Below are 72,089 nucleotides of genomic sequence, written 5' to 3' on the forward strand. Positions count from 1 at the left end.
GGCATTGTAGTGGCAGAGATAAGTGGAGGCCACACTAGGCAACAGAGAGGCATTAGTGAAAGCAGAAAAGGGAAAAGCTTTGGGTGCAGATAGAAAACAGCAAATGGTTCTGTTTGAATGGAATACAGTATACAAAAGAAAGTAACAAGAAACAAATTTGGAAAGACAGAGTCTAAAATTGAAGCAGGTAGACATGACATTTTAATAGGTGAAATTCCAATTATACTTAATGAAAGAAAGAGTTGGGTCTTCTTTTTTATTTATACTTCGTGAACATATGATTCTATTGCTAGAAAAATAGGCTGCCTGCCCACTTACCAAAGGAAACTAGACATCATCCTTTATGCTGATGACAGTTTCACTTTTTATAACCTGGGAGTGGATTATTTGGCTAATTAGTAGAAATTTCATTTTTTTAAATATTACATGGAAATATAAATCATTTTACTGGCATTCATTATTTCAATTTTAAATGCAGACTTAAAGTGTTGCATTAAAGAGTTCCACTATACAGGACAGTTTTTCAGCTACCCACGGGACGCCTAAAGTCTGCTCTTGCAAAATGTTGTAGCCATCAAGATAAGGACTCAAACTCATGTTCTTCAAGAAATAAACTGAGGTGATTTTATAACTTATGCAGCTAAAAAATAATAATGGTAATAACCACTATGATTAAGAGCCTACTCTGTGGCAGATACTATATTAATGTCTTACATAATAGTTCATTTTGCAGATATTAATGGAACACCTACTATGTAGAAGATGTGGTGCTAAGCACCAGCAGTAGAGTCAGCAAAGACAAGTAAGTTTCCACAGAGTCCACTGCAGGAATTAATTAATCAAATGATCACAGTAATAATGTATACAGTAGTTCCCCTTCACCCAGTGGGGATACATTGCAAGGTCTGCAGTGGATACTTAAACCACAAATAGTTCTGGACCCTATATACACTATGACTTTTCCTATACACACATACTTATGATAAAGTTTAATTTATGTATTAGGCACAGAAAAAGATCGACACAAAGAGATTAACAAGTTGGGGACTCTGGCCACAGGGCAGCAGCTCCATCTCCACAGCTTCCCAAGGGTCAGCCCAGGTCCCAGCTCCACAAAGGATCACAACCTCTCCATGCATTGTAGCCATCACAGAAAACCTGCGGAACATCCCAACATTCTGCCTGGAGCCTAGCCAGCACAGGGCATCTGGGACTGGTCAGCCATATGTCAACCTGCCATTGGCTGATTGGAAGGTCTCCTGTTTTTATCCAGACTGTCCAGTCTGTTAAAAGTCTACCTTCTGTAAGCCCTGAGAAGTGTGAAGACACACTGGCTTCTCAGATAGATGCTAACAGAAAACTGAAGAGCACTAATTTGATGCTGATGGAAAAATTAACTTTTCTACTTCAAGAACTTCAAGAGGAGAGATATAAGCACCTATAAACAAAAGGAGGTGGTAGAGGAGATGCTAAAAATGTTGGAGTCTCCAGGAGAGGACATGAGACTCACCCAAACACAAAAAGCCTTCTCACACTCATAAGGAGGCCAAGAGCTAAGCCCTGCTGGTCCCTACCCCAGGAGTCAGCCTGGGTCTCAAAGCAACATGTTCCCTCCCTTCCACTCAGGCCTCTTGAGCTGTCAGAATGTGTTCACCCACCTTGACTGCACCTGAGGGTTACTGAGGCCATAGGTCCCTGGGATGAAATTCCTCCAGCTTTACATGCTGGACACAAACATGAGCTCATTGATGGTAAGCTGCTTCAATTCTAACAAATATTATACTTCCTTGAACAAATCAAGAAATGTGGCACTTTTCACTAGACTTTGGATTCAAGAACTATTATTCTATTCTTGCTTTTTTTTTTTTTACATTTCTACACACTAACAATTTTTTTAATTTCAGATTAATATGAAGGTATAAATGATTAGGTTACAATGTTTGTATTTGTTAGGTAAGGTCCCTGTTGTAGTTGTGCCCCTCACATATACCATTATATTGTGTCAACTAGGAGAGAGCACACCAATCTTCCTCTCCCCCTACCCAAACTAAGTTAAATTGAGATTTTTGTGTGGGTACTTCTCTTGTGTGGATGTATATTAATTCTCTCTGAGGGTATGTATTAGTTTTACATTCATGTAAGTATGTATTCCTCTACTGGCATCATATTAGAATTGAATACACACTGGATTCTTGATTTTCCATTCTTGTGAAAGAGAATGTTCTCCAACTATATCCAGGTTAACACAAAAGTGCAGGGAGAATGGGGACCAAAGACCCCATTCTTGGCAAGGGAAAACACCCCCAGAAGAGGTGGGGGGGAAACAGAGAAATAAGCTGAGCAAGATGGAATAAAAACAATTTAGCTATCTTACTTTTAACATAACAATTAAATTACTTGTCTGGGCAGTTTCTGCTTTTATTAGAAGCCTGGCCTGTAAGGGATAAAGCTTACAAACACCCCTGCTGGGTCTGTAAGCACTCTGAAAGAACAACGGCTGTAGCAGAAACTGTGTACAAGGTCTGGGAAGGAACATTAACCAGGCCAACCCCTGCCTGGTCAATAGTCAACAATCTTCTGGAACCCAATACCCATTGTGGGGATTTATATACTGGCCAGGGCAGAGATCAAAGGAACAGCTAGAGTCCTGACATATGGGCAGAAGGGCTTGTACCCGAACCACAGAGGGAAACGTCTCTGGGTGGAGATAAGGGGAAAATTCCTCTTTTCCACCAATTCTTCAGAGGAGAACTGATGCCACCTTGTCTGCTCCACAGAGAAACTAAAGGAGTCTAACTTCCCCCGCGGAATCTGTGTGCATGACCACAGACAGGAGGCTGCCCCCACACAAGTCTCAGGTTCTGGATTTCTCAAGGCTGCACAGACCTTTAAAGTTAGTGATTATAAATAAAATATAAACTAACATACTTACTCATAGAAACTGCTGATGTTTTGTACCCTTCCTCAGCGTACTCTCTTGGCTAAATAAGAAAATAGCCTTCAATAAAAGCTAGGTGGAGCAAGCACTCAGGGCCACTTGCTGAAACCCACACACTAGCAGTGGTCCTCTATGCTCACCTTTCAAAATTCTGTTCTGTGCATCCTGACTCTTTATCTCTCACTGCTTTTACTTTCATTTTCCCCAGTCCATCGCAGCCACAGGTTCCACAGGTCTTAAGGGACCCTGCCCCTGGGCAGGACCCCAACACAAAAGATGTGAAGTCTCCATCTTTTTATGGCTGAATAGTATTCCATGGTATACATATACCACAATTAGTTAATCCATCCATTAATTGATAGGCATTCTCATTGAAGACACATCTTGGCAATTGTAAATTGAGCTGCAATCAATATTCTAGTGCAAATGTTTTTATGATAAAATGACTTTTTTTCTTCTGGGTAGATGCCTGGAAGAAGGATTTTAGGATTAAATTGGGAGGTCTAATTTGAGTTCTTTAAGGATTCCCCATACTTTTTCCCAAAATGGATGTATTAGTTTGCAATCCCACCAACAGTGTGTAAAAGTGTTCCCTTCTCCCACAACCACACCAGGATCTACAGCTTTGGGATTTGCGATGTGGGCTTCTGTCACTGGGGTCAGATGACATCACAAAGTAATTTCAATTTGTCATTTCTCTAATGATTAAGGATAAGGAGCATTTTTTTCAACTCTTTGTTTGCCATTCACCTGATTTCTTCAGAAAAAGTTATGTTCAAGTCTCTTACACAGTAATAGATAGCATTGTTTACCCTTTTTTTTGTTGATTAATTTGAGTACTCTGTAGATTCTGGTTATCAAACTTTTGTTAGATTCATAATATGCAAATATCTTTTCCCATTCTGAAGGTTGTCTACTTGCTTTTGTATCCAACACTGTACAGAAGCTTTTTAGCTTAATTAAGTCCCATTTATTTATTTTTGTTTGCCAATGGAGTGTTCTTCCTTAAGTCTTTCCCCAGGCCAATATGATCAGGAGTCTTTATCATGCTTTCTTCTAAGATTTTTATCATTTTGTGCCTAAGATTTAATTATTTTATCCATCATGAGTCAGTTTTTGAAAGTGGTGAAAGGTGCAGGTCCAGTTTCAGTCTTTTAAACATGGCTATGCAGTTCTCCCAGCACCATTTATTGAATAGAGATTCTCCTCCCCCCCCATCCCACTGTGTATGTTCTTGTTTGGTTTATCAAAGATCAGGTGGCTGTAAGATGCTAGTTTCATCTCATGGTTTTCTATTCAGTTCGAAGTGTCTATGTCTCTATTTTGGTGCCAATACCATGCTGTTTTGATCACTATGGCCTTGTAGTATACCTGAAAGTCTGCTAGGGTTATGCCTCCAACTATTCTATCCTTAAGGGGCTATTCTTTTCCTTAGATTTTTACTTGGATTGAAACCTCAAACTATAGTTCTGAAGAGAGTTTCACTAAACATTTCTTTATTAATCACATGAGTAAGTTTTTATATTTTATTGTCTGTAGAAATATTGTGTTATACTTTAAAAATATACGGTGTTTATTAAAAAAAATTAATAGTCAACAGCAATGTAGTTTTTCTAGTGTTTTATTCCCAACGTTCATGTGAGTAAAAGCATTATTTTATCTGGAAAAAAGTGTGTGTGGGGGAGATTAGCATAAAGAAATTAACAAAAAATGTATAACCCCTGGACAAAGGGCTCAATTACAACTTGAACTTTACCTTAGAAACAAAAACAATGTAACCTAAACATTTGTACCCTCAAATCAATCTGAAATTAAAAAAGCAAAATTATCAGGCATACCAAAAATTAGGAAAATATGACCCATAAAAATACAAAAATTAATTAATTTAAACTAAAAAAGTGATTAACAAAAATATCTAATAATTAATTATTAATAAAGTATTACTAAATAAAATAAGAGTTACTTGGACACAAGCTCTGTGATATCTCAACTAATTGATCTAATAACTTAGAAAGCTGCTAAACAACTTATTTGCAGGAATCACAGACAGCATGGATCCAGAGGACAAAGAGGGTATTTTCAAATCCTGGATGAAATAGAGCAGGATGGAATGAGATTTCATCACACTACACAGAACAGAGAGACATTTAAAACTTATGGATTATTTCTGTATTTTTTCCATTTGGTATTTTCAGACCATGGGTGACTGAGACCACGAAAAGTGAAACCTCATGTAAGGGGGAACTAGTGTAATTACAAATTGATAACAGAGCTTTAAAGGGGCAACAGCCAGGTACTCAGAAGACACATAAAAAAAAGAAACCATCATGAGCTGTGAAGTAAAGAAAGGCTGAATCATGAAGGTCACTAAATGAAAGTGAGGTGGGAGGAGAGAAAATAATTCTGATCAAAAGAACACAAAAGCTCTGAAGCAGTGGGAAGCCTGGTGTGTTTCAAGAATTCAAAGAAAGCCAGTGAGTTGGAAAAAGAGCAAGAGAGGTGGGGGAAAGATGCATGATGAGACAAGAGAGGTGAAGTGAGACAAATTCGGATTTGTGTATATATCTATGAATCAAAAAGAAAACAGTGAAGAGTTTAAAGTTGTGAGTTTAGAAGAAGGGAACCTGATCAGATTTCCATTGTGAGAATATTCCTTTCACTGCCATGTGGAAATGGAGAAAGAAAGCCAAGCTGCACGTGTGAATTCTGCTTTGAAGGCTATTACAGTAACCGAAGCAGGGCTGTGGTATCCACCTCCTACACCACCAATCAGGGTGTAGGAGACATAAAGGGGAAAGATGGTGACAGGCAGGTGGCTCTACACACATGTAGGTGGCAGCATTGGCAGCATCTAGGGTTGGGGAGGGCAGAAAAGGTAAGAGGAGTGAGGATGAGGTGTTGGTTCTAGAATACACAACTGGACAGATGGTAGTTCTGGTCATCGCCTAAGACACAGGAATCAGTGGGAGGGATCTAATCTCACAGGCAAGGAACAATAATCTCCTGAGAAGTGCCCTCTGAGATAGTGTGACTAAGCCCACTTTACAGGTAAGAAAACTGAGAATCACATGAGAGAAGCGACCTCAGTTCCTCTTTTTTTATAAATGGCAGAGCCAGAAATGGAGCCTAAGTTTATAAGGCTCTGAAATTTGTGCCCTTGAAAGTTTTTCTTTTCTATTCTTTTCTTTTAAGATCAAAATCATGGGGAGGGGAGACAAGATGGCGGACTGAAGCCAGCTTTCAACAAAGGCTCCCGTCCAGAAGGAGAGTTAAGGGACAGGAATTTAGTAAGTATCCTGGTGGACTTGAGCCTCACCAAGAGAGAAGGCTGAAGAACGCACATCAACACCGCTGAGGCAAGTTGTGATCACAAGGACGCAAACAAAAGGTACAAAATCCACCACCAAGTGGACGGGAGTCCCCCTCCCCCATGAGACCAGCTCTAGAACCCCACAATTGAACAAGCGGGCAGAAATTAAAGGCCCTCCCACTACACTCCACGGGAGAGACCTTCTAAAAACTGGACCTACCTCCCCTACTGGGGTGCCGTGGCGTTCTCCTGCCGGACATAGGGCTGAATAAAACTTTGGGAATCCTTTGCCGGCAACCCTGAATCCCCGGCGCTCCCCTCCCGCCCACTGAGGTCTGGAGGCCTGTCCCCCAGGACTTCGGATCCTTGGGTGATTTCTCAAGGGGAGTGGACAGTCCCCGAGTTGCGACTGGTCAGCATTGACTCTGAGGGCGCGAGTGAGGAGAGGGCACCGGGCTGAGGGGGAGTCACGCCTCGTGGCACTTCCCTGCAGTGCAGTGCACCAACCCTCCCCTGGCATACGGGTCCCAAGACTGAATCAGACTCTGGCCTCCCCGCTGAGAGCTGAGAACCCCTACTCTCACTCGGGGTCTGAGGGCCTATCCCCCAGGAGTTCGGCTCCTTGGGTGATTTCTCGAGGGGAGTGCACAGTGCCTGAGCTGCGTCAGGTCAGCGCTGACTCTGGGACACGTGAGCGAGGAGAGGGCACTCTGCTGAGGGGAAATCAAGCTTTGGCGGCACTTCCCTGCGGTGCAGTGCAGGAGCCCTCCCCGGACCGTAGTATTGCGTGAAACTGAATGAAACTCTAGCTTCCCCCCGCCCCACTCCCAATCGGGGTCTGGGGGCCCATTCCCCAAGAGTTCTGATTCTTGGGGGATCTCTTAAGGGGTGTGGACCCAGCACAAACTGCGGCCTCTCAGTGCTGACTCTGGGGCGCGGGACAGAGGAGAAAAGGGTCGCCTGAGTGCACACACCAGAGCAGCAGTTCCCTGGAGGTAGATCAACAACCGTTTTTTCTTTAACGGCAGAACGCTCACTTCTGGATATTCTGAGGCCACACCCCCTGTCTCCCTGGGCAACCAGAGGAGGCCACCGGTGACACAGCTCACAAACCCGGAAGCCTCCAGGGCGGGGCCGACCTAGAGAGGTGTTCAGACGCAATTCTCCAGCAGCAAAGACGTTTGAACTCAAAACAGCCCGTCTCCTGTAGGCGACGACAGGAACAGAGACAGAACCTCACAAAGTTGTCTGTTCTGTTCTGTTCTGTTAGCAGCATGCATCAGGGACGGGGCTAAGCCTGAGTGAACACCTCCTTCCCATCACCTGCATCAAACACTCAAAGATGTCAGGCCCCATCTCCTCCTGCTAGATAGCGGCAGTCTGCGGGGGCCTGGCAGACTTCCTTGCAATTCAGGCAGGTGCAAACCCCTGGAGTGTCTGTTCACTGCAGGCAACTGGGTTAGCCATCTGCAGAGATACCAGTGACTGGGTCCGACGGAGGGGCAAAGTGGGGAAGGAGACGTCAACCTTCCCAGACTGCTCTGTTTGCTGGGTGGCTCCTCCTGACTCCACGCTGCACTGGGGTGAGCTGTCTCAGAGGAGTCACCAGGCCCCTGTGATCCAGTTCCCAGAGACCTCTTGAACCCTTCCACCCGAGACAAGTGCCGATTGAGACAGTTGATTCGGACCTTTTGAACTGGGCTAATAGACTGAGGACTCTTCAGGCGGTGCCCTGGGTGTGCGATTGTAGGAAGGTTTGATTCTCCTTTTCCAACTGGGGCCAGAGGTGGGCAGGCGGGGTGACTTAATTGCTGATTTTTCCACACAGCTGAGACTTCAAGCCAGAGTAGAAGTTGCAATAGGATCGAACAGAAACCAGCTGAAAACAAGACAGAACCACTTTGCTCCACCACACCAGACAGGGCCCCAGTTTCTCAGGCCACAACACTGTACGGGCCCTCGATAAAACCCCAGGGGAAAAACCAAAGGGAGTAAACCATGGGGCGGAATCAGCGGAAAAACTCTGGTAACATGAATAACCAGAATAGATCAACCCCCCCAAGAAAAGATACGGCAGATGTGATTGAAGATCCCATTCATAAACAACTGGCTGAGATGTCAGAAGTCGAATTCAGAATTTGGTTTGCAGACAAGATTAATAAAATGGAATTAGGAATTCGAGGAGAAATTCAAAAATTGTCTCAAGAATTTAACGAATTTAAAGACAAAACCACCAAAGACTTAGACACACTGAAACAAGAACTTACAGCACTCAAAGATATGAAAAATACAGTAGAATCCCTCAGTAACAGAATGGAGCAAGCAGAAGAAAGGATTTCTGACGTTGAAGATAAAGTCTTCGAACGCTCCCAATCTCTCAAAGAGGAAGAGAAATGGAGAACAAAAACGGATCACTCACTCAGAGAGCTCTCAGATAATTCGAAAAAAACAACATAAGGGTTATAGGAATTTCGGAGAATGATGAAGTGGCTGCCAAGGACACAGAGGCCCTTCTACATGAAATTATGAAAGAAAATTTTCCAGACATGCCTAGAGAATCTGAAATTCAGATAGCAGACAGCTTCAGAACCCCAGCACGATTCAACCCCAATAAGCCATCTCCCAGACATATCATAATTAGCTTCACTAAAGTTAACATGAAAGAGAAGATTCTCAAAGCAGCCCGGCGAAAGAAAACTATAACGTACAAAGGTAAGAATATTAGAATAACTGCAGATCTCTCTGCTGAAACTTGTCAAGCAAGAAGAGGCTGGTCATCAACTTTTAATCTCCTAAAGCAAAAAAACTTTCAACCCAGGATCTTGTATCCAGCTAAACTGAGTTTCATCTATGATGGAGAAATTAAATACTTCAATGACATTCATATGTTGAAAAAATTTGCCATAAGTAAACCAGCTCTTCAGGATGTTCTCAGACCTATCCTCCACAATGACCAACCCAATCCTATACCACAAAAGTAAACTCACTCAGAAACTTCGGATCAAACTCCAACTTCCACACTGGCGAAAGGATTAAAAATGTCCACTGGACCTTTGAAAAACTCGATACCCAAAATTCCACCAGACTTATCAATACTCTCCATCAATGTGAATGGCTTAAACTGTCCTCTAAAGAGGCATAGGTTAGCTGACTGGATACAAAAACTCAAGCCAGATATTTGTTGCATACAAGAGTCACATCTCAACTTAAAAGACAAATACAGACTCAGGGTGAAAGGATGGTCATCCATATTTCAGGCAAATGGTAATCAGAAAAAAGCAGGTGTTGCAATTTTATTTGCAGATACAGTAGGTTTTAAACCATCAAAAGTAAGGAAGGACAAGAATGGTCACTTCATATTTGTTAAGGGTAATACTCAATATGACGAGATCTCAATTATTAATATCTATGCACCCAACCAGAATGCACCTCAATTTATAAGAGAAACTCTAACAGACATGAGTAACTTGATTTCCTCCAGCTCCATAATCGTTGGAGATTTCAACACTCCCTTGGCAGTGTTGGATCGATCCTCCAGAAAGAAGCTGAGCAAAGAAATCTTAGATTTAAACCTAACCATCCAATATTTAGATTTAGCAGACATCTACAGAACATTTCATCCCAACAAAACTGAATACACATACTTCTCATCAGCCCACGGAACTTACTCCAAAATTGATCACATTTTAGGTCACAAGTCTAACCTCAGTAAATTTAAAGGAATAGAAATTATTCCATGCATCTTCTCGGACCATCATGGAATAAAACTTGAATTGAGTAACAACAGGAATCTGCATACTCATACAAAAACATGGAAGTTAAATAACCTTATGCTGAATGATAGCTGGGTCAGAGATGAGATTAAGAAAGAAATCACCTATTTTTTGGAACAAAATGACAATGAAGACACAAGCTATCAGAACCTCTGGGACACTGCAAAGGCAGTTCTAAGAGGGAAATTTATAGCACTGCAAGCCTTCCTCAAGAGAACAGAAAGAGAGGAAGTTAACAACTTAATGGGACATCTCACGCAACTGGAAAAGGAAGAACATTCCAACCCCAAACCCAGTAGAAGAAAAGAAATAACCAAAATTAGAGCAGAATTAAATGAAATTGAAAACAAAAGAATAATACAACAGATCAATAAATCAAAAAGCTGGTTTTTTGAAAAGGTCAATAAAATAGATAAACCTCTGGCCAACCTAATCAGGAAAAAAAGAGTAAAATCTCTAATATCATCAATCAGAAACAACAAAGACGAAATAACCACAGACTCATCAGAAATCCAAAAAATCCTTCATAAATATTACAAGAAACTTTATTCTCAGAAATATGAAAATCTGAAGGAAATAGACCAATACTTGGAAGCATGCCACCTTCCAAGACTTAACCAGAATCAAGTGGAAATGTTGAACAGACCCATATCAAGTTCAGAAATAGCATCAACTATACAAAACCTCCCTAAAAAGAAAAGCCCGGGACCAGATGGTTTCACGTCAGAATTCTACCAAACCTTTAAAGAGGAATTGGTACCTATATTACTCAACCTGTTCCAAAATGTAGAAAAAGAAGGAAGACTACCCAACACGTTCTATGAAGCAAATATCACCCTGATCCCCAAACCAGGAAAAGACCCAACAAGAAAAGAAAATTATAGAACAATATCACTAATGAATATAGATGGAAAAATATTCAACAAGATCCTAACAAACAGAATCCAACAACACATCAAACAAATTATACATCATGACCAAGTTGGTTTTATCCCAGGGTCTCAAGGCTGGTTCAATATACGTAAATCTATAAATGTAATTCAGCACATAAACAAATTAAAAAACAAAGACCATATGATTCTCTCAATTGATGCAGAAAAAGCTTTTGATAATATCCAGCATCCCTTCATGATCAGAACACTCAAGAAAATTGGTCTAGAAGGGACTTTTCTTAAACTGATAGAGGCTATCTACAGCAAACCCACAGCCAATATCATATTGAATGGAGTTAAATTGGAATCATTTCCACTCAGATCAGGAACCAGACAAGGCTGCCCATTGTCTCCATTGCTTTTCAACATTGTAATGGAAGTTTTAGCCACCGCAATTAGGGAAGAAAAGGCGATCAAGGGTATCCATATAGGGTCAGAAGAGATCAAACTCTCGCTCTTCGCAGATGATATGATTGTGTATCTGGAAAACACTAGGGACTCTACTACAAAACTCCTAGAAGTGATCAAGGAATACAGCAGCGTCTCAGGTTACAAAATCAACATTCATAAATCGGTAGCCTTTATATACACCAACAACAGTCAAATTGAAAAAGCAGTTAAGGACTCTATCCCATTCACAGTAGTGCCAAAGAAGATGAAATATTTGGGAATTTACCTAACAAAAGACGTGAAAGATCTCTATAAAGAGAACTATGAAACTCTAAGAAAAGAAATAGCTGAAAATGTTAACAAATGGAAAAACATACCATGCTCATGGCTAGGAAGAATCAACATTATCAAAATGTCCATACTACCCAAAGCAATATATAATTTCAACGCACTCCCTATTAAAGCTCCACTGTCATATTTTCAAGATCTTGAAAAAACATTACTTCGTTTTATATGGAATCAGAAAAAACCTCGAATAGCCAAGACATTACTCAGAAATAAAAACAAAACAGGAGGAATCACACTACCAGACCTCAGACTTTACTACAAATCGATAGTGATCAAAACAGCATGGTATTGGCACAAAAACAGAGAAGTAGATATCTGGAATAGAATAGAGAACCAAGAGATGAATCCAGCTACTTACCGCTATTTGATTTTTGACAAGCCAATTAAAAACATTCAGTGGGGAAAAGATTCCCTATTTAACAAATGGTGCTGGGTGAACTGGCTGGCAACCTGCAGAAGACTGAAATTGGACCCACACCTTTCACCATTAACTAAGATAGACTCTCATTGGATTAAAGATTTAAACTTAAGACATGAAACTATAAAAATACTAGAGGAGAATGCAGGGAAAACCCTTGAAGAAATTGGTCTGGGTGAGTATTTCATGAGGAGAACCCCCCGGGCAATTGAAGCAGCTTCAAAAATACACTACTGGGACTTGATCAAACTAAAAAGCTTCTGCACAGCTAAGAACACAGTAAGCAGAGCAAGCAGACAGCCCTCAGAATGGGAGAAGATATTTGCAGGGTATAACTCTGACAAAGTTTTAATAACCAGAATCCACAGAGAACTCAAACGCATCAGCAAGAAAAAAACAAGGGATCCCATCGCAGGCTGGGCAAGGGATTTGAAGAGAAACTTTTCTGAAGAAGACAGGCGCACGGCCTTCAGACATATGAAAAAATGCTCATCATCTTTAATCATCAGAGAAATGCAAATCAAAACTACTTTGAGATATCATCTAACTCCAATGAGACTAGCCTATATCACAAAATCTCAAGACCAGAGATGTTGGCGTGGATGCGGAGAAAAGGGAACACTTCTGCACTGCTGGTGGGAATGCAAATTAATACATTCCTTTTGGAAAGATATATGGAGAACACTCAGAGATCTAAAAATAGATCTGCCATTCAATCCTGTAATTCCTCTGCTGGGCATATACCCAGAAGACCAAAAATCACAACATAACAAAGATATTTGTACCAGAATGTTTATTGCAGCCCAATTCATAATAGCTAAGTCATGGAAAAAGCCCAAGTGCCCATCGATCCACGAATGGATTAATAAATTGTGGTATATGTATACCATGGAATACTATGCAGCCTTAAAGAAAGATGGAGACTTTACCTCTTTCATGTTTACATGGATGGAGCTGGAACATATTCTTCTTAGTAAAGTATCCCAAGAATGGAAGAAAAAATACCCAATGTACACAGCCCTACTATGAAACTAATTTGGGACTCTCACATGAAAGCTATAACCCAGCTACAACTTAACAATAGGGGGAAGTGGGAAAGGGGGGGGTGGGTAGAGGGAGGGGAATCGGTGGGATCACACCTGTAGTGCATATTACAGGGGTATTTGCGAAACTTGGTAAATGTAGAATGTAAATGTTTTGGCACAGTAACTGAGATAACGCCGGAAAGGCTATGTTAACCACTGTGATAAAAATGTGTCAAATGGTTTATGAAGTGAGTGTATGATGCCCCATAATCATATCATTGTATACAGTTATGATTTAATAAAAAAATTAAAAAAAAAAAAGATCAAAATCATGAGTTATGGCTTAAGGTACAGAACTCTGGAAACTAGAACAATTTCTTATCTAAATTCTTACACAGGAAAACCTCCCTTTACAAGAAAAAGTGTGTATGTGTATGTGGGCTGCTGGGGGAGAAGTCTTCACTGTTCCTAGATTTACTTCCGTTTGAAAGACAAATGAATGACTTACCACTGCTTTTCACTCAGTGAAATGTTGCAGTAACTGCCTTTATGCATAACTCTTTATTCATATTTAGGGTTATATACAGGCTCTATGTCATAATCACTTTCTGATCAGATGTTCTGGTGTGTGTCTAAAAGGCCAGTAATCTGCATTAAGGCTGTCAAGAGAGGAGGCCGTCTTTTCATATTAAACATGAAGTTGGCCAAACCAACATTTAGTAGTAAAACTGCAATGCCAACTATCTAATAGCATTATTAGGAGAATTAAATGACTTTATCAGTACCTGACATGTAATAAGCACTCAATAAACCTAGACATTATTATTAATTGGTTATATGATTTTTTCTCCCTGTCCTCACTTGAATCCTCATTGGGATTATCTTCACTCCCAGCAATAGCTTACTTTTGTCCTACATCAATCCAAGCTCACCTCTTTATTCAAAGCCTAGCATAGAACTCACTAATTTAGAGAAAAAGGAAAAGTCCTACTAAAAAAAGAAAAACATTTCTTTGGGGGGGGTGGAATTTATCAATTCTTTTGGCAAATAAATTTTTCCATCCCTGTTTTAGGCATTGAGTACTTCAGTCAGTGAAACAAAGTTCTTGTTTTCGTAGATCTTACATTATAGTACAGAAAGACAATCATCACCAGACCAATAAACATAAAAATATGCATGTCATTTGCCACACAGCCATGCAGTGTGAATGCTAGTTAGAAATTAAACAACATAAAGGGTACAGAGGATTATGGTGAGATGGAGATATTATTTTATCCAGGGTAGCCAAGGAAGATCTCTTGCTTATTTAACATTTGAGTAGACAACCAACTGAAGCAACAGGGTAAGAAAAGTAGAGAGGAGGAAGGTGGAGTGCATGCTGTCTGTTCAAGGAACAGCAAGGTGGTTGATGCAATTGAAGTAATATGAAAAGGAGATAAAGAGGAGAAATGAGGTCAGGGACTCAGGCAGAGCCAGATGGTGTGCCAAGTTATTCTGGGTAAGATGGGGAGGTGCTGGAGTACATTAAGAAAGGAGTGATGTGATCTGACTTGGGTTTCATATTTAAAACACAATCACTCTGGCTGCTATGTGGAATGTAGACAGTATCAGGATAAGAGTAGAGATGAGATGGTTTTAGATTTTTCCAGCGTTATGGCAATTGGAGTAGCAAAGTGAGAGATGACCAGGTCTTGTCTATATATCAAAGATCTAGCCAACATGTTCTATTAATAGATGAGGGGTAGGAGATTTAAGAAAGGAAGACATCATGGATAACCCCAAGTCTTGATGTCAGAGCAGCTGGATGAATGAGGTAGCCATTTGCTACCATCTCAGCAGAGATGGAGAAGATTGTGAGAGCAATGGGTTTGGGAGGGAAAAGGAAGAGTTCAGTTTTGGACACATTAAGATGGAGTTGACTATTAGTAATGAATATGTTGATGTCCAGTAGACAGCTGGATAGACTTGACAGGGGAGAAATAAGGGCTGAAAATACAAATTTTGGAGTCATCATCCTAGAGAAGGCATTTATAGCCACAGGATGGAATAAGATCACCAAGAACAAATGTGGATGAGGTTGGAAATCCGAAGACTCAGGCCTTGAAGCACCTCAGCCTCCAGAATTGGGGAAGAGGAGAGCAAAGGAGACTATAGCAGGGAGAGAATGGAGAGCTGTGTCCTGAAGAACATGTTTCAAGGAGAAGTGAGCAACTGATGTTAGCAAATGACAAAATAAAATGGAGTTCTAGGTCTGAGTGCCTCAAATTTTAAATGTCATTTTTCTACATTATTTTTTCACCAGTTTATAAAAAATCTGTTTCAAGGTCCACATCTGGCAGCCACTGGGCCAGATTTTACCCACAAATATATTTTGCTTGGCTGGCAGAGATTTTGTTTAAAAAATATTGAATTTGAAAGCCTTTATGTCGGTCCTACACTCTGCCATTAACAAAAGACCTCTATGTTTTGTTTAAAGTAGATGAATGTTGTTGGGTCTAGCAAGCATGTATGATCATGATATAAAACACACACACAAACGAAAACAGTTATTATTGTACTTAAACACATCTCCTCATTCACAATGTATGAAATCCAAGGGCATATCCTTTGGAATTTCCCACTCTATCTAATTCTGTGACAATGGCAGGGACATTTATGGCCCCCGAGAATATTCTACGCCCTATTGCCAGCAATTGGGATATATTATTATCTTACCTGGCAGAAGCAATTTTGCAGATGTAATTTAAGGTTAGTTGGTAGAATGTAAAATAGGGACTTTAACCTGAATTATCAGGACAGGCCCACTGTAAACTCTCAAGCACCTAAAGGCAGAAAAGGAGGGAAGTTAGAGAAGTTCAAAGTACAAGGAGAATTTCTGCTTGCTGGCTTGAAGATGGGGAAAACCAGATGTCAAGGAAATCCTGACCTCAGATCTATGATATATCCACAAGTAACTGAATTCTGTCAACAACCTAAATGAACTTGGCAGCAAATTCTTCCCCCAGAAAGGCTAACACTTTGATTTTAGCCTTTGAGACTCTGAGTAAAGTACACAGGCACAGTACACTGGACTTCTGACCCACAGATCTCTGAGATAATAAATTTTACTTAAGCTACTAAGCATGTTCTGTTATACAGCAACAGATAACTAATATACTATCCTTTATAGAGTACTGATATTAAAATGTATCCATGGTTATCACAAGTCTATATTTTTCTAGAGAAAAAGGAAAGAAAGAAAATTTCTTAGATCATTCTCTTGGACTCACATCCCCTAAATTCAGAGCTCCTATCTGTACCATCTGGCACATACTTATTGTCTGTCTTCTTTGGCTATTTAATTTTTATGTTATTCAACTTTGCATGTGCATATCTATAATTTCTGTTTAATAGACTGAATGCTTCTTAAAGGCAAGTACTGGGTCTTCTGTCTTCAAAATTAAATTGTAGAAATCTGATTTGATCAGGTCACTGCAGTACTTAAAACTATTGGTTGGCTTTCAATTGGCATTAGATCAGGGCTCACACCTATAATCCTAGCACTCGGGGAGGCCAAGGCAGGTGGATCACCTGAGCTCAGGAGTTCAAGATCCTGATTCTATTAAAAATATATATATAGAAAAAATTAGCTGAGCAGTGTGGCAGGCGCCTATAGTCCCGGCAACTTGGGAGGAGGCTGAGGTAAGGAGGATTGCTTGAGCCCAGGAGTTTGAAGTTGCTGTGAGCTATGATGCCACGCACTCTATCCTGGGTGAGTGAGACTATATATATATAACATGCCGTTAGCTCAAACAGAGATTTCTAGGCAGGACCAACACAGATGGAGAGGGGGAGCATGATGGGCCCTCTCTCCTCTCTAGCTCCATTTCATAAGACATCATGGCAACTGACTACTGGATCTCCAGCCACAGGAGCTTGATCTCAGTCCTCCTGAATGGCTGTGCTCTCTCCTGCTCCAAGGTGTTTGCAGAGGCTGTTCCCCTCTCCCTTAGCCTCCATTCTATGCTTGATAAATTACAATTGCTCCTTTTGATATTAACTCCGTGGGTCACTGCTTCCTATGAGAAGCCTTTCCTAGACTCTTGTACTTGGTCAAAGAATATTTTTAGAAAGAACCTATAGCTTCTCATAGTATCATTCCTACCTCATCGTAGTTTCAATTTAACACTCATCTGTGACAATCTATGTCTAATTCTTTCTGTAAATTCCACGATGTCAGAGACCATGTCCGTTTTTCTAGTACATTCCCTAATGGAGTGCCTGGCACATAATAGTTAGTTTAAAAAAAAAACTGTGAAATAAATGCACATATAAGTGTCCTAGACAAAATGATGTCATCCCCTGAAGATGTCCATTTCCTAATCATGGGAACCAGTGACTATATTAGATTACATGGCAAAGTGACACAGGGTTCCAGATGGAATTAGGACTTGCTTATCAGTCAACCTCACGAAGATTATCCTGGATTATGTGGGTGGTCCCATATAGTTACAGGGTTTTTTTTAAGTAGAAGAGGGAGGTAAAAGAGGAGAATCAGAACAAAACATAACAGAGGAAGAGAGTCACAAACAGATGTAAATGCACAGTTGTTGGCTTTGAGGATGAAAGAAGTCAGGAACATGAGCCAAGGAATGAAGCAGCCTCCAGAAGCTGGGAAAAGCGAGGACATGGAAACCCCCTTAGAGCCTCTGGTAGGAACACAACCCTCCAAATGCCTTGACTTTATTCCAGTGAGACCCATAAAGAACTTCTAACTTATACAAGTCAAAGTTAATAAATTTGTGTTACTTACGCCTCTAAGTTTGCAGGAACTTGTTATAGCAGACTGTTAGTTTTGCCCACAGAAAACTAACACAGTAACTTATACCATTGCTTTGTCCACAGAAATTCAATACATGCCTTTGTTGGCTTCAGATGAAACAGTATGTATTGAGCAAAATTGAACTGTTCACAATTCAATGCATGGTGAAAAATGTATGCACTTTAGAGCTAGAAAAAAACCCTTAAAAATAGCACCTCTAACCTCTCTCCTATTACAGATTTTTTTAAAATGAAGCTCATGTACATGAAATAACTAGCAAAGATGTACACAGATAGCTGATGGGGAAAGCCTCAGGGAGACCACCTATGTTGTAAGATAGTAAGAGGAAAAAATTAACAAGAAGAGTTAGGGGAAACAGCTTTGGATAATCTGTTCTACATATGGTGATCTTGAGGGGTAACAAGAAATACAGCATTTTTCTGCCGTGCAAGCTAAAAGGCTGGGAGGTCTCTACCCAATTTTTCAAAAGAATACTTAATAACGAATACAATAACAAATAACAGATTGGCTGCAAGAGGAGGAAAAAGTACTCTTTGAGTAGGATTTGCCACTTGGGATTAGTGACTGTCTCATTATCTGTTGCTTGAGTTGAAAAAAAAAATTGCTCACATTATATAAATAGATGCCTTTACTCTTTGGAACAAAAATTAATGTGTGTTTAGGTTGTAAAATGAAATACTGGCAAGCCAGAGAGCTAGCTATTGCGTTAACAAATATCGGTGGTTTCTTTTGTGTCATCAGAGAGTAGGCTATTGGTTCGAGTCACTAGTGTGACCTGCTTTTTACAATGGAGTTTATTTAAAATTGGGCTGTTTAAGACCTGAATGCATGTCTTCTATTACCTACCAGATCTGGGGGATTTTAAGTACATAAGAAATGAGTGCATGCAGAGCATCATCCTATTCTGAGAATATAATGGAAGAATAATGAACACACAAATAATTCAGATAACATCAGTGGCCTTCAATGTCAGTAGTGAATTTCAGTTAGAAATTGTCACGAGAAGGAAAAAGCAATGGGATTTCTAAACAACAGACCCTCTAAATGAAGACAACCAGTCACTGTTGGTGGAATATAAATATTGTGGTCTTGGTTTTCCTATGTAATTATGAACAAAGTTTCTTCAACCTGATAAATTCTAATGGAAAACATAATCCTGCCATACACAGGTATTTGCGAGTCTCATTAATATTAGTAGAATCAACTCTGGTTAATAGAAAGTATGATGCAAGTGCAAATCACTATTAAAGAGACTGTGTACAAATGAGAAAAAAATGACTAATAGTAACATATTGTTCTGGGATGTCTTCCCCCAAGCAAGGCAAAAAATATCAGTCAACCAGTCAGCCAGGCTTTATTTAGTACTTAATCTGTTCTTCAAAGTATCCAAGCCTAGGGATAGAAGAGAAGCAGGTGGCCGCCACATTTACAAGAACAACTAATTCTAATGGCTCGTGGTTAGTGAGAACTCACTATATGCCAGAATAGTTTTTACCTGGTTTAGTTATAATCTTCATAGCAACCCAGCAGTGTGTAAATTTACATTCCCATTTATAAATGAAGAACCCATGGGGAAAGTTGTAAACAAGTATCTTCCTAAAGAGTACACAGCTAGTCCATGTGGAGCCCAGACCCAACCCAAAGCAGGTCGTCCTTGCCCTCTGCCGCTTCTCCTCAGAAATAGTACAACACATTGCCAAGAGCCATAGAAGTACCAGAGTTCTCACAGAGCGAACTGTCAGTTCCATCAGCAAACACATTTGCAGCCTTTAGAAACCAGTAATCGTGGTGGTTAAATGCTCAGACTTTGGACCAAGATTGCCTAGATTCCATCCCACTTCCCTCAGTTAGGAAAGTTGTTTGGGTGCCTCAGATTTTTATCTCTACCCCCTCTGTTGTAGCGTTATTAGGAGAAACATATACATAGAGCCAGCCTCCTTACAGGATCATGGGAGGGAACACATACACGGCTCTTAAAACGGAATCTGACCCATAACTGATGCTACGGGAATGTTAATCACTATCACTGTGAGGGAAAGCACCAGGAGGCATGACAAGGGTTTGGACAGGCAGCACTGAATGACTAAAGCAGAAATGACCAAATCCGTTCCTTTGCCAAGCGTCCATCTGAGCGTGAGCCTGAGCATGTAGTAGTCCCTAGAAATTAATGGGATAAATTACTGGGCTTGTCCTCATGGAGTTTTTCAAGTCTTCATACATTTATCATAGAGGCCAGACTAGGACAAGCGAGCATGTTATTTGGTGTCAGGAGACTCAGTCAAACAAACAAAAATCAGTGCTATTCTTATTCTTCACTTCAGCCTGCTGTCCCATTACCCCTCCAGTACGCCTGACCTTCTTTCAGCAACAGCCAGCTCTCTCCATCTATTTATATCTTCCAGTCAATCAAAACTGCCACCTCAAAAATGACAAAATACTTTTCAGCTCTCCATACAGAGGCCTTTTCTGCTTCTTTCCCAGACCAACTCTCACACTCAGCAGTTCTAAGTGATCTTACTTTCTAAACACGTATCACTGTTTTATCCCCCGTGCTGCTGTGATCAGGGCCATTATCTTTCTACCTTGTTTTTTTGCCATATAATAACTAGTCCTTTCAGACACAGCTTAAACAGAACTCTTATGCAAAGCCATCTCTAATCTATTCAGACGATCCCCTCCCTTTTGTACTCCTTCTAGCCAACACCTGTGTCTGTGCTGCCCTTGTCAAGTTGTGCAGCAGCCCATCTTGACTTCTTGTCAATGCCAAATGCCTTAAACACAACTACTATCCCTAGTACCTACCACTGTAGTAGCTGTTCAGATTATTTAGTTTCTATTGCACTCATAGTCTATGCCATAAAATTGAACACTCAGCTTTTCACATACTACTTGATACAATTGTTGCAGGAACAAGAAATCTGTCACTTGAGCAAAATCATAGTAAATAAATGAACAAATAGTTCATGAAGTGATTTCCAGCTCTTTAGCTCTGTTCTCTGAGGCATACAAAGGAAGTCTCCAAAGAACTTAGTATATAATTGGGAGGAAAGATACCAACTCAGACTTAGCTTACTCCATTCTTAATTATAAATCTCTTTTATACTTTTTAACTCATCTCCTGACTGTGTCACCCACAGTGATAGGGCTCCAGATGATAATCACAAAGTTGATTTATATTACGTCATGAACCTGTCCCATGACTGGTATCACTGGAAATAAAATTTTCTGTGCTTAGAAACCAGAATTACAGAATGCCATGCATATACACAGATGGGTGAGCAACTATTAGAAAAAGAAGGCTTTGGGGAGCCGTAAAAAAACAGGATTATTTCTGAATAGAAAAAGGAAATTACCCTAAAGAGTAAGTATGAAGAAAACAGGATGAGAGTTCCTTATATGAAATGAGAGCATTTTATTTTTAAAAAATTAGGAAATAATAAAATCCACCTCTACATTTTATTATTTTACAATCATCCTTTCTCTTTGATAATAATAGGAAGAATATATATTACTATTATTTTATCTCATTCATATAGGATTTCCTGGGAAAGAGGGACAGAATATAGATGAGAAAAGGTGTATGTGTTTATGCCTTTTTCAACCTTGAAGAGATTCTTAAATACTCTCTGCCAGACGGGAGACTAGGAAAGCCTTTTCTGATGTCTTCTCCGGGTCCTCATGAAATCAAGATGACTCGCTAATGAAAACTGTTTCTTCTTTTTTAAATCTGGTCCATGACAAATTCCAGGGTAGACTTAGTAGGTCAATGATGGCCTTCATTCCCGATTCCTAAGAAGAACGCAAAAAGGATGAATAGCAATGGGTGTTTCTTTGTCTATTCAACAATTATTGAGCATTTCCTGAATGCACATCAGTGTGCCACTCATTAAAAATGAGAAATAAAAAACTTGTACAGGTAAATAAGAATAATTACTGAGTGCTAAGAGCTTTACATGAATTATGTGATGATCCTTGAGGTATTAGCATTCTCCTCATTTTAAAGGTAAAGTAACTCAAGCTTAGAAAGATTGAATAACTTTTCCAATATTGTATTAGTTACAAGGCAGCAAATTCAGGATTCATATCCAGGGATATCATGTTACAGAAATAAGTTTCCTGAAAGAAAAGGCATTGAATTGGACCTTGATGTATAAATAAGTGCATTAGTCAGCTTATGCTGGGATATGCTGTGCTAACAAACAATCCTCAGATCTAACAGTTTCTTTTTTCTCCTACCTATCTATTGTGGTTCAGCAGCATTTTTTTTTTCAATTCTGCAGCCAACTAGGTCAGCAGAGTATGCTCTGGATGGAACACACCTTTCCAGTGGCAGAGGAAAACGAATAATGATAGAATCATACAAGAACTCTTAAACTGCAGCTTGAAGTAGCTTAAGTAACTTTCATTCACGTTTTATGGGTCAAAGCAATTTACAGGTCAGGTTAGCTGTTAATAGAGTAAGAATGTAGAATTCTCCTGTGGGGGAAGATAGTAGACTTTGAGAAATATATTACAACAAGGTTTAGAGAAGTCAAAATGAGAAAGAACATTCTAAATAGAGGAAATAACTTGGCTTCAATCACCATAAAAAGTAAGCAAGCACTTACAGAGAGTGAAATTTCAACTCAATATGGAGCATTAAGAGGTTCAGAAAAGGACAATGGTTTGGAAATATTTGTAGGCTGATTTCACACAGTTTGTTTAACAGAGAGGCAGTTGAATGAAAAAGAAAGAGGAAAAAGAGACTGACTCAGGCTTGCAGAGAATAGGAAATTTCTCCTCCCCTACTGTGTGCCTAAATGCCTGGCAATAATACCTATACAATTTAGACAGTGATACCAAGCACCACTGTTTAGTCTCTGATCTACTCTCATGACTTTGAGCTGGGCTGGACATTGAAGGCCACCCATCTAAGCTCACAGACCTCGGGTCTGAGTAAATTGGCCACTCACTGTCCATAGCATTGAAGTAAGAAGGGCAATTTTTCTATTAACACCCTTTTCTCTCTAACACAACCTACAGAGCTGAAATCATTTTTCACTTGGAGAGCTACCGAGCCCTTGAAGGGTTGAGATTGCCTTAAGGTTACTTTCTGTGTTTGATCCTAGGATCGAGAATAAAACATGGGCATTTTTTCTAATTTTGCAGCGAGCTTTCATTTCCAAGGAGACTTCATCTAAGCTATCTACACAATACCAAAGTATCCTGTGAATATAGCAGAAATACTATGCAAATAGAAGCTTGGCTTCAACATCAGATAAATGGTTGTTATCTACCTGGTGACTGATGACCTGAGATGAACTTCAACTCATCTCAGTATGTTAAAGACATTTTATTAAAATCAAGTCCATCTCACCAAGAGCTTCTCAAATCTCCATCAGTAGCTTAGGTGTATTTTAATTTTAACACATTAGAAACCAAAATGAATAATGTATGTCATTAGAAAATCAGTCAGTCTCATGGAGAGTCTGAGGTCCCATCAGAAGGCAGCAGAGCTGAGACTTGATGCTATGAAACCTGGGTAACATTTTTACCCTGTTTGGTTACTTGACAGAGAAAATCCTAAAGTGCGTGCTGCTAAAAATAAATCTTCCAGAATCTCTGACCGATCAAGCAAAAGTAGAAAATCATTTTATATAAATTTCTAGAGGGGCTGGGCGCAGTGGCTCATGCCTGTAATCCCAGTACGTGGGGGGCTGAGGTGGTGGGTTGCCTGAGCTCACAGGTTCAAGACCAGACTGAGCCAAAGCTAGACCTTATCTCTAAAAATAGCTGGGCATTGTGGCAGGCACCTATCATTCCAGCTACTTGGGAGGCTGAGGCAAGAGAACCGCTTCAGCCCAAGTGTCTGAGGTTGCTGTGAGCTGTGACGCCATGGCATTCTACCGAGATCTACAAAGCAAGACTGTCTCAAAAAAAAAAAAAAAAATTCTAGGGAAAAGAAAGCAACATTAGATAGAAAACCAAGTGCCTAGAACACTGGAATTTCTACCACTACATCTTCAGCATAAGGGAAATTCTTTTAGGTAAATTATGATTGTGACAGACCACTAGTTGAGGAAATGTTTCCAATTCTAAGACTTCCCTCTAGCTTACTAATTAAGCAAAGCATTTGTCAAAACAAAATTTTGAAACAAATGAAAGAAATGCTTGTTTAATCTGGATGAGGCCCTCTGAGCCTTACCCACAGAACAATGTTCAAATCACAGAATTTTTAGAAGTGCAATGGAATTAGAAATTCTATAACTTTGACTTGAAATAGCCCTTGGAAATATCATTGCAAAACATCTTCAAGGGCTCTCAGAAAGCTCCAAGCCAATAGATTTCAAACATTTTTTTCACTATGTCCCTGGATGGGGAGAGAAAGGAAAGCCGGAATTATCAGGATGCATTGCTTTTTGCAAACTTTCATCACAGTGTGCTGTTTTTAAACATAGTATTGTGTATTGGACTTCTATGAAATGTTTCTGTTGAAGAACGTATTCTAGTGCTTTGAGGAAAACAAAACAAAATAAAAACCTTTGAGAACTACTGCTCCCAAGAAGAGAAATTAAATAAGAAATGTAACATGGAAATAGGGTCCACTGCCCCGTAGTGCCACCAGGAGCAAGGAGAGGTAGAGGTAGGGGAGTAGCAAAATGATCTTTAGAAACAGAACCAGCAGGAACAAGGATAAAAAACAAACTCACCATCACATTACCCTCCCTGCACTCAAGCAGAAAGGTTCTGCTCTTTGCTAAACATTGTAAGCAACCAGCTGGGTTTGTCATGCCTACTTAATAGCAGCACTTTAAGAAAGTGTTGTCATTTTCTTGTCGTACTCATTTCTCTACCCTCTATTATCTTTTCAAAATCATATTACAAAATATTATGAGCTTCCTGTATCAGACACTTTGGGTCTTAGTCACTCAATTATTAAAATTGTATGATTTTTTAAATTGCCATTATGTGTGGGCTGTCTTTACCAAAGCGACAAAGCAATTGAGTTAACCCAAATGGTGCTATGATTGCAGGATCAGAACATGGAAAATTATAGCATTGGAGAGGAAAAAAAAAAAAAACAGCTATTTCACATCAGTGCCAATAAAATCCTGGGAAACTCACCGTGGCACCATTATGTTAGACAGAGCAAAGCAAATGCTCCCAATGTATTACCATGCTGGGTAACAGAAAAACAAAGCCATTGAGAGCTATTAGTTCTATACCTAGTTATTCATCTATAGTAAACAAGGCCCTCTAGTAGTGTGACATGCTCTGTGTTCCACAAGGGCAATTCTGACCCACTGGCGGCTGTTCCTCATTTCTCCTGTGCCCATCGCCACGTGACCTCTGCACATCTGCTGTCAGAGCTGCAGATAGCCAGGGTTGGTTCTGCTGCCTCTGTCAGCAGAGAACTATTAGCAGAACTCTGTAGAAACTGGGCCTTGCAGGAGTCGTCCACAGGCCAAGCTGGCTCTATGACATCAACTCTCTAGGTTTGATGAGCTACTGACAAGGCCGACCTGAAATGGTCAGTACATTACCTGTGGAATGGGAACAAGTGTCCCAACTCTCTTGTTCCTCCGACATAGACATCTGAGCTAGGTTTACATAACATCGACTGGCAAGTTCAGCCTAACTCCAAACTGTGGATCCAATCTTGTTGTCAGAGAAGACGATCTACAATAGTACAGGCAAGAAGCTTAAACTCAAATGCCCAAAGGGATACATGGCATATGAATAACGGAGGTAGATGTTACAGGAACTACAACAGCAGGGGGTGGCGGAGATGAGGAAGTCCGTGCCCCTCCAGGGGAGGCAGCATAGTGCAACTCCAAAGGATGCTTCCCAGGACAAACTCAAGACCGGCCTGCATAAAGCTTTTAGTTTGTTTGTTTTCAGGATAAGGCTTTTGTGTGAAGTGAGATTTCCTTAAGTTACCCATGCTTTTTGCTTATTAAGGTACAACATGTTTGCCCACTGTGTTAGTTTCCTATCGGTACTGTAACAAAAGGCCACCACTTCAGTGGCTTAAAATGACACAGATACATTATTTTACAGTTCTACACGTCAGAAGTCCAAAACGTGACTCAAGAAGCTAAATCAAGTTGGCATCAGGGCTGCGTTCTGGGAAACAACTGGTTTTCTGGTGTTTTCAGTTTCTAGAAGCTGACTGTATTTGTCGGCTAATTGTTTATTCCCTCATCTTCAATTCTAGCAGCAATATAACTTTAATTCTCTCTCTTATTCTAACACTGGTTTCCCTTTAGTAAGGAGATTCGTGATTATATTGTGTCCAACTGGATAATCACAAAAAATCTCCACATCTTAAAATCTTCGATGTTTATCACCACATATGCAAAAATCCCTTTTGCCATGTAAGGTAAAATAGTCACAAGTTTGGGGGACTAGGCTAGGGAAATCTCAGATCGGGGGAGCATTATTCTGTCTGCCATCTCGCCATGCTGCAATGTCCTAGGTATCTTAAAGAGCTCACAGCTTAACTTCATGTCAGCCTTGAGCTGGTTCTCATGCCTTGGATTTAGTACCAGTATCATATCCATATTCTCTGCTACCATGCCTGTTGACAACACACCTTCCTGTGCTTACAGCATGGTCCAGTTTTAAAGGTTATGCAGTGGTATTATACAACTCCATGGTGGGGTGTTGAGCCCAGTGATGGTAAACTAGTTCCCACACCTCAAACTTTTAGTGCTAGACTTTCCCACACTGCTTGGATCATCACTAGAACCTGTCTGATACTCTCTCTATTAAATAAATTCTGGTTTGTCCTAAGAATTACAGCTTCATTCTTTGAGGTCCTGAACCAAGTTACTCTCATCTTCAAAACTTTGAAATTACAAATACCTTGTAAAGGATAATACTCTTTTTTTCTTCTTGAGTTCATTAACCATCATTTGAGAGCTAGAGGAGAAGCTAAGATAAATTCCTAAAGCCTGAGATGGGCCAGTGAGGATGGAGAAATGGGACACTCCAAGAGCTGCTCCAAGGATACATGTTACTGCCTTTAATGCATTCACTAGGTGGACATACCTTTTTTATTTCAGTTGTTAAAATGAGAAGTACTGCAACAGGATATTCATAATCAGGGATGTATCTTCTGACTAAGGCAGGATCTCACTTGGACTTCCTTACTTGTTGCACAATCCTAGACTCCTCTCTCGGGGAAAATGGAGAAACACAGAAGCTGAGCATAGACCAGATTCTTGCAGGCACAGAGAAAAGACAGCAAACATTGCTGATGTTGGGTTTGATTTTTCCCTTTGCAGTGGTAATGAGTTTACCAAAAATTGAAGCCCAAGGCCAGAGGGTTTAATTTAAAGGAGATCTAGATTTCCAGAGCAGATGGAGGCCATAGCAGAATTTCACTTTCCCTAGCAGTGCTGCCTTCCCAGACAGAATGGGAGACTGGACCCTAACCAGAGGCAGCCGCCACGCCCTTCTTCTCACTTTCTCTCCCCTCCCCCTGCCATTATCCTTCCTATTTTCTGTGGAAACTTCCTCCTGTCCATCTGTGGGAGAGGAGTGCCTAAATTACAGGGAATATTTGTATTTAGTTTTATTAGCTGGCCTTTGACCTGCAGCCTCTCACCCCAAGTATAGCTGGGCTCTCTCTGAATACCCTGGGGGCCCATGTGAATAATCTTTATCTCATCTAGCCGAAGCCCACAAATAGACACTATACACAGAAGTCACAGAATGTCAGCCCCTAAGCTACATCTGTCCCAAAGACATGTTTGGCTGCATTGTTTTACTTAATTGTCTCTACTTTAAAAATCAAAATATTTCACAGGAAAATTCAGACAACCAAGCTTTCTTAAAACCATCAAAAGATCTATGCCAGGCCTATATTTCCACAGGCAGGGCATATCAGGAACTAAGTAGCAACTGACCCGGAGCAGTTGACCCTGGGCAGTTGACCTTGGGCATAGGCGTACCCTCTCCACTTTGGCACCGCAACCAGACTACGCCTCATAGTCTTCTGAGTGCACTGCTAAAACCACTGGTAAGGATCAAATCATGTTTTCACATGATAGGAGACCCCCCAAATTCTTTTACTGCATCTGAATATTCTTGCAGTAAGGAGTTCTAAAAACAAGCTGACCATTCATTGGTTCTTTGAGATCACTTTGTCATCTACATATTAGTGATTTGAAATGACTTCTCTTTCCAATTATACTTATTACATCTGGCCCACCTCCAATGTTCCATGATGTAGCACTGTGAGTGGGCTGTTGCTTTTTCTGTTTAAAACTTGCAAACTCATAGCATGGCTAAGATGATCATTTAATGGTGAAGGATCCAATAACAGGGCCAGGTCACCTCACCCACACCACTTCTGGTATCAGCTTCCTGGATTATGATTCCATGTCAGACACCAGTATCTGGTCAGTATCACTCTCAATACAGACCTAAGATTGGAAAGAAACATTTCAGTACCAGATAGATTTTTTTTTAAAAAAATTAATGTTCTTAAGTGATTTGTTCATTGGGCCATTTTATTTTCAGAATGCACAGGAAATGTTTGTCTTACCAATTTAAAATAAATGTAATTGACCTTTTAAACACAAAACCTGAGTGATTTCAAGGAAAGAGAGAGACAATTCTATTAGAATAAATAACAGTGGTGATCTTTCTATAAGACTTTCAGCTAATAAAAGCAGAATGTCTCTTCTAATGGTTATTAAAAGACTGGATATATAGATATATGAAGTTGGAAGAATTAGTAGCAGGAGTCCAGTTACCATGTCCCAGAGTGAGACCAGGAGAGGAGCGTGGCATTGCTAGGCAACGCTGTGCAGTTAAACAAGTTTTCCCTGGCTCAGTGTGGTGTTGTAGGTAAGAAGCAAAATTTTCAAGAAAAGAAAAGGAAAAAAGATGATGAAAGTACTTATTTTAATAGGATATAGATGGAGAGAACAAAACCAGATATACAAGTTAGTCTCACCCAAATATTTAGAATATAAAATGTGAATTCTAGGAAAAAAATAAGAATCTAGAAAATCTTAAAAATTTCTTTCACTGAATTATAGATGATTTTTTTTAATAATTAGGATTAGAGGTATTATCTGGGTATCAGGCTTTCTAGTATATCATGATTAAGAATAATCATATTATTATAAAGGTAAAGAATGAGGTTCAGAGAAAGTGAGTTCAAATACCCACAGAAGAAGCTAGGATTTGATCACACTCCTTGTGATCTTTCTATTATGCCATCCTGGGATTCTTTTATTTAAGAATAACTCTTACATGTGACTCCTTAGCTTCCCTGATTCTTCAAGGTTTCCAACAAAGCAACATATTTTGCCTAGGAAAACACAAGGGTGCAAGTAGTTATTTCTTCATTCATTTGTTCAACAAATACTACCTCCTCTCCCCCAAGCACTGTTCTTAGCACAGGAAACATAGTAATGAAAAGATGCATTTCCTTCTCTCTTGGTTCTTATGTTCAAGAGGGATTTGGAGAGGCTAACAATAAATGAGTAAAAAATAGTTTATTTCAGGCAAGGATGAGCATTATAAAGAAAAATATAGCAGGGTAAGGGGAATAGGGTGGAATGGGTTAGACAGAATGTACAGAGTCAGCCTCTCTGAGATGTTATCAGTCTACAATCATGTCTAGGGAAGATTGTTCAGCTTATGGTTTTTTTCTGTGATTATTCTATTTTATTTATTCATGTGTTTGTGCATTCATTTACTAGTATGTAATTGTACTTCTACTTTGAGAAGTTGTAAAAATATGTTTCTTTCTAATTAACTTCTTGACTTTGTCCTGCAAATGTACAACTCTCCCCCAAATGAGTCTACTGAAACTAGGACATGACTTCTTTGAGAGGAGCTGTCCTGCAGCAACATAGCCTCCTCGCTGGTTCCTTACATCTACTCTTCACAATACACTGCCATTGTACACACAGCGATCATTATCTTTTAGACACACAAATCAAATCATGACATTCTTCTGCATAAAATCATGCAATGGTACACCACAGAACTAAAAAGGAAATCCACCTTCCTGAGTGCGGACCTGTGATCTAACTCCTACCATTCCTCCAATCTCATCTTGTACAACTTTTTCCCTGTGTCTTCCACCCTTTTATTATGCACTGCTATGATGTGTGCTTTATTGTAACTGAATTCATTTCTAAACTGGCCATCTTAAATATTCTTTCAAACCACATTCTCTTACTCCTCAGTTGAAAAACAAAATCCTAAACAATAAAATTTTAGCTTTTGACTAGAGTTTGGAATTCTTCTTTTCCAACTGTACTTCTTACCTCCTTCCCATCACATAGCTTTCTTTCCACTCAAACTAACACACAATATGTGACCTATTCACCCACCTCTTCCAATTCCAATTCCCCCCTCTATTCTTTTATTTCTGCCTCTAAGACAGTTACCCACTCCCTGCCCCTCCCATTTCCAATTATCATATCTATTTTTAAAAAATATCTGACTCTGCTATCACTTTTTTCTATAAAATCTTGTTGATTCTCCCAAGGAAACAGCTCTTCCTCATCTCTCACATGGTATGTCTTACACTCCAATTTGTATTGTAATTTTCTGGATTCATCTTATTTTTTTCTACCAGTCCATAAACTCCTTATATTAGATGGATTAAATTAGAGCTACCATCCTATAATCTCAGTGTTTTACCCAAATGAAGATTTACTTGTGCCTAATATCATAATTCAGTGTGACTCAGTGGGGAAGGGATGGGGAAAACTCTATTTTTCCCAGTCATTTCGAATTCTAGGCTGTTCCCCACATGAGTTGGCAGTGCCATCTCCTTGAAATCCTCCAGTGGATCCTTTGAATCTGACTGGTAGCAAGAATAGAGAGCACAGAAAAACTACCCAACCAATACCCTTGGCCTAGGAGTAACACATCACTTCTCACTTTCCATACATGAGGAGCAGTCAGAAGGCCTCAACTCAGGACAGGAGAGTTGGAAGGATAAGCCAGAAATGTGCCCTGAAAGAAGAGAAAATGTGCTTGGGGAGTATCTAGCTAGTCCCAATCCCACAATCCTAACCATGGATTCTTTCAGAATCCACCAAAGACCTATCGTGTTGTCTTGAACATAAAATAAATTTAGTCTTAACCTCCCAAATGAAAATATTAATATGGTGATAGGACTCTATGGTGAAGCTTTCTTTTCCTATTCTCTAATCTTGCATCTACTTTCAGCCTCAGATTCTGCCCACCTCCCCCCCACCCCTGCATCCTTTCACATGGAGAAAGTTTGATTCATAGCTTTCTGCTTAAGGCCACCTGTTGTAAACAACATGGTCAGCCATATATGGAAATATTCCCTAACTGAGGTCTTGTTTCTCCTGTGCCCTGCCATGGTGTTTGAAATGTATATATTAAGGTCAATCACCTGGTTATGATATGTAGAGCTGATATCACATAAGTTATGTTTCTGTGAATTAGTAAAATGTAATGAAATTGAAAAATTAATAAATAATGTAATTTCATATAAAGGATAAATATCTCTAATTTATTATTTGGTAAATAAAAAAGTAATGAAGAAAATTTTGAGACAATTTGAGCTGAATGGCAATAAAAGTACTACATGCCCAAATCTGTGAAATGTAGCTAAAGCAGTACACAGAAGAAAATGTATAGCTTTAAATACATTAATCAGGAAACAAAAAATAACATAAAAAGAAAACAGCCAGGATGTTAAAAGGGACAATCCATGATATTGAAAGGGGACCACAGTGAGTGAAAAAGTCTATACAGTAAACATGTGGCATGTCCCATATGTCAATTGAATACTGCAGGTTATTCCAAAGGTCCCCATAGACAGGAAAAATTAACAAACTTATATTTATATTTCATATTTTAATATCTTTTTGTTTATATATCAACATGTAGAGAATTTTTTGTAAACATTTTGTTAAGTTTTGTAATGATTTATAAATAAAGGTATATTTAGCTGCAATTTCCTGTTTTCTCTATGTGTATATGTATAGCGACCTTTGAGACATCCTATTAAAAGAGAATAGGCATAAATCATCTTACTCAAAACACGTACCTGCCAAAATAAAATGTCCTTCAGCAATAGGCTGTGGGGTATATTTTTGAGAGCACAGTTGAGGGGGGTCAGATTATGTAACAGCAGAACATATGTCTCCAATCAGGAACCAGTGCAGTGGGAAAAACTGAGCAGAACTTCAGAAGAACACAAACAACTGAAAAAGAGGAAATAACTATTAAAATAACAGAAATTTTTAATGTTATGAAAAGTATTATGAACAAGTAAACAACTGTATTGCATTACATTTTTAAAATCTAGATTAAATTACTAAATTTCTCATAAAAGATAAAACATGACAAAATAGGCATAAGAAATAGAGCCCCTGAATATACCAAATCATTCAAAAAATTATGTGATAATGATACAAAGTAAAAATCTTCCTTCTTCTAGCAATCCTCCCTTTACCACCTAAAACATTTAAAACTGGAATTGTCACATGAGTGATTTTAGTAAACTTTAAAGAAACAAATAGCTACCACATATTCAAGTTGTTCCAGAAAATATAAAAGCAATAAAAGTTAGACAATTCATGTTAAAAACATTGTATAACCTGTATAGTAAAACTTGATAAGGTCATAATCATAAAAAGGAGAGAAAATTGGGGACAATTTTACTTATAAAATTATAAAATGAATCCTAGTTTAGCTAACCAAATTCAATAGCGTACTTTAAATAAAATTATGACAAGTAAGGTTTATTTCTGAAATTCAGTATCAATCAATCAAACAGTGTAATTTACTACATTAGCAGTAGAGAGGGCAGTTTATATGGTCACTTTAATAGATGCAGAAATAGCACTTGATAAATGAATATTTTTGATTTTTTAAAAATTTAGAAATAAGAAACTATTAACTTAATTTAAAAAGATAAAAAGGATGATGATAGCTGACCAAAATCCTAGGGCAAAATCATAATGATGAAATTTTAAATTTATATTTTTTATTTTTTTATTAAATCATAACTTTGTACATTAATGCATTTATGGGGTACATTGTGCTGATTTTATATACAATTTGGAATGCTTGCATCAAAGTGGTTAACATAGCCTTCACCTCACTTAATTATTTGTTGTGTTAAGACATTTATACTCTACTCTTAATAGATTTGACATGTACCCTTGCGTTTGCACAATAGGACACACAAATTTATATTTTTAAAGGTTGGAAAAAGGGAAAGGATGTGTGATGTCATTTTAATTATTTGACCTGGTACTATAGGTCCTGAAAAACATAATAACATGATAGAGAGAGAGACACACAAGAAGGGAAAAGAGGGAGAGAAACCGATATTGAAAAGGAGGACACAAAATTGCTACCATTTTAAACAAAAGATACATTTCTTTTGGGAGGGTAACAACAAGCAAATCAATGGCAACCTATCAGAACTAGTAAGATATGATCAAAGTAGATAGTCATGAGATCATTTCCCCAAAATTGGTAGTATCTACCTTCGTCCGTAATAGCCAACAAATAATATGGCAACAAAAAACAAACATGTCTAGAAATTGATCTAATAAACATGCTTAAGATCTTTAGGGAAAAAAAATTTTAAGTGACCTTCCCTCATCTCTCCCCCTGAAAAACTTGAATAAACAGAGAAATATACTTCATTCATAGAGATGACAGCATTGTAAACTTGTTAATTTTATACCAAATGACTGTATAAATTTAATGTAGTTCCAATCTAAACAACACTGAGGAACTCAACAACGTATCCTAAAAATGTTTAATGAAAAATAAACATCCATTAATAGGCCAATAATTAATAAGCCATAGTAATCAACAGTGTGGTCTCAGCATAGAGTAGAAAAAATAGACCAATGGAATGTGATGGAAAATCTAGAAACATATCCATGAAAACCATCAAATGGTAGAGATGGCATCAAAGATCAGTGGATACTACACAAATTGTTTAGAAAAAAGTTATATTTCCCATTTCACATTATTCATAAAAATTAAATTTCAACCGAATTAAAAGTCTAAATGGAAAAAGTAAAATTTAAAAATAACAAAAGGTGAAGTAGAAGATTATTTTTGTCACTTTGGATACAAGGAAAAATTTCTTTAAAAAACTCCAAAATCACAAACTCTGAAGAGAAAAACTAATGAATTTACATAAAAATTATAGATATCTGTTTAATGAACTTTATTGTCAAAGTTAATAGAGGGGTGGCAGACTGGGACAAGATATTTGCAATATCAAAACCTGAAAAAGATCTAATATCTAAAATATACAGAGAGTACCACAGAATCAGCAAAAAGGGGACATGAACACAGTGTTCCAATGGGCAAAAGTTAAACCTGCATAGTTCATAGGTGATTCAAAAAGATTAGGATTAAGTGAACTAGCATCTCATCAGCACTCAGAAAAATCCTGATTAAAGCAATAATTATATACCAGTTTTTACCTAAATGATTGAAAAAATAGAAATAAGAATATGTAAAATGTTGCTGAGAATGTCACAAATATGAAGAATTCTTGATCTGCTAAAGGAAGTGTAAGCCAGTATATCCACTTTGAAGAGCAGTGTAGGTGATATCTAGAATCCAGCTCCTGAGTGTACAGTACTGAGAAATGTGCGCACCAAGTCCACAAGATTTGTTGACATGGTTTAACAAATATGATCCTACCCTATATTTAGAGTGAGAAAAGTGACATTTTGAACAGTTCTAATAACCATCACAATTCACCTTTGTGGACTGTCCTCACAAATACTGGGTGTTTTATCCTTTCTATAACCAAAATATCCTGAAATCTCCTTCCAGGAATGGAACTGAAAAGTCTCATCTAATCATGACAACAGCTTTTATATCAGCCAGAATAGGATAAGTTTTGCTGCAGTAACAAATACTTCCCATATCTTTTTGGCTTATAATGGCAAAATGTATGCTATTTGTACAGCACTGTGTGGCTCTATGGCTCTAATCATAGTAATCACCCCAAATTCAAGACTCAGGTGATGAAGCAGGAACTTTCTGGAACATCGTTGGTGGTGGAGGCAAAGGCAAAGCACATGCTACACAGCCTTCAGCTAGAAGTTACACATATCATTTCTGATCATGTTTCATCAGCCAAAATAACCCATGTGACTAAGTCTAAGCTCAACAGAGTGGAGAAGTATTGCCCTCCACAAGAAGTACTAGTCAATACTGATGAATAATGACAGTCTACCTCAGTGGATATTGACTGTAGCATTGTTTATAGTAGTGAAGAGTTTGAATTAGCCTATGCCTCTGTTGAGAAAGATAAGGAATGAATAAAATGGGACATACACATCCCTTGCTTCATGTGTCCCTCAAAACTGAGTTTAATATATCATCAATGATACATATATCTAAGTTCAAATCTAATAAATGAATCAGAAATTAAATCATACATAATGTAATTTAGTGTTTTAAAAAAATATTCACAAGATATAATCTTCAAATATAAACATATAATATTTCCCCCTTACTCGTGATTCCACTTTCTGGGGTTTCCTTTTCAGCCACATTCCTGAAAATGTTAAATGGAAAATTCCAGAAGTAAACAATTCATAAGTTTTAAATGGTGTGTCAGTGTGATGAAATCTGCACTGTTGCACCTCAGATGTGAATGGGCCACATGTCCAGGATATTGATGGTGTATGTGCTCAGGTTGCCCATTCCTTAGTTACTCAGTAACCATCTTAGTTATTAGACTGGAAAAACACAGTATGTATAGGACTCGGTACTATTTGCAGTTTTAGGCATTCGCTAGGGGTCTTGGGACTTACACACTGCCGGATAAGCATATAGAAAGTCAATTATAGGGAAATATAACTTACACATTATATTGAATGGGTATCTATGAGGGCTATTGGAATCAGCTGGATATAGAGAAATTCATACAAAAATAATAAAATAAGAAATAATGCCTTACAATGATTGATGATGGTGTTTCATGTACTAAATATGATCAACTCAATTCTATTCAACAGAAATTCATTAAGAAAGATTTCTAGGTCTCCCTTAAAATGCAAATATGTGGTTTGAGGTGTATAATATATAAAAATATATTATCCTCCATAGTAAAATATATATCTTCCATAGTAAATTACCAGATGTGTTCCTAGCTCCATCCGACTCTTACGGAAATGAGACTTGGGCAATGCATGTTTTTATAGAGGAGAGGAGTGTCATGAGTAGTATTAGTTTTTATACAGATAGTGTTTTGCTAAATAAATTATTTAATCATCCTAACAGAATAAAGAATTTTAATTGCAGTTCCATACATGAAGAAACTAATAGAAGGAGGGGGGATAGTGAGTTATCTCCAGTTAGCTCTGACAGTAAGAAGTCAAATGACAATGGAAATTCTCAGCTTGTGAATCCTTGTCTGGTCTTCATTTGACTCTCAACACCCAGGCTGATATGAAAAAAAAGAAGTCTTTGAATCCAAGGAGAATGTGGTTTGTCTCTGGTATCACAAGAACCTCTAAATAGCACTCAGCCCTCTTTCTTATCTGTTCTTCCCATACTTACACAGCTGGATGGACATAGAAAAAACTTCCAGAACTTTTCTTTTTCTACACTCTGTTAAACATTGCCTGGAAATACAATTTCTCCTGGTGCGACTTCCCACGGGCATAGTAAAGGCAACATGAGTAAGCAGCTCATATAGCTCAGATACTGCCACACCCTTTCAATGTCATACTACCTAGCTTTTTAAATATGTTAAAAAAAATTCTTTAACAGAGAGAATAAATACTTTTAAGACAACATATACAGCAAAATGTTAACTAAGAGGTAATGCACCATAGGATGACATATAATTTTCAAGAATATTCAGCAAAGACAAAAGATATTATGCAATGTCAGAGTGGGACCAAAGAAAGATTGGGTGTTTATTGGAGCATGAAAAAACTTTGAATTATGAATATACAAGAAAGTGAGTTAAGGGCAGTAAGCAAATTCTGCTCCAACAGCCACACCAAGCCACAGAGTAACTACAAAACTACAGATGGCAATTTAATCTTTTGAAGTATTTAACACAAAATCTCTAGTATTTAACACAAAAAGGTCTGAAACCACTTTGCTAGAGCAGGGGTCAGAAAACTCTAGTGCATGGCCTATTTGAGAAGGCCTGTAAACAGAGAAAGTTTTTTATATTTTTATTTTTATTATTTTTTGAGATGAAACAGTCAAGTTTTATTATCAAATGTTAACAATTCTACACAAACTCAGTAGTATTGTATTACTACCTGTCTTAAAGGCTTTCCAAAACTTCCTTTTGATTTTAAGTGCCAGTTATCACCAAATTTTCTTTTTAATTTTCCTACTACACTCAAAGGAGCATTGCTGGTCAGCTGAAGAGGGACATTATTTGGCTCTCCATTCAATGTGTTGATCAAAGTAAACAAAATAAACAAACAAAAAAAGCATTCATGTAAATCAGCATGGCATTGCATCCAGCAAAGGACAACATGAATAACTTAAATATCAACATTCAATCAATTTAATCAGACTTGGTTTTATTCTTTGGGGTCATCTGAGGGTACTAGTCCCAGCTTGCTAGTGTCCAATATTACACTTTTGAGGCATAGTCACAGCTAACCACATAGTGCTGACACACTGACAGCATCAGTGCCTGCTCTAACTGTGCTCATCTCTCAGTCTAGCACGCTGACTAGAGTCCCAGGCCATTACTTGACAGGTAAGGCCTTAGAGAAAAAGCTTTAAGGCTACCTTTATATACACAAACAGACACTTCAGTTAGTATATTGTTTTCTCGAATACATTGTTCAAATATTCTCATTTCTGTGATATTAAAAACTGTGGAATTTTTTTCTTATTAAATTCCAAAGCATCAAAAATGAAAAAGGTACAATATAAAATAATACAGATGAAGCCATAATATTCCATGACAGTTCAAACTAGAAATTACTAACTACATGGAGCTGCTTCATTTTCAGTTTCACATTTTGGCCCCTAGCTTGTTTTATTTACAACTGGTACCTGCTGAGAAAAAGGTCCACTCTAACTTTATTTCTGTGAATGGTGCACCATTTCTTCTAATTTGTTGTCAGGTGTTTTAAAAATGATTTTAATGGGTTTTTAATTATAAGGCATCATGATGGCCAAGAGATTAGGAAAATGGCAGTTTTATTTCACTCCTTCTCTTAAGTTTGTGATTTAAATATTCTAGGACTTTACACTTGAATTACTTAGCAAGAGGGTGTTATTGTGCAGAAGGTAACAGGACGATGGAAAGAAAATGGCAGTAAAACACAAAAATGAAGCCTTTATGACAGCTCTTGGTAGAGATGGTAAACACTAGCAGAGTATTTTTTTTTATCCAAGACTTAAAACTTGGGAAACATCTATGATGTCACTTTAGTTAGAGGTAATGGAAACATCTGATTTCAAGTTCACATTATAAATGGCTATTTTCAATCTGCAAGAAGGTAGGTATGCTGCATGCAAAAGGCTGTAGGGATTTGTTTTTAATGGCTCAAATTTTACACTTCACCAAAAGATAAGGCACAGGCCCACTGTCCAATTATGTTTGCTGAAAACACTGTAGCCTGAGTGTAGACAAACTTCCCCTGAAGTTACTAGAAGTTTTCTCAAGTCTGGCATTTTGAAGATCACCACATACCTTTCAAACACTGGGATGGCAGGCCATGTAGTCCATGAAGAGCTAAGCGCCTGCTGGGTGGTGTGCTGTGGACGGCTGCAGTGCTCGTGGATTCAGAAGCAAAGAAGGTGGATAAATGGCAGCTTCTGGGAATAACACTGCAGGAGCTAGAAATGTGTAAGAGAGAGGAGACATGGTAGCTTTTTTTTCTTTGTAGAGACAGAGTTTCACTTTATCACTGACCATAGAGTGCTGTAACATCACAGCTCACAGCAGCCTCTAGCTCTTGGGCTTAGGTGATTCTCTTGCCTCAGCCTCCTGAGTAGCTGGGACTAGAGGTGCCCACCACAACGCCTGGCTATTTTTTTGTTGTTGATGTTGCAGTTTGGCCGGGGCAGGGTTTGAACCCACCACCCTCCGTATATGGGGCTGGCGCCCTACCCACTGAGCCATAGTTTCAGATTAATACAAGGGTATAGATGATCAGGTTACATTGTTTGCATTTGTTAGGTAAAGTTCAATTGTAGTTGAGCCATTCTCCCAGGAGGTGTGATGTATACCCCCCCATTGTGCCTATTAGGTGAGAGTTTACAATGCCCCTCCCTCCTCCCCTCCCCCTTCTTTGGGGAATTTGTGTTTTTCTCTCCTGTGGACATATAGTTGTTTTTCTATTAGTTTCACATTAGTATTGCCTACATTGGACTTACTTTTCCATTCTTGTGATAAATTACTAAGAAGAAAGTTCTTCAACTCCATTCAGGAGTTGTAGAAGTCCCCATCATTTTTATAGCTGAATAGTACTCCATGGTATATATTCACCCCAGGAAGACCAGTTCTGCAGGAAGTACTCAGACATGGTAACTTCCATGGTGGCAGGGAGAAGCTATTTTGATTTAAAGTGCCCCGCATTAACACAAAGCTCATCTCCTCAGCTGAACACTGAAAGACTTCAACATATCCATCCTTCATGGATTTTTTTATAACACTTCTGTGCAGCAATAAATGCTCTGTTTTCAGACGTATCTGGATAAAGGCATGTCCTTTACCAGGGACCCTAGTGATTCAATAGCATGTGAATCCCTGTAAGTGTGAATATCAGTGGAAAACTCCCCTAGGAAGTCCAGGATATCCTCCATTGTGGCCATGTAGGAAAGACTTTAAAGGTAATATACAGCCTCTAACATTTCTAGGAGGCACAGATTGCTGAGATAGTACTGGAATAATGGAAAGGGTTGGAAGTGGAATGAGAAGGGCCTAAGAGAATCAGTTCAGCACGTGCTGAACTTCAGCTGCTGTGCTCATGAAGAGTTCAAGGTATCTTTTCTCCATCAAGTCCTTATGCTTCCTTAATGCATTCTGTGCATACTCCTCACAAGCAAAATTCAAAAGCATCCCCTGTTGGCCTAATACCTGAGTAGAGGACAAAGAAAATGCCTTCCTGCCTCCTCAGGAATGGGGCAATGCTGTCCAAGGAAAGCCACCACATTTTCAGCTGTGGCTATGAAAGGGAGATCCTTAATGAAGACAATGACTTGACTTACCTTGGACAGAAACTGAGCTACTCAATTTGGGGCACCACCACCAATTTTAAGAAAATCTTGGGCGGCGCCTGTGGCTCAGTGAGCAGGGTGCTGGCTCCATATGCCGAGGGTGGCGGTTCAAACCCAGCCCCGGCCAAACTGCAACAAAAAAATAGCCGGGCGTTGTGGCGGGCGCCTGTAGTCCCAGCTGCTCGGGAGGCTGAGGCAGGAGAATCGCCTAAGCCCAGGAGTTGGAGGTTGCTGTGAGCTGTGTGACGCCACGGCACTCTACCAAGGGCAATAAAGTGAAACTCTGTCTCTACAAAAAAAAAAAAAAAAAGAAAAAGAAAATCTTCACCTGTTGCTTCGTAAACCTCCATATGCCGGGTTCCCATGTGATCTGTGTGCCTCTGTAGTGCTAGTTCTCTATGATCCTCACTTACAAATCTAAGCAGAGTTTCTCCATTCAAAGTGCTATGCCTCCCTTGGCAATATTGAGCCCTTGAAGAATCTTACAATGTCTTGATCTAACCATTGCCATGATAAACATCCTGCCCTGACTATAGAGTTATCACCAAAGAGTTTCCTCTTGCTGCAAGTGCCATTTTCAGATTTGTAATTTATTCTCTCTGGATCTGAAAACCTGTGGTTATAAGGCTGTGAAATCATTGCTAAAATTATATTCCCCATATATTCAACTTGAGAACCTCCACATCGGGAGACTGAAACTATTTCCCCTCAGTGTTTAAATATTCTGTCATTGCAACAATATCTAGTTCATCAGTATCAGGTTAGCCAGGGCAACACTTCTGGAATTCTTTTCAAAGATCAAAAAATGATAGAAGCATTCCAGTAGTAGTGCATTCTTCTTGGAAGCCTCAGGGTGTGGGATTTGCCTGACAGGAAGCTGCTCATCAGTACAGAGACAGAACTAAGTGAACCACCCCAATATTCAGTTCATCGCTTACTGACTGGCTAAACTGTGAGAGGGCTTGGTTCCACTGTGATACCTAGGACACACTTTCGTCATCTATTTTAATTTCTTCTTCACAATCCTCCATCAGTTCCAACCGATTCAGTCTAACTAGTGCTTTATACAACTGTCTCACCTTCTTGTTGACAAGATCCATAACTTTCCACAATAACAGGATCAGCTCCTTCTCATCTGAGTCCAGCATGGCCCCAGTGGCCCCAGCAGTGATCCGAAAAGCACCACCAAGTAATCCAGAAAGGCCATCATGGCAATAGGTGGGAGGGGTTTTGTTGTTATTTTTTAAGGAGTCGTTAAGAAGAAGATGGAGAAGGAAGAGAAAAAGGAAAGAGACAGAGCCACAATGTGGCTTACAAATGATATGTAGTATGTGACTCTTTACTGAAAATTATGTTGACCTCTGTTCAGAATGATTGAAAAGGTGCCATGCTTCTACATTGGCAAGAAAGATATGACTACCCCAGAAAGTATCATAGTTGTATAGTATCTTTTAACCAAAAAGCAAGACTCAACAACCCATAGAAGAATAACTGAAGTTTCAACTGGTCATGCTGGTTTACATAGCGTCTATGGCTTCCTCTGGACTACAACAGCAGCACGGAGTAAGTTAAAGTATTTACTTTGTCTACTTCATACAAAGTTTTCCGGGTGTGCAATTAAGGACAATAGCAAAACTCTTGCACTTATTATGTGATTTCCCTTTCAATACCTGTTGACAGATTGCTCAGCACTGAGGGACACTGATTTTTCTAAATATTTTGTCCATAGTTTTTGTGTCATTCTAAAGGTTTTTTTCTATGCTCCATTATATTGCTGTATTCTTTGCTACTAGAAATATTAAATACAAATAACTATAAAGCCATAATCCCATAATCCTTGTTGACACAAACTATAGACACCAGGCCTATTGATCACATATTGACAATATTCAACTAGACTTGGATATGTCTACCTCAGACAATAACTGATTCTTTAGTTGAAACATCATGTGAATAAGACTTGCATTGAATAATTTCACCATGAATAAACTGATATGAACGTATTGAGAAAGGTATAGTAAGATATGTGTATTTATGTGTATATATTAATACATACATACACAATATAATCATCTTTTCTACATGAGTTTTCTTAAGGTCAAGGACATTTATATCATATTATTATATTACCAAATGTCTCCTTTAAGGGGTTTTTATGAAGATACTTGAGAAAAATGTCTCAGGATTTTTTCCTGAAATATTTTTATTATATGGACAATGTGTACATGGTAACTGATTCTTCTGTTTATCTATCTATTGCCTCTCAACTTCAAATCACTCTTCATTGCCTGTTCTGCAAAAATGTATCTGGGCCTTTTCAATATGCTTTCTTTTCTAGCTGTCATATTGTTAAGCTTTGTCAAGTAGAAGGAATTGGAGGGCCACTGCAAGAGAAAGGGTTTTGCTTTCTGGTTCCTGGTGTGTGTTTCTGGTTCCTGCTATGGCTTCCTTGACTACATCCTTCTCATGTATGTAAGTACTTCTGTTTCCTTCAATGAACCCCAGAACCCCACTAAGTAGGCAGGAAAAGAAATGAACATCTCCAAGGATAGTGACAGAAAAACCATCAACAAGGAAAGAAACCATCTTCCATTGTGTGTCTTGTTTTTCACAGTAAGATATCCTCTGGCTACAACAAAGGAGAGTGCTCTCAAAGCAACATTTTCTCCTTTAACTTTTTTGCTGTTACCTCTTTTCTTTTTCTTTCTTTCTTTTTTTTTTTTTTATTAAATCATAGCCGTGTACATTAATGCAGTCATGGGGTATAATGTTCTGGTTTTATATACAATTTGAAATATTTTCCTCAAGCTGGTTAATATAGCCTTCACAGCATTTTCTTAGTTATTGTGTTAAGACATTTATATTCTACACTCATTAAATTTCACTTGTACCCTTGTAAGATGAACTGTAGATGTAGTCCTACCAATTACCCTTCCTCTACCCATCCTCCCCCCTCCCCTCCCTTTCCTCTTCCCTTTCCCCTTCTTCTTGGGCTATAAATTGTGGTATATGTACACAAGGGAATATTATGCAGCCTTAAAGAAAGATGGAGACTTTACCTCTTACATGTTTACATGGATGGAGCTGGAACGTATTCTTCTTAGCAAAGTATCTCAAAAATGGAAGAAAAAGTATCCAATGTGCTGTTAGCTCTTTAAGAAAACAAGTGTCAAACAACCTATAAGGTCACAAAATTCACCAGTAGCATAGTTGGAAGAGCTCAATCTTGCACTTGAGAAAAAGACATCAAGAGATTGGGGTAGCCTTCAATATTTCTACCTTCACATCATCAACTTAAAAACAAGAACCAATTCACACTCAATATACAGATATAAATCTCAGCATTTTTAAATAGCAGAAATTGGAACTACTCTAAATATCCAACATTAGTTAATAGTCAAAGATGTCATGGTCTCTACCCACAATATGCTGGCATACCATCATTAAAAATGAGGTTAAACAGAAATATCAAATGACATTCATATATAATTAGGTTTAAACAAAAGGCTTTATGAAGCAGTAAATACAAAATTTGATTTTTTTAAATTATGTTTACCAACCAAAACATATATATTTCCACTACACTTACATATAACTAAAAAATATGTAATTGTTTTCTCTAGATTATGAGCAATTTATATATATATATATATCACTTTGCTCATGCTTTTCTGAAGTTTTCAAATTTGAATATAATCTTGAATTCTTTCCATAATTAGAAATAAAAATGAAAGTTGTAAAGGACATTAACAATGTTAGTTGAACTGACAAAAGAATGAAACAAAGAGAAATAAATTAAAAGTATAAACAGATCTTACTCTTATTTTCCAGGTCCATGAGAAGTGAATATTGGTAGTGGTTTTTGTAATCATTTTAGAGTCTAACAGTGATGATCTAACATTATATAGTCATAAATTATCTTGTGAAGTCAGAAGTGTCTTAAAGAGATATCTTCAGATAATCCTTTGTGTTCAAAGGAGAGTAAACATCTCTGATGAAAACTGTATATGCAGTTAGAAGACAGCAATTTCAGTTGTGAATTTGCCATTTAATATCTATGTACAACAGGGAAATAAATCAACAGCTAGAAAACTGCAATTCTAGGACCAGTTCTGTAAATTTCTAACCCTGTTAGTTTTCATTTTCTTCACTATCAAAGAGTAATATGTAGATTTGTTTTATCTACAGACTTTTTACAAGATTCCAGTCACATATGAGTTTGGAAACTATATAGGGAGTATTAAATATTGTGTAGTATGTGATATACTGATCACACATTTTGTTATAATTTTTTTCAATTGGGGTCAATTTTTGAAATAACTTTGAGTTTTTCTTTTCTTATTACAAAAATAATGTATCTTCATGGTCTAAACTATTAACATTCCAAAAACAATTTTTTTAATCTGTTATGTAGTGACATTCTGGAGTTGTCTTATATAGGTTTCTGTGTCAGTTATGTGCATGTCTTCTAAATTATATGTTCAATAATGCTATATTAGCAGTTTGAGATCAACCATGATGAGATTATTTACACCACAGAAATTGGAAAATGTTGCAAAGCAGGGCTTTCTTTTTTAGAACCAGTTGCTATACATATATCAACACACAACTGGCCATAATCCTAGAGCTTTGTCAATTTGGTAAACTTCTACTCAGATTACTATCCTTCCAGTAAGTCAAAAATGGAGGGAGACTTAAGAAGCAGATAGTCTGCCTTCAGCCTTAAGGTATCATCCTCCAACAGAGAAGGTAGAGTGTCTAAATAATGAGAAAACATGCTTTATGAGCACTAACTGCAAAGGTCTGCATTGCCTTAGATCTTTTGCATTATTTGAGCATGTGAATGAGTTACATAACCCTGTGGTTTTCTCTTTTCTTTTCTCTCTTTTTTTTTTTTTTTTAAGAATTTTAACCACTAAATGCCAAAGTCACAGATCTTTAGAGGTTTTGCCTATGCCTAAGTTGTTTCATTAATGTCTCATTCCCAGTGAAAAAGTCTCTCTTCTTCACATAGGATTATTGGCCTTCCCCTTAGACATCTGAGTCCCCCTGTTCAGGTTCCAAATCATGTATAGTTCCAAGACTCTATTTTAGTGGCAAATACAACCAAGAGTACCACCCCACTTTCCTTTTATCCCCTTATTTAATGGAACTATTTTTTCTGCTGTCACCACCCTGGAACATCAGGAACTGATTTCCAAGGGATTTCACAAGTCCAATGAGGACATTTGAAACATAAGACTTATTTTCTCCATACCTACCCATGCTCAGTCCATATACGCAACATTTTCAAATGATATTTTGTCCACCAGAGGGCACTCATATTGTTCCAAGTATAGAGCTAAGGATTTATGGTAATTTGAAGAGAAAGCTTGGAGTTAGAGAATTGACAGAACCACTCAGGACTAATACAGTCTGAGAAAAGAATAAAAAGAATTTTTCTTCATTTTATTTCCTCTCCTCCCAACCCCCTTCAACCCTCTGCCATATATACCCCCTCAAAAAAAATAATCTCAAGTATATTCATTAATTCACAAAAGAGGAAGAAAACAAAAAAGGGATCAGGGTGAAATTCTGTGTTCCATATTTTCAAGGTACTATCTTTGCAAGAGAGTATATTTAAATATATATGTGTGTGTGTGTGTATGGAGAGTGTGGAAGAATAACAAGAGGGGATTTGTGCTGATACGTCTCAAGTTGTTTTCCAAACGAAGCTTATGAACTACATGCTTCAGATGAACTTTATACTTCTCCAGTGGTAGAAAAACTAGGGCTAGAGGCTACCATAATGCTGTGGTCTAGCATGTTGACAGCTTCAGCCACGAGTTATTCCAACTTCTCACAAAAGCAAAATAAACTTGTGATTTCTGAGACATATTGTGTAGCTCATTAGTGGTTTCCACTAAGTGCTGTTTATTGATCTTAAAGTCCTCGAAAACAAGTAGACTTTCACCTACGTCTCCATAATTTCCAAACATTTCAGCATTATGAGCCCACCCATTTCATAGACCCCAGTAATTACTAACTTTAAGGATCTAGATCTGAGATAAGGATTCTACCTCATTTCAATTATGTCATCATGTCAAACATTTGCCTCATGCCCTTTTGTTTCTCAGGAACATTTTTATTCACACGTTTCAAAATTAGACAGATCAAAAGACCCATTAAGTTATTTCTGCTTCACAATGGCTCACCAATGAAAAGCATTATCTTTATTTTAAAGAATGCTCATTAAACTAACTTAAAATAATCTGAAAGCTGGTATCTAGGTAGTACAAATACATATACCATGAGTACTTTACTAAAGGAAGAAAAAATGAAATAATTTAAGGTTTTATTTCAACTTGAAAATGGTAGGCAAAGTAATTATTAGAGAATTGCTAATGAACATTCATAAACAACTTTTACCACATATTCCAAAGTTGCCAGGTACTGTAAAACTGAAAAAATTGACCCATTGGCACTGCCAAGACCAAAAGCAAAATTGGCCTACTTTCCCCAATTCACATCTGGGTTCAGTTTGTTCTCATAAGAAAAGCTTAACCAATCTTGCTGACTTAGTTTCAGTTCAGATAGGAAAGCAGCAATGTTATATGAAAGGAATAGGAATAGGTAAATGTCCCTTTAAGTCCTCTGCCAAGGGGGATATGGTGTTTTATTATGTTTGGACAGTCCTTACATAATTGTATGGTATTAGGGAATCAACTGGTTTGTCACTGAGTGGTGCCTACTGGGCTTAGATGGTCCTTTTTTGAAGTATGCTGTTTACTGGTCAGAAGACTTCAAAAATAAAGTACATTATTACAAGGGCTTTAACTGGGTAGGATTAAGCTGAAAAGAATTAACTCTCTTTCCAATACACAAAATAAGATGCAGAAAGAATTTCATAATTCAGATTTGATATGAGAAATACCATAGACATAAAAGTTATTATTTAATATAGGTAGAGAATAAGAAATAGCTACAAGATTAAGGGAAATGTAAAATAACGATGATTTACACTGAGTTGGCTTTTTTTTTTTTTACAAATTCTGCTCATGTATGTGACAGTTGGCAATTACTTTAAGAGTCAGAATTTTTGTGGGCATAACAACTTAGAGTTTGAAAATATTTATTCTGGACAAGAAATTGTCATAAGATAGTGCATAAGACACATTATGATTTTACAGACCAGATGAGAAAAGCTAAATTGGTTATATTAGCCCAGAAAGTAGTATGACATCTCATATACATTGCCCTGTTTTTAGTCTTCTCTGTGACCTAGTTAGCACCTACTCCTTTTATCAAATCTCAGTTCAATTATCACTTTCTTGTGGAGACTTTCGAATACCTCCTTGATCAGGTAAATTCCCCCTATGATATGTTTTCAAAGCACCTTGCCTCTATTCCTGTAAGTCAGGAGATAAGAAAGTTTTATTTTGCATTCATTTTTATACTTCTTTGATAAATATCTACCTTGTCACTAATATTTATGCTCCACAAGGATACAGACTGTAGCTGGGTTTGTTGTTTATTAAGTTACTAGTATCTTGTACAGTTCTTGGCATATAGAAGATAATCAATCCCTATGTGTTTATTAAATTATGAATGAGAGCCAGGCATGGTGGCATGTGACCATAGTCCCAGCTACTTGGGAGGTTGTAGAGAGAGGATCACAATTTTGAGCCCAGCATAGGCAAAATAGTGAAACCCTATCTCCCCTAAAATAAATATTTTTAATTCTATCTATCTATCTATCTATCTATCTATCTATCTATCTATCTATCTATCTATCTATCTATTGAGACAGAGTCTCACTCCATTGCTCTGGATAGAATGCCATGGCATAATCGTAGTTCACAGAAACCTCAAATTTTTAGGCTCAAGGTATCCTCTTGCCTTGACCTTCTGGGCATGTAGGTCTATAGGCACCCATCCCAATGTCTAGCTAATTTTTCTATTTTTAGTAGAGATGGAGTCTCACTGTTGCTCAGGCTAGTCTTCAACTCCTGAGCTCAGGCAATCCACCCACCTCTGCCTCCCAGGTTGCTAAGATTACAGATGTAATCCAACCATGACTGACCCCCAAAACATAAATAAATATAAATAAAATATGAATGAATTATGAATGACAGTAAGGCAATGATGAAATTAACATTATGTTACGAAGCAGTTACACTTGGAAAATCCAGTTAGCTAACCCAAGATAACATAGCCATTTAGTAACAGAGCTGGCAAAATAAACTTGTGATTTCTGAGATATATGGTGTAACTCAACTCATTATCCTAATATACCCTACTATGTCCCAAAATGTCTTATTAAGAAAATAATGAAATAAAGCATAATGTCTTAAATCAATACAAACACAAATGTAAAGTAACTAAATTTGGTTTCCAACTGGAGTGGTAAAATAAATCAAGTGTTCTTTGCTACTTTCACAAGTCATCAGCAATACTTTGAGTAAATTATTATTTGCAAAGCTGGATTAAATATTATTCAACCAAATGAAGCTCTCTCTTCAGAAAATAGTTATTTTTTTAAGAGAGAAGAAAAATGTTTATATTTTATAAAGATAGCCTATATCTATTCAAGCAAGGTATAAAATACGCAGAACAGTTAAACAATTAAAGGGTTTGTATTTTCTTTGACATTCTTTAAACAATAATGTACAGTACCCATTTAGTTTTATTGCTGACAATTACAGAGAGCATCCTACATAGGATAAAAAATCATGACCCAGGAAGGAGTATTAAATTACATGAAGTCGGTGTCAGAGCTTACATTAGTCTGCTTGGGCTGTTATCACAAATACCAAAAATTAAGTGGCTTAAACAACAGAAATTTATTTTCTCACAGTTCTGAAGACTAAACATCCAAGATCAAGGTATCAGGAGGGTTTGTTTCTTCCAAAGTCTCGTCATCTGCAAGAAACTTTGACTTTTTGTGTGTTCAAATGATTCTTCTTTTGTGTGTGTCTGTATCAAAGACAAAGTGAGAATCTTAAAAATAGCAAAAGAAAAGTGGGGTGCCAGGGAATCTCAATAAGGCTAACAGCTGATTTATCACCGGAAGCTATGAAGGCCAGAAGACAGTGGGATGACATAGTCAAACTGCTGAAAGAAAATAAATTATAATGAAATGCTTTAAGCAATTAAATGCTAACAAATTAAGTACCCTAGATAAAATGGGCATCTTTCTAGAGAAAACATGAGCTACCAAAATCTTCACCATAACTTCAAAGTTCTGTATGTTCTTGTCTTTATCTAGCATATTTATCTTACATCGTGTTCCTTTTGATTTACAGCATCTCAATTATACTGGGTCTCATTCAATTCCTGGCATCAGCAACTACACAATGTTCCACTTATTGAACTCATTGGTTATTCCCTTTTATTCTTTAGGTATCATTTTAAATGCTATTTCCAGTGGGGTGGGGCCTTAGTGTGTGTCACACTTTATGGGGGCAGGACATGATTGCAAGAGGGACTTTACCTAGCAATTGCAATCAGTGTAACTGGCTTATTGTACCCTCAAAAAAAAAAAAAAAAAAAAAAAAAAAAATAAATGCTATTTCCACAAAGATACTTTCTTAGGCCTCTCATAACAAGTAACTGCTAAGGTAATAACTGCTTTAATGAAGAAAATTTTATTGATATTGTTTTTTCCTTAAATACTTGGTGGGCTACATGACAGGCTTTCAATCTTGTTTTCAGTTCATGTTCTAGTAACTATACCCGCAATTTTATCCTAGATAAAATTCTCAAGCCAGATTTAGGTCTTTGCTTCCTATCCACCAGGGCAATGTCTTTCACTTTAATAAAGGATATCTTGAGACTAGATGAAATCATAGACTTGAGTGTATGAAGGCCACATACTTCTAATCTGTACCCCAGATCTCTAAATCAGCCACTGTCACTCAAAACCTTTTTAATCTCATCTATTATGGTTGGTGGTCTTTGAAACATGACTTTTTAGAATATCCAAAATTCTCAATATTTTCTTATTGCCTAGCAACAGTTCAGTTATTTCTGGATTACTCTCTATTTTCCTAGTAACATTTTGGTAAAAGGTGAAAATGAAAGCAAATTTATCTCACCATTCTCAATTTTTCCAACTGTTTTTTTCTAGACATGGTATCTCAACTCCAGCATCATTGACATTTTAGATCATGTAATTATGTATTTTAGGGGTTTATCCTGTACATTGTGGGATGTTTACCAGCATCTCTGGCTTCTACCGGCTACCTCTGTAGGACTTCCCCCACCCTAGTCATGACATGCAAAATGTCTCTAAACATTACCATAACTCTCCTGAGGTACAAAAGCATCTCTTATTAAGAACTAAAACTATAGTCCAAATAGACCCATCTTCTGTCTTAAAGTTATTACAAGCAATACCTTTACCAAATATTTGGTCAGATTCATAGTATGGGTCTCCGTGTTTTTTTTTTTTAATATTTAAGAGTTTTCCAGGCAATTAGTGTCTTACTGATTAGTCAATATCACCTATTTTAAATATTTATTATACTAGCATTTTGACATTATGTTGAATCATAGCTTTAGAATTAGTTTATACAACAGTTATAGTAATTCTAGCTACATAATAAATGCCAGCATCATTGTGGACAGACCCTATACAATTCATTTTCCACATGTTAACTGTCAAATGCCAGTGTTTGGTAGGTGGCCTTCCGTGTGGTGTTTTGGAGAGCTGAGCTGCCTTCAACATGTGGTTCTGCCATTTTCAACACATAGTTTCAAGAGTCATCCTGTTCACATGATTCAAGCGATAAGCAAAAAGAACACTAAATATTATATAAAGAAGTGTTTTATGGGCTAGATTGGGAAATGGCGTATATTATTTTTCTTTTTTTTTTTTTTTGTAGTTTTTGGCCGGGGCTGGGTTTGAACCTGCCACCTCCGGCATATGGGGCTGGCGCCTACTCCTCTGAGCCACAGGCCCCGCCCCGGCATATATTATTTTTGCTTACATTTTATTGACTAGAATTCAATTATATTGTCACATACAAATGCAAATGTGATTGTATTTAGGAACCCAGTAGTATAAGGCAATAGATTGCATAAGCAGCTGTCAGTGCCTGCTACTTTAATTTGTCATCTCTTCTCATTGTACCCTATACTTTTTCTTTATGTTATTTATTATAATTATAATTATGGATTTAAGCAACTATTGGTTTATTATCCATCTTGCTTCTAAGGCCAGAATCACATCCATCATCAATGCTATATACCTAGGAAAGCTGCTAACTTGTTGAACCTAGCAAATTTCTTAACATTTAGTACTTCCTCAATAAAAATTTGTTAAATAAATGAATGAAAGAATGAATGGATGAATAAATAAATGACAGAGATGGTTCTCAGTATTGTTTACCAGGCACAGATCCAGACATTAGCATCCCAGAAGTGGCCTTTCCTAGTGAGGGAGAATGAGGACGGTTCTGCAAACAAGCAAAAAATAGAATTCAGTGCAGTAGGCTACAGCTTTCCTCCTGGTCTCCTGACCTCATGTTTACCCTGCTTAATTAAAGTACCTACAGCTGGTTCTTCACTCTTCCCTGGCAGTGAGGAAGTGAGGGGGTTATGTAGCCTGCAAGGCCCAGCTTTTCCTGATCGTGTTTGTTCCTGGGGCTGCTTCTGCCTTCTTGTAAATGGTGGATTTTATGTCAGTTTGATTGGACTGTAGTGCCCAGATAAATGGTACCCAGATACATTATTCTGGGATGTTTCCGTGAAGGTGTTCTAGGATAACATGAACATTTAAATTGTTGTGCTTTGAGTAATGAAAATGGCACTTCATAGCGTTGGTCCTCATCCAATCAGGTGAACATGGAACACAGACTGACCTCTTCCAAGCAAGATGAAAAGCTGCAGCAGATGGCATCATTGAAATGTAACATCAGCTCTTCTTTGGGTCTCCAGTCTGCTGCTCCACTGTGCAGCTTATGTACTTGCCAGCCTCCATAAGCATATGAGCCAATTCCTTCAAATAAATCTTTCTGTATACTGAATACACCCATCCTTTTGGTTCCGTTTTCTGGAGAATAATGACTAATACACGGCTCCTATACATATATTGATTTCAGCCTTCACTCTAAATAAGAGTATCACCCTTGTACTTCACAGGAACATCTATTTAAACAGTTTGCACAAAGCTGCCTACATGTCTAGGAGGAAAAGAGGTACTTAAGTCTGTAGGAATTAAATTATGCTTAAATGTTCTCATTTATTTATTTTGCTTGGTTTTAAGCCCTTGGAAGAAAAGTACTATATTATTTCCTTTTTCTGGATCCGTAGCATCTAGCCCATAATAGACTATCAAAAAACATGTGTTAAATTAAATAAATGAATACATGAATGGCTCAATATTTATCTGCTGAAATAAAGGATTTTATCCCAAAACAATCTTTTCATCTGGTTCAAAGCAAGAGAAGTCTTAGCATGATCCCCAAACTGTCACCTTCATCTACTTCCCCACATTCCTGATGACATTCAGTTTATTGTGGTCATAGAGATGTTGGCTTTTCCCTTTCAGAGACAAGCTCAACCAGTAAAACACAGAGGTTTCAAGCTTTACTTCCCATGGCAACACTGTGAAGAGCCAAATAGTTAAGCCTAGAGTTTACCAGTGTAGAATGACCTGAGTTTAAGTTCTAGTTCTGCCACTTATTAATCATGTAAGCTGTAAGATGGGACTAATAATATTAATAATACCTACATCATAATGTAGTATGGATTAAGTAAGATTATGAATACATAGTAAAAGCATTTATCAAAATGCCTGGCCATAGCTAGAAGGCAACAAACATTAACTATTAACAGCTGTAACTGTGTCCTAGACAGGTACCAAGGTCAAAGTTAGGACATTAGCCCAAACTGCCTTTAATCAAAAGGTAAGCTAAGAATAAAAACTGCACTGTAATAGTAAGTCAGAAGAAGAGGTGAAGCAAGCTGAGGAACCTGGAAAATGTGGACCCAAGTAAAACAGGCAAGTAGAACATGCTCTAAAAGAGGTCTGGAAACAGAGTGCCGTTACTTGAGCACCTCAGTCTATCTAAAGAGACCAGACCATTATCCTAAGTATCTCCAGAATGGAAAAACAAACTACCACATGTCCTCTAGTAAATTGGAACTAATCAATGGGCACACGTGCACAGAGGGAAGTAAGCCACTGGAAATCAAGCAGGGGAGGGGGTAGGGGAAGGTGGGGGAGGGGAGAGGCACACATCTACCTAACAGCTACAATGAACACTACACGTACTCAGGTGATAGGCACACTTATAGCCCTGACTTGAACCATGTAACAAAAACATTTTTAACCCTTTCATATTTTGAAGTAAAAAAATGTTTAATTTGGGCACCTGTGGCTCAAGGTGTAGGGCACCGGCCCCATATACCAGAGGTGGCTGGTTCAAACCCGGCCCCGGCCAAAAACTGCAACAACAACAACAACAAAAATGTTTAATTTAAAATAAATTTAAAAAAAAGAGAGAGAGAGACGAGAGCTGGTGGACTATCACAGTACTCTAACCACTTCTACCAGGTGAATGGGGTGGCTGGACTCACAGAAATCATGAGTTAATGTCCCTTCCAGAGTCTGCATATCCCCCAAATCCTCCTGTTCTTATTAAGGCCCAGAGTTTCTCTAACTCATGTATTCTAAGTTTCTGATTAAACTATTAATGATACAATTTCCATTTCACAGACTCATTATTATACACCGGTTTCAGTCAGGGTCTCAGCAGAAAACAGATGGCACACTCAAATTGGGAAAATTAAGGCAAGATTAATAAAAGCATCCTTGCCAGAGCTGTGCAGAGGAGGTAAGGAAAACTCAGGGACAGAGCATCACCCCTAGGCCTTTATTTATGCAAATAAAGGGCCACGTCAAGAAACCAGGGAACTTGGGGAGAGAGCAAGAGTGGGGTGGAGAAGGACACTGACCCAGCTTTGACTTAACTTAAGGGAAACACCCAACCTAGGACATGGAGGAAGACAGGACAGCATCCTGACCCCACTCTATTCCTTCCTCCTAGTTTCTTCCTAATGCCTCCACCAAACCCAAGCAGAAGCAGAGGACAAAGAATCTCAGGGTCAGCCTTCAGGGTTCACAGAAGGGTGAGAAAATACAATGTCAATCTGGAAGGCCCACTAGCATCAGATATCCAGCACATGGCCCCACTCTTTTAAACCTCTGGCACTGCACCGGAGGGAATAATTTTCTATGGCAGCTGTAAGATGAAGCCAACAGCCTGTGTTCTCTCACAGGTTCATCCACGCCACAAACCTCTGCATCCAACTCTCTGCCATCAAGGAGAAGCCCAGGGGGAAACAGTGGCTCATGCCTGTAATCCTAGCACTCCGGGAGGCTGAGGTGGGTGGATTGCTCGAACTCAGAAGTTCAAGACCAGCCTCAAGAGCAAGACCTCTAAAATAATAGGGGAAAAGCCTAACTGGGCACGATGGTGGCCACCTGTGGTTCCAGCTACTTGGGAGGCTGAGGCAAGAGCCCAAGAGTTTGAGGTTACTGGCTAGACTGATGCCAGAGCACTCTAGCCTGGGGCAACAGAGCGAGACTCTGCCTCAAAAAAAAATTAAAATATATATATATATTTTTTTAAACCGCAATCCTTTTGTAGCTGGTATAGTGATTTTTGGTTCTTCTTTTCCTGACTACCTTTCTGTTTACTCACTCATAGAAATAGCACACTAGTGGGCCCATTTTTCTACCCCATGGAACAGGCCCTGACATGTTGGAATAAGCTAGATATGTTTATTCTACCTTTGTGCTGAGACCTATAAAATATGGTAAGATGCACTTGGCACTAAATTCCTACCTGATTTCAATGGAATCTTCTTTGGTGGATTAGACAAATCAAGATTCTATAGGACTTCAGGACAGAATTTAATTGTCAATAGTTATTGTACAAAACTGTATAAAACAAAATTCTGGGTTTTCTTTAAAAGATTGATTATTTGCATGTTGGATAAATATCACCTCACTGGGTGTTCCATGTTAACAGTTCTTAAAGTTAAAAAAAAAAAAAAGAAAGAAAGAAAGTTTGATAGTTTTGTAAACCACCCTTCAATTTCCTAGTTCTTAACTGGCCAAGACCCAAAATGGAAACTGAGAACAAAGAAAAGAAACTGTTTTCACAAGTCAAAAATCTTAAAAGAGGATGGAAAACATTTTCAGACTGGTTTTACAACTCTTGTTAGCTTAGTTAATTAATATCACCACCCAGATTTACTCTGGGCTTTGAAAACTTTTAAAGTTCACCTTCCTAAATGAATACAATTCTAAACTCCATGAAGAATGCTAAGTGTTTCCCTCCTACTATTAAACTGACCTGAAATTTTATACCATGTTGGAAATTCCAAAGTCTGAGGAATCACCTTGAAGCCATTAATTACCAGATAATACTCAAACCAAAGAAAAGACTCACATTTATGGGTGAATAACAGAACTCACAGGGCGGCCTGACATGCAGTCATTTTCTCAGGACCTTCTTGGAGGCACCATCTCTTGGGTGGCAAGGCTGACACCAGACAAAGTGGTGACGCTATTGTCAGTTACATAGGCTCCAGTTGCCCTCATTGTTAATACCGGGCTCCCTAGCCAGCCTTTCCTAGGCCTTCTTGATCACCCAGTTCCCTTCAAATCTAAATAATCCTAGTTAAGAGGACTTCCTTCCTGTGGCTGAATAAGAGAGACTTCCTGTCTTCCTTCTTGGATAATGTGCAAAAACTGTTTGGTGTTTTAACAGCAATGTTAGCTTTAAGGAAAATCAGCCATAACAGAAAAGGCCTGGACAGGGAATCTGAGGGCTTGGGCTCCTGTGCTGACCTTGCCACTAACAGCTGGTGTGACCTTAATACAATTGCTTTACTGCTTTACCTCTCCGGTCTTCGTCACCTCTTCTAGAACATGAAGGTGTTGAGTTGTGTCAATGATTTTATGCTATTTTTTTAGCCTTTGTTCATGGGAGTTCAGTATCTGATGCAGAAAAATTAAAGCACACACACACACACACACACACAGAGCTGCTCTGTTTTGAAGGGAGGGTGATTTTACCAACCCTGTGCCCATGACCATTGTACTTTCTAGTTTCTCTTAAATTTATTCAGCTTTCAATGTATGATGTTTGGCCCAGGCATGTGGCTCATGCCTTCGGGAGTTCTTATTAAAAAGCAAAACCCTGGATCCCATGTCAAAATCTAAAAACAAAGCAAAATTTTTTGTTTCTAGTCCTTATCTTAAACATTGTTATTGTTATTAAATTTTAAGCCTTTTTAATTTTGTGAAGGCAAAAAGTGGAAACCTAATAAACACATGTATATGTAAAAAAAAATTAAAATAAAAAAGATCTACTAAATCTACCTGTCTAGAGGTGGGGCTCAGGAACTTTTATTTAAACAAGCAGCTCAGGTGACTCTCATATACCCAAAAGTTTGGGCACAGCACAGCAGTTTGAAAAGTACTGAGACATATTTCTGAAGTCCCTTTTTACTCCAACATTCTAACAGTGGTTCTCAGTATTTAAGACTTATACAAAGACCTATTGAGATCTGATGAAAGAAACAAATCTTCTCCCTGAGAAATGTGCAAACATACACACCCCCCATACACTCAGAGATGCATATGTAAAATTTTCCCAGAATTTCAGCAAGTTTATATTCCCAGTTATCTATCATCCTAATGTCTATCCTTGGACACCCCATGGGCCCATAATTCAAATCCTTATGATACTGATGACTTAATGACATAGCAGGGCAAGTGTGATGACACTTTGGACACGAAGGCCTTCCGGGTTAAATCTCATTCTCTTGGCTCCTGAAATCGCATTAAACCTAAAGTTACCAACTCAGGACCTCTAAATTTTCAAATTATTCAAAACAATTCTTACTTCCTTTTTGCTTATTTTCTTTAATTACCAAAATTCAGTGTTAATACTGAATTCTTCTTAAATGCTTATTCTACTACAGGTGTGAGGATTGTGTGACTAAACCCCAGGAAACCCATGACACTTTCCAAAAGACTCCTGCTGTAAGGACTGTACAGTTCCCAAATGGTCTCATTTCTCACATTATACTCTAAGACATTCCTGTGTGTGGAACAGACAGGTCGTGTCTTCCAACAGTGGCCACCTCACTGCTGGAAACCCAGACATTCTTTTCAGAGGACCCAGGAGTGAGTTTGGAACTGGTTTTCAATCTGCCAAACAATAAAACTGTGTGGTGGCGCCAGGCACCCCAATAAAGAGCTGTTCCATAAATATTCATGGACCATGACAAGGACCAGGATGGTCTCTTCCCAAAAGTCTGCCTTCCATTTTCACAGTCCCACCCAGACATATCATGCAGGGTGGGGAGAGGGGGTCTCTAGCATCTAACAGAGAAAAGGTCTTGTACCACCTAGATGATTTGTTCATGCTTTTTTGGTTAACTTTCTCCTGCAATCTGGAGTGATTTTGGCTTTCATTTTGCTCTTGGCCAGACAGCAAAAGCCCCTCCTCTTCAAGTCAGCTCCCCCATTTTCTTATTGCTAGTCAATAGGGAACCACTTAATTACATGAACATTAACTAATTTGAAGTTTGCTTTTCATCCCAGCACTAATAGGAGAGGAGGAATGTGTTTGTGTTTGCAAGTTTTCCATGTGGGTTAAGCAAAGGTTGTTCGCTCAAGTTTGAAGCTTGGAAGAGAAAAAAAAAACAAAAGAACAAGGCCCATGCCTCGTCTTGCCCTTTGAAGGTAGGCAGAGCAGCCATTGTTGCCAGGGCAGCTGAAACCTGTGGGCTGAGAAATTACTGGAGTCTCATCTTTGAGGTTTCTGAAAAATTTCCCTACACACATCACTGTCAGCAACCAAGGCGGGCTGCTTTGTTTCACCTTTCGTTCCTTATTTATTGCCAAAGCAAATGGCAAGGACAGTTGAGAATGGAAAGAGTGACAAGGAGGAGTGAAATGCAGGAATAAGGCATTGTTGTAAATAAGGGATGTTGCTAAAAAGGGAAAGGAGTCCCTTCTCCTCTGAAAGCTCAAAATGCCTTTTCATCATCCAGCAAGACTGGACAGGAAGCAAAATTATTTTAAAGGTAAACAGACAAGAAATGAAGCAGTGAGGCATCCAGAGCTTCAGGGTGGATGCCCACTTTCTCCCACAGAGGAGAGGTAGGTCAAATAGGGCCCAGGACAATAGAGAGAAATACATTTGAATGTAAAAATCAGGATATATAATATTGAAGCAGAAGTTGAAAAGCTCAAAATAAAAATCTACCTTTCAAAATCTCAAGGAAAATAATACTCTTAGAGTGATTTCTCTCCTCCATTTGAGCAAACTAAGGACGGTGCTATCGATCAGGGGCTGTTTGGGGCTTCTGAGTTTTCAATCTTCTCTTATTTGTTTAGTGGACTATGTATTTTTCCATACTTCTCCTTCTTCCATAGCTCTCATAACTTCTCAGCAGAAAGTTCTATTGTGAATGCCCTGACTTCGTTCCATTTGCAAGAAAAAAAAAAAGAGAGAGAAAGGCAATAGAGAGATGAGTGGTTCAATGATTCACTGAAAGGATAGGATCCGAGGTCTTCAGCATTTTCTACATGGACCTCTGTAATCTGATCTTTATTATTCCAGCTTCAATTTCTAATATTTTGTCCCTTGAACATTATGTTCTAACAATTTCAGAAACTTTAATTTCCTCCAAATCATTGCACAGCTTTAGGTCTCTGTGGGATTTCCCATGATTTTCTATCTCCTTGGGCAACCCTCCACTTGTTCATCCTTTTCCCTCCACTTAATTCTACTTATCAATCAAGACATAATTCAGGCATCATTGTGGCTACGAAGCCATTCTTAACACCCTAAACTACTCCTTCCCTCCCTCCTCCTCACTACACTCAGGAGAATCACCACATTTTACTGAAACCGTTTTTGTGTTTATCTGCCCTCCTAAATCATATGTTCCTGAAGGGCAACAATTGTGCCTTATTTTCTTCGTGTCCCCACTGCCAAGCATAAAGGTAGGCACTTGATTGAATTTAATCAAAAAAGGAAAGAGTAGTATGGAGTAGAGGAGAGAGCACCGAATTCAAATTATAAAGATCAGACCCCTCAGCTTGCCAGCTCTGGCAAGTGGTACTGCTGACCACTTTGGTCTTTTCTGGTTACCACCACGACTGGGTCTCATGGCATGGTTCATGAAGCCTGGCTCTCCAGCCCACCGCACTCCACTCCTGACAGTCTCTGCTTCATGTCTTTTATTATTATTATTATTTTTTTTTTTTTTTGCAGTTTTGGCCAGGGCTGGTTTTGAACCCACCACCTCCAGCATATGGGGCCCCGGCCCTACTCCTCTGAGCCACCCGCAGCGCCCTCTGCTTTGTGTCTTTTAAGCTGGATAAATTCTTTCTCCAATCTCCCTACCCACCTGGTACCAGTCAAATGCTGACATCTAGGGCAACAGTGAACCAAGAACCAGGAGTTGCTCCCCTGCCAGCCCAGCACCATCTCCACAATCATTCTAGACAAGTGTCTTAAATATGAATTTCCTGTAATAAGCATGAAATAAATATGTATATCTGGTTTCACTTATTTGACTAAGTCTTATTCATCTTTTTAAAGAACCCAACATATTGTTCAGAACATAGGCTACACTTGATGAATACAAATTAAGTATCCCTTCTAGGGTTCCTTTCAAGCTTATGGCTAGATATTTTGTGGCACAGATAGATACTTGTTTATTAAGATGTGTATTCTACCCTTTGTGGTGAGGAGATATTGCTCAGAAGAGGCTTCTTAACTAGAGACTGAAACTAAAACTTAGCAAGAGACTTTCCAACAGCCCAAGAATCTATTGTGGCCATGTGTTTTCCATCAGTGAGATGTAAATAGAGGAAATATGTATCTTGCTTTGTCTGGGGCTTTAGGTTTAAAGAAATGGTTGTAACTTCTCCATGTTCTTTTATTCCTGCTGATGCAATGCAGGTGGAAAGGGTTCTAGTGCAAAGGTTGGCAAAATTTTTCTGGATAGTAAATATTTTATGCTTTCTCATTGTTTGAGCTTGGTCATAACTACTCAACTCTGCCTTAAAATGCAAAGCAACCATGGACAATATGTAAACAAGGATTTGGCACTGCATTTCAATAAAACTTTATTTACCCCCTCCCCCCAAAAAGTGGAGAGACATACATAGCCAAGAGGGTGTAATTTGCCAATGCCTGCCTTAGAGGTTAACAGAGCATCTGATGAAAGAAGGCTGAGTCCCTGAATCTCCATGGAAAAAAACACAGCAACACAGGATCACCTGTCTTGGCTTGTTACCTGGACTATAATAGCAAACTTCTATTTTATTTGGCCATTGAATTTTTGGAACTTATTTGTTAAATAAGTTAGCTTTCTTTGCCTTTACTAACACATGATCCTAGTATAAAATTTAAAAGCTGAGGATTAAATATAGAGCGTTAAAGAGGCACCAAGAGGAGCTTAAGGCAGAGCCACATGATTTAGTTGTCCTTCTTACCAGTTCTCTGATTCATTCTGGCTCCTAGAATAATTTATTCTTTCCTGTGCTTTTCTTCCTTAGCTGCTCTCCTATCCTCTCTCATACCTTATTAGGCAGTCAAATTAAGATATGGTAAAATATATTTTATTCCATAGGCCTATTTTAAAACTAAACTAGCTATTCTCACTCTGTACATAGATACTAATGGGTTTTTTAAACTTAGACGTAAGATGCCATAAAGAATCTGGTAAAGAAAATAGCCACTGTCTGCTACTTACAAACACATTGCTATCCTCTATGGACAAAGCTGTTTGGTGACCTGTGGGAAAAGTAAAAGATTTAGCCTTTTCTTTTGTGTTAATGTTCATTAGAAGTTCTTAAGGCTAAGCAGCTTGAGTCTAATGTGCCTCAGAATGTAGTAAAATCCTCATTCGACTTCTAGTTCCCAAGCTATCTCAGCCTAGCATCAAACAGGTGTCCAAAGTTTGTTGGGGGTGTGTGGCCCACATTTTAGAAGGAGCAAGTTGAAGTGACAGGTATACTCTCAACTCACAATCATTCCTGCCCTCTGACAACTGAAGAATTGTAAGTGGGTTCTTAGCATGCTTTCAGTTGCAAGTAACAATAATTCAAATCCCAAATCAACAGATTAGAATAACAAAGGGAATTGTAATATTCAAGTGAAAAAAAAAAAGCTAGCATGGAATTTAAAAATGGATTGAAATAGTTTGACCACGACTCTGGCTCCATTTCCTTACAAGCCTCTTATCTCTCTCCTCTTACATATGATAGCTATGTCTTCAAATACCTCCCCTGTGGTGGCAGCAGCCCTGAATGGTACATCACACCATTCAAAGCTAAAGAGGGATCCTAGCCTTTCTCTAATCATACATAAAATAATCCCAGGTTCTGAATGGACTAACTTGGTTGGGTAGATGGCAGATGTTAATTGGCTCAGACCTGTGGTTCCTGCCTCTCTCTGACACAATCACTTTGCCAAAGGGGAGAAAGAATGCTGATTGGCTTTTGATAATTAGGGTCAATTCAATTTGTATACTAACCATGTAATGGGAGAGGGGTGGATGAATTTGGAAAGATAATCACAATGTCTACCACACTAAGTGAAGTTCAACATATCTGGTGCCTTCCTCAGTTTCTTTAAGAACATGCTTCGGACCCTCATGCAGGTAGATTTCATAAGAATTACTTCACCATACCAATTCACCAGGCCCTGTCTTGGTGCTTTGTAAGAAATCAGGCCCATTTTGCTGCTGAGGAAACTAGGAATGAGAGGGTTAGAACCCTCTGCCAAGATGTTGGAGGCAATAAGTGGTATACCAAGGGTACAAACATGGCACCTGACTCAATTCCATGTTCTGATGCCCTATCATGATGTCTCCCACCCAAAAAATAAACCTCAGTGAGAGGATGTTATCCCTGAAGGCTGTTCTGCACATGAGGAGATGTGCAGCCTGCAAGCCCTGTCTGAACGCTGGGCTCTGCTCTACTTTCTGACATGCATTGCTTACTTTGAAGCAGAACCCACAGTTTGAATTTGAAAAGTGCACAGTGGTCCTTAGAATCACCTAAGTATCTAAGTACAGGTGGTCCTTCTTGAATAGTATGGGTTTGAACTGCACAAGTCCACTTAACCACAGATTTTCTTCTGACTCTGCCACCTTGAGAGAGCAAGACTCACCCCTTCTCTTCCCACCTCCTCCTCAGGCGACTCAGCATGAAGACAAGGGGGAAAAGACCTCTGTAACTATCCACTTCCACTTAATGAATAATAAAAATATTTTCTATTTATGATAGATTTTCTTAATAACATTTTCTATTTTCTAGTTTGATTTCCTGTATGAATACAACATATAATATCTATAACATAAAAAATGTGTCAATCAACTGTTTGTTATTGGTAAGCCTTCTGGTCAACAGCAGGTTATGAGTAGTTAAGTTTTGGGAGAGTTGAAAGTTATATGCAGATTTTTGTCTGACCAGGATTTAGCATCCCTAACCCTGCAGTGTTCAAGGGTCAACTGTATAATCCTTAATTGAATAGAGAATGTGAGTATTAAGTGTGCATAGGAGTATATATTGTATTTCCCAGTACTTCTAAAATCTTAACAATAGTTGGCCTGCCTTGTTTTCTTAAATTGTGAAAACATTCTAGAAGTCCATGACACATGACTAGCCTCCCTTCAGAAACCCTGAGTGTCTCATAAAGTCATCCCAGGGTTGTCTCACAGCACTCACGCTTCACACAGGCTTAGAAGGTAGAGAACATGAGCCTGAAATCTCCTGCAGTTTTTAAATGCATTGTCCTCAGTGATCTGGGCTATGTTAAGACCAGAAAAATGTAGCATACAGCTAAGTACAAGAAGTCAGAGTGAGAAAACCCCAAATTTGCTACTCAGTTTTCTTAACATGATTTGGGACAGGTCATTAACCTTTATTTCTTTTACGTCTAACATTGAATTAATAATAATACATACAGAATACAATGTCTGGCACATAGAGAGCATTCAAAAACCTTCACTGATACTGCTATTTATAAATATCAATGTTTATTTTATTACTTTTATGATTATTAGCCAGAATTAGGATTTTACTTAAAGGACCAAATTCATTCTATTTTCTCCCAGTTGACGTTAGGTACATTTTATTTCCATATGCTTAATGTACTGCTTTTTGGAATCTAAGCTTTAATTTAGGTAAAGGTCTATTTTCCTCTTTCATATAAAAGGAAAATAAACAAACACGTGCAAAACCTATGTTTTAATATCTTGGCTATTTGCTTTATGATTTATGGTATCCAGTGCTGAGCTTAAAGTTTTTATTCCATTTCTCCCTCTCTCTCTTTTTCTCTCTCTCTTTTTTTTTTTTGTTAGCTAAGGTACAAGATCTTCTTACAATTTTCTTTAGTAATTAATTCCGATACTTACAAGTCCAAGCAACTAAGACACAGGCACTGTAAAGAAAATGTCATCTCTACACCATCAATAGATCCAGGTTTCAATAGGCTTAACCTGAAGCTCTGGTCTGCACAGCACCCAAGCATTACATCCCAAGGGCCTCGGAGCTAATGAAACATGTTGCAATCCTAATATCTACTTAAGCAAATTGCATGTGGCCATCCAGGAAAATTCCTTCATTATCATAGTAACTCTTTTACTACTTAGGTCAAAAATAATAAGGGGGTGGGGGGGGAAGCCCCGGCAGTACACTCTACAATCTAAAATAAAGTGGCAGGAGGTATGAAGCAGTGAGAGATGAGGGTTTTAATTCAATGGGGAGGAAAACACCTGAAATGCAGTGAGTTCCCTGTAAGGTGCTCTCCCTTAGCATAAGACATAAGGTCGGGAGTGTCTAAGGACAGATTCGCAGAAAGTGAAACAGGGATGAGCTCTTAGGAGATCTAATCTTGAGCAGGTCATTTTACAAATGAAGAAATAGAAGAGGTCAAACAACTGACACAACTCACACACCCAGGTATGGCCAGAGTGAAGGAGAAACAAAGCTTTCTCACCCAGCCTCCTCCTTCTTATCATTCTATCCCTAGGATGTATGGGGGGGGATAATAATGCCATCCAGAAATGCTTCTGGAGTCTTTACTATTATCGTAATTCTCTCTTTTTTAATTATAAAGGATTGACTCAGTGCAGGAAGAAGAAGAAAGGTTAATTGTAAACCAGTTCTGGTGGGACTGGACAATTGTTGAAAAAGTTGGAAAGACCCCATTCGTCATACATTAATTGCACTTTAACTCTGTGTTAAGCTCTGCACTAGCTCCCAGAGATCAAAGATGATTTGGTCAAAACACTTAGTACACTCACAGTTCTTGTAAAAGCAGAATACCTTATGTTTACACTGAAATCCAAGAGTCTGAAAATCTTCAGCTCCAAGGAATTTGTTCTCCATTTCACAGAAGTTAGAACATGTAGCAAAGTTGTGGTACTAACAAGCAACAGCTGTGGCCTGATTTTAATTCTATGCTGCTTTCAATACCAAGAAAGCATAAAAATTACAAAACACAAGCCAGAGAAGGCTTTTAATGTCATCATTGATGAAAAGGAGGACACTAGCTTGTCAAAAAGGGGAGACCCCAAATTGAGCCACTACCTGGCATGGTCCAGTAGTTCCTTTATTTATAATGTTTATACAATATGTATGTATGTTACTATCACGGCGCCATGCCCATCTTGGCCTGATGCCAACCCATTTGATTTGTCAGACAAGGACCAGGTGTTTTGGTTTTATCCCCAAATGATGTCCCTTGCATTTTGGGCTGAACTTTTCCTTGGCTGGAATAAATATTCAGATTCCAAATTACAGAACAAAGAGGTCTTATAACTCATTCTCAGGGCAGCATTCCCCCACCCCCAGCCCCACCAAGACAAGGGACAATCTAATGGTCATTTGGACTTAAATTCAGTAGGTCTTAGAAGAGTTAAGAGAGAGCCTATTTATTGGTGGCCATGAAGGGAAGTGACTAAGGGAAGAAAAGACCCTATAGAGTTGTTGAAACATCACTTTATATCAAGTCAAAGTATGGTTCTGCTATACTTAGGTATGGCACTTAGTATTAGATTTTTTTCCTCTAATTAAACCGACAATTGGGCACAAAATTGTGTTAATAAATGCTCCTTGGTAAATATGAGGAGTTATGCAGTTGAAAGAGAATATAGCCATAGCTGAAAGGAATGGTGTTGAAAAAACAGGGGTGGCCGATGGACACTCTCCTGTCATCATTCATTCACTTACTGACCACAGTAGCTACTGGGGTAGCTATGACGGACCACACTCAGTTCTGGGTGTTAGAGTTAATGACAGTAAAAATGACAAGATGCTGTCCCTCATGTCCCTCACATTCTAATGACAGAAAGACAGAAAACAAAAACTGATAAAAAATTAAAAAGCCACATGGTAATAAATGCTATAAAAAATAATGAGGCAGAGTGAGGAGGTACAGAATGATGAGGGTAGTGGCAGGGCGCTGAAGAGGAAATAAGCTTCGAGTGTCTGAAAAACAAAGGGACATTTTACCACTAAAGTAGACCGTGTCAGAGAAAGAGTGGTAGGTGGTGATGATGGAATTGGGCAGAGACCAGACAAAGTGTCACCTGAGGGGACGTGCTAAGGATTTTGAATCTTTTATAGTGGGCTGGGAAACCACCGAGCATTTTTTATTTATTTATTTATTTTTATTATTAAATCATAGCTGTGTACATTAATGAGATCATGGGGCACCATGCACTGGTTTTATAGACCGTTTGACAGATTTCCATCACACTGGTTAACATAGCCTTCCTGGCATTTTCTTAGTTATTGTGTTAAGACATTTATATTCTAAATTTACTAAGTTTCACATGTACCCTTGTAAGATGCACCGCAAGTGTAATCCCACCAATAACCCTCCCTCCACCCTTCTTCCCCCCTCCTTCCCCTCCCTCTCCCCCTTCCCCCTATTCTTAGGTTATAACTGGGTTATAGCTTTCATGTGAAAGCCATACATTAGTTTCAGAGTAGGGCTGAGTACATTGGATACTTTTTCTTCCATTCTTGAGATACTTCACTAAGAAGAATATGTTCCAGCTCCATCCATGTAAACATGAAAGAGGTAAAGTCTCCATCTTTCTTTAAGGCTGCATAATATTCCATGGGGGTACATATACCACAATTTATTAATCCATTCATGGAACAATGGGCACTTGGACTTTTTCCATGACGTAGCAATTATGAATTGGGCTGCAATAAACATTCTGGTACAAATATCTTTGTTATGATGTGATTTTTGGTCTTCTGGGTATATAACTAGTAGAGGAATTTAGGATTGAATGGCAGATCTATTTTTAGAACTCTAAGTGTTCTCCAAACATCTTTCCAAAAAGAATGTATTAATTTGCATTCCCACCAGCAGTGTAGAAGTGTTCCCTTTTCTCCACATCCACGCCAACATCTCTGGTCTTGAGATTTTGTGATATGGACTAATCTTACTGGAGTTAGATGGTATCTCGAGGTAGTTTTGATTTGAATTTCTCTGATGATTAAAGATGATGAGCATATTTTCGTATGTCAGTAGGCCGTGCGCCTGTCTTCTTCAGAGAAGTTTCTCTTCAAGTCCCTTGCCCAGCCTGCGATGGGATCACTTGTTCTTTTCTTGCTTATACATTCAAGTTCTCTGTGGATTCTGGTTATTAAACCTTTGTCGGAGACACAACCTGCAAATATCTTCTCCCATTCTGAGGGCTGTTTGCTTGCTTTACTTACTGTGTTCTTGGCTGTGCAGAAAGCATTTTAGTTTGATCAAGTCCCAGTAGTGTATTTTTGAAGCTGCTTCAATTGCCCGGGGGGGGGGGGGGTCCTCCTCATAAAATACTCACCCAGACCAATTTCTTAAAGGGTTTTCCCTGCACTCTCTTCTAGTATTTTTATAGTTTCATGTCTTAAGTTTAAATCTTTAATCCAGTGAGAGTCTATCTTAGTTAATGGTGAAAGGTATGGGTCCAATTTCAGTCTTCTACAGGTTGCCAGCCAGTTCACCCAGCACCATTATTTAAATAGGGAACTTTTCCCCACTGAATGTTTTTAATTGGCTTGTCAAAGATCAAATAACGGTAAGTAGCTGGATTCATCTCTTGGTTCTCTATTCTGTTCCAGACATCTACTTCTCTGTTTTTGTGCCAGTACCATGCTGTTTTGATCAATATCGATTTATAGTATAGTCTGAGGTCTGGTAGCATGATTCCTCCTGCTTTGTATTTATTTCTGAGTAATGTCTTGGCTATTCAAGGTTTTTTTCTGATTCCATATAAAACAAAGTATTATTTTTTCAAGATCTTTAAATTATGACAGTGGAGCTTTTATAGGAATTGCATTAAAATTGTATATTGCTTTGGGGAGTATAGACATTTTAACAATGTTGATTCTTCCCAGCCATGAGCATGGTATGTTTTTCCATTTGTTAACATTTTCAGCTATTTCTTTTCTTAGAGTTTCATAGTTCTCTTTATAGAGATCTTTCACGTCCTTTGTTAGATAAACTCCCAAATTCTTCATCTTCTTTGGCACTACCGTGAATGGAATAGAGACCTTAACTGTTTTTTCAACTTGACTATTGTTGGTATATATAAAGGCTACCAATTTATGAATGTTGATTTTGTAACCTGAGACGCTGCTGTGTTCCTTGATCACTTCTAAGAGTTTTGTAGTAGAATCCCTAGTGTTTTCCAGATATACAATCATATCATCTGTGAAGAATGAAAGTTTGATCTCTTCTGACCCTATATGGATACCCTTGATAGCCTTTTCTTCCCTAATTGCGGTGGCTAAAACTTCCATTACAATGTTAAAGGGCAGTGGAGACAATGGGCAGCCTTGTCTGATTCCTGAACTGAGTGGAAATGATTTCAATTTAACTCCATTCAATACGATATTCTGCTGTGGGTTTGCTGTAGATGGCCTCTATCAGTTTGAGAAATGTCCCTTCTGTACCAATTTTCTTAAGTGTTCTGATCATGAAGTGATGCTGGGTATTATCAAAAGCTTTTTCTGCATCAATTGAGAGAATCATATGGTCTTTGTTTTTTAATTTGTTTATGTGCTGAATTATACTTATAGATTTATGGATATTGAACCAGACTTGAGACCCTGGGATAAAATTGACTTGGTCATGATGTATAATTTGTTTGATGTGTTGCTAGATTCTGTTTGTCAGGATCTTGTTGAATATTTTTGCATCTATATTCATTAGTGATATTGGTCTATAATTTTCTTTTTTTGTTGGGTCTTTTCCTGGTTTGGGGATCAGGGTGATGTTTGCTTCATAGAACGTGTTAGGTAGTCTTCCTTCTTTTTCTACATTTTGGAACAGGTTGAGTAATGTAAGTACTAATTCCTCTTTAAAGGTTTGGTAGAATTCTGACACAAAGCCACCTGGTCCCGGTGGCTTTTCTTTTTAGGAAGATTTCATATGGTTGATGCTATTTCAGAACTTGATATTGGCCTGTTCAACATTTCCACTTGATTCTGGTTAAGTCTTGGAAGGTGATGTGCTTCAAAGTATTGGTCAATTTCCTTCAGATTTTCATATTTCTGAGAATAAAGTTTCTTGTAATATTCATTAAAGATATTTTGAATTTCTGAGGGGTCTGTTGTTATTTCGTCTTTGTCGTTTCTGATTGATGAGATTAGAGATTTTCCTCTTTTTTTCCTGGTTAGGTTAGCCAAAGGTTTATCTGTTTTATTGACCGTTTCAAAAAACAAACTTTTTCATTTATTGATCTGTTGTATAATTCTTTTGTTTTCAATTTCATTTAATTCTGTACTAATTTTGGTTATTTCTTTTCTTCTGCTGGGTTTGGGGTTGGAATGTTCTTCCTTCTCCTGTTTCTTGAGATGTCCCATTAAGTTGTTAACTTCCTCTCTTTCCATTCTCTTGAGGAAGACTTGCAGTGCTATAAATTTTCCACTTAGGACTGCCTTTGCAATATCCCAGAGGTTCTGATAATTCGTGTCTTCATTGTTGTTTTGTTCCAAAAATGTGGCAATTTCCTTTTTAATCTCATCTCTGAACCAGCTATCAATCAGCATAAGGTTATTTAACTTCCATGTTTTTGTATGAGTATGCAGATTCCTATTGTTACTGAGTTCAACTTTTATTCCATGGTGGTCCAAGAAGATGCAAGGAATAATTTCTATTCCTTTAAATTTACTGAGGTTAGACTTGTGACCTAAGATGTGATTGATTTTGGAGTATGTTCCGTGGCTGATGAAAAGTATGTGTATTCAGTTTTGTTGGGATGAAATGTTCTGTAGATGTCAGCTAAATCCAAATGTTGGATGGTTAAATTTAAATCTAAAATTTCTGTGCTCAGCTTCTTATTGGATGATCTATCCAACACTGCCAAAGGACTGTTGAAATATCCGACTATTATGGAGCTGGAGGAAAACAAGTTGTTCATGTCTGTTAGAGTTTCTCTTATAAATTGAGGTGCATTCTGGTTGGGTGCATAAATATTAATAATTGAAATCTCATAATATTGAGTATTACCCTTAACAAATATGAAGTGACCATTCTTATGCTTCCTTACTTTGGTTGGTTTAAAGCCGATTGTGTCTGCAAATAGAATTACAATACCTGCTTTTTTCTGATTACCATTTGCCTGAAGTATGGATGACCATCCTTTCACCCTGAGTCTATACTTATCTTTTAAGGTAAGATGTGACTCTCATATGCAGCAAATATCTGGCCTGAGTTTTTGTATCCAGTCAGCTAACCTGTGCCTTTTTAGAGGACAGTTTAAGCCATTCACATTAATGAAAATATTGATAAGTCTGGTAAAATTTTGGGTATCGAGTTTTTTGAACGTCCAGTGGACATTTTTAATCCTTTCATCACTGTGGAAGTTGAGTTTGATCAAAAGTATCTGGGTGGGTTTACTTTTGTGATAGAGGATTGGGTTGGTCATTATGGAGGATAGGTCTGAGAATATCCTGAAGAGCTGGTTTGGTTATGGCAAATTTCTTCAACATATGAATGTCATTAAAGTATTTAATTTCTCCATCATAAATGAAACTCAGTTTAGCTGGTTACAGGATCCAGGGTTGAAAGTTATTTTGCTTTAGAAGATTAAAAGTTAATGACCACCCTCTTCTGGCTTGAAAAGTTTCAGCAGAGAGATCTGCAGTCATTCTAATATTCTTCCTTTTGTAGGTAATGGATTTCTTACATCTGGCTGCTTTCAGAATTTTCTCCTTCATATTAACTTTAGTGAAGTTCATTATGATCTGCCTGGGGCATGTCTTAGTGGGATTGAGTTGTGCTGGGGTTCTTAAACTGTCTGCTATCTGAATTTCAGAATCTCTTGGCATGTCTGGAAAATTCTCTTTCATAATTTCCATGAGAAGGGCCTATGTGCCTTGCGAGGCCACTTCATCACTTTCAGGGATTCCAATGAGGTAGATATTAGCCTTCTTCGAATTATCCCAGAGCTCTCTGAGAGAATGATCCATTTTTGCTCTCCATTTCTCTTCCTCTTTGAGAGTTTGGGAGCATTCAAAGGCTTTGTCTTCAATGTCAGAAATCCTTTCTTCTGCTTGCTCCACTCTGTTCCTGAGGGATTCTACTGTATTTTTCAGATCTTTGAGGGCTGCAAATTCTTGCTTCAGTGCATGAAAGTCTTTGGTGATTTTGTCTTTAAATTCATTAAATTCTTGAGACAACTTTTGAATTTCTCCTCAAATATCTAATTACGACTTTTGAATTTCTCCTCGAATTTCTAATTCCAAATTTTCCTCCATTCTATTAATCTTGTTTGCAATCCAAATTCTGAATTCGATTTCTGACATCTCAGCCAGCTGTTTATGAATGGGATCTTCAGTTACATCTGCCATATCTTTCCTTGGCGGGGTGGGGTAGGGAGGTTGATCTATTCTGGTTATTCATGTTACCAGAGTTTTTTCGCTGATTCTACCCCATGATTATTTTATACCATTTGATTTTTCCCTGGAGCTTTGTCGAGGACCCATACAGTGCTATGGCCTGAGAAACTGGGGACCTATTTGGTGTGGTGGGGCTAAGTGCTCTGTCTTGTTTTCAGCTGGTCTCTGTTCAACCCTAGTGAAACAGTTACTCTGGGACGAAGTCTCAGCTGTGGAGAAACACCAGAAATGAAGTCAGCCCCCACACACACAGACACACACAGGCAACAATTGGAAAAGGAAAATCAAACCTTCCTACAAGCACACACCCCAGGCACCACTTGAATAGTCCTCAGGCGATTGGCTCAGTTCAAAAGGTCCAAATCAATTGTCTCAGTCAGCACCTGTCTCAGGTGGGAGAGTTTAAAAGGTCTCTGGCAACTGGATCACAGGGGTCTGGTGACAACTCAGATATGGCTTGCTCCGGTGCTCCGTAGAGTCAGGAGGACCCACCCAGGAAATAGATTAGTCTGGGAAGGTTGATGCCTCCTTCCCCACCTTGCACCTCTGTCACATCCAGTCACTGCTAACCCCATAGGGCTGTGACCCATTTGCCTCTAGTTAACAGATACTCCAAGGGTTTGCACCTGCCTTAATCACAAGGAAATCTATTTCTGCTCAGCCACGCTGCTGCGCTCTGCCTCTATCCAGCAGGGGGAGGTAAGGCCTGATAACCTCGGGTGCTTGATGGAGGCTGGGGGGTGTTCACTCAGTTCCAGCCCTGCCCCTGATTGATGTTACTGACAGAACAGAATAGAACAACTTTGCAGGAATTTGTTTCTGTCCCTGCTAAATTCCCCTGCAGAAGAGAAGCTGTTTTGAGTTCCCAGAGCCTGTGCCTCAGGCCCTGTCTTTGCTCCTGCAGGTTTGTATTCGGTTACCTGTTGGTTCTATCCTGCTGCCTTCCTTTGTCTATAGGCTGATGATCTCTTGAGGGCCGGGTGAGTCTTAGGCTCAGTA

The 72,089-nt window shown here is 38.5% G+C and overlaps 1 long non-coding RNA gene and 1 pseudogene across 1 annotated transcript; both read right to left on the reverse strand.

Moving 5' to 3' along the window:
• Positions 1-21,405: 21,405 nt before the first annotated feature.
• Positions 21,406-32,132, reverse strand: LOC128565172 (uncharacterized). Its single transcript, XR_008374217.1, has 4 exons — positions 31,998-32,132; positions 29,207-29,264; positions 26,990-28,368; positions 21,406-21,745 (listed from the first exon to the last, which is right to left on the reverse strand). It is a non-coding gene; the product is annotated as an uncharacterized LOC128565172 (long non-coding RNA).
• Positions 32,133-38,621: 6,489 nt separating this feature from the next.
• LOC128565171 (epithelial splicing regulatory protein 1-like) lies at positions 38,622-41,357 on the reverse strand (annotated as a pseudogene).
• Between the last annotated feature and the right edge of the window lie 30,732 nt (positions 41,358-72,089).

The sequence above is a fragment of the Nycticebus coucang genome, chromosome 14 (genome assembly GCF_027406575.1).
Source record: "Nycticebus coucang isolate mNycCou1 chromosome 14, mNycCou1.pri, whole genome shotgun sequence".
NCBI lineage: Eukaryota > Metazoa > Chordata > Mammalia > Primates > Lorisidae > Nycticebus > Nycticebus coucang.